This window comes from Phaethon aethereus (genome assembly GCF_964289735.1).
Source record: "Phaethon aethereus genome assembly, chromosome: W".
Classification (NCBI taxonomy): Eukaryota; Metazoa; Chordata; class Aves; order Phaethontiformes; family Phaethontidae; genus Phaethon; species Phaethon aethereus.
In genome coordinates this window covers 41,161,085-41,233,173 of record NC_138581.1, presented here as the reverse complement: position 1 = coordinate 41,233,173, position 72,089 = coordinate 41,161,085, and the positions used below count along the sequence as shown (strand labels likewise).

The 72,089-nt window shown below is 43.9% G+C and overlaps 1 protein-coding gene across 1 annotated transcript; it reads right to left on the bottom strand.

Annotated features, from left to right (window-relative positions):
* Positions 1 to 16,640: 16,640 nt before the first annotated feature.
* Positions 16,641 to 65,665, bottom strand: LOC309415045 (polycomb group RING finger protein 3-like; the record flags this gene model as incomplete). Its single annotated transcript, XM_082012436.1, has 8 exons — positions 64,797 to 65,665; positions 56,952 to 57,048; positions 52,944 to 52,999; positions 51,821 to 51,931; positions 50,998 to 51,086; positions 47,458 to 47,595; positions 41,977 to 42,057; positions 16,641 to 16,688 (listed from the first exon to the last, which is right to left on the bottom strand). The coding sequence occupies exons 1-8, from the start codon at positions 64,903 to 64,905 to the stop codon at positions 16,641 to 16,643; spliced, it is 729 nt and encodes a 242-aa protein (XP_081868562.1). The 5' UTR covers positions 64,906 to 65,665.
* Positions 65,666 to 72,089: the final 6,424 nt, after the last annotated feature.

The following is a 72,089-nucleotide window of genomic DNA, read 5'->3' as shown; positions in this document are numbered from 1 at the left end:
TACTTCTTCATCTTCTTGACCACCAGATCCGGTTTCATTAATCTTTATGATTGTGTTAACTCCTGCTGATCTGCACACTAGAAACTTCCATTTGCCTCATATCACAGGCAGATGCTCAGCAAGTAGGGCTAACCAAAATTAATCGTATTATGTGAGGCTATCAGTGGGAACACAGAACCAAACCCCCAAAAACCTGTTTGGCTGGAGACTGGTCTGATATGCGACCAAAACTGCATTAATACAGCAGAAAATCTGACTACAAATCAACCAGTTTATGCTATAAATATCTGCAGCCACCAGGGCCCATTGAGCTCTCCCTCCATAGCAGCTGGCTGCGCAGCAGTCATCTCCCCTTGAGTTGGCTCAAGGGGAGTTGTTCTCTTGAACACCTCTCAAGGTTACCCCTCGAGGCTGAGAGATTCCTTACCTGACACCAGACATCGATGGGTTGGTAAGTAACATTTTTTTCATGCATTTGTGAATAAATCTTGACGACTATGCAGTTTCTGTCCCTGCATCTGTCAGGGCCCTGAGAGCATCTTCCCCCAGAGTTTTGGCTGCCTGGGCTTCATACCAAGTTAGAGATACTGCATACAAGGGCTGCCCCACTTTCTTTTGATGACTTTGAAGAGAACGCTCCCAGACACCTCTGCTGGGAGGACTTAGCCAGGACTGACACACACACCCCACCACCACCATCACCCCAGTTTTAAGCTGAGGCTGTAGTTCTTGGTTCCCCCCTGAGCTACAGCTGTATCACAGCCATGCCTGTGCCTGGCCATGGTCTCTGTTGATCCAAACCCAGGCCCTGACTCACAGACTGACTTCCCAGCTTGACCTGGACATGCTTTGTCACCATGGACTTGCCTGGCAATCACTGGACCATATCTGACTCTGGTTGCCATCACCAGACCTGATCCTGACTCTGACTTACTCATTTGCATTCTCAGCTTGACCTGAGCCCTGCCTCATCACCACTGACTTGTTTGATGATCTGGACTCTTGGCTCATCCTTGCTACCACTCTCAGACCTACCCTGTTCACTTCACTCAAGTACTATGGGATTGGGCCATTGCTGGCAAGGTCACCACCTCTGCCTGCCTTGTTATCACTCAGCTCCCAGATCCCCTTTCCTTAGGGAGAAGTCTGCACTCATTGCTCCCTTACAGCATCTCAGAAAAGATAACAGAATTAGGAAAGGTGCAAATAAGGCAAGAAAACTGATCAGAAGTCTGGACATGAGGAATATCAGGTTCATAAAAATCACAGGTATCACAGAGATGGTGAACAAGAAATGATAACTCTCTCATGAAAAAAACTCAGGGATATCAAATGAAACTAGGTGGCAGATTAAAAAAAAACAACAAAAAAAGGAGGTCTCTTGAGACAGCGTGTAATTCATTTGTGAAACTCCTTGCCACAGGATGCTAAAAGTTTGCAGAAGTTGAATGAAACTGGACAAACTCACAGAAGAAAAACCCATGCAAGGCTATTAACTCTGAACTGCAGATTGCAAGAGTCTAGGGAAAGAACCACTAAATGCTTGCCTTTTTCTTATACTTTTCTTTAGGCTTCCCAGGATCCTGGACAAGACAGACCTTTGATCTGATCTGGGACAGCTGGACCTATCTTCTTGCATTCTTATGCTGACAAACATGTCAGGCCTCTTGAAAGAGTGAACCATTGCCATTCTAACCAACAGGGCAAAGTTTTCAGATCAGGTAGAGCCCTTCAACAAGGCCCAAATGGTTCTTTGGACACTCAGTTCTTTAGTCCCATATGAAACTGAAGTTGAAATTGCTTTAATAGATCAATAATGTGGTGGGTTGTGACTACAGCTCCTGGCCAACTAAAATTTGCATATACTTTGCCTCCTCCACCCATTACATGCTGACATTGCACTTTGTTATGTGTCAGCATAGCAGAGTGCCCTAATCATGGAGGTACATGGCATGAACAGTAAAGCTTAGGTGAAGGAAAGAGAAGCCTACAGGGTTAAGTAATATGGGTAACACCAATGTCATCCTTTGCATTCTTTCCAGGCTGCATGCAGACCTATCTATCCATAGATTATAATTGCAAGGCCTAGGATGCTGGTGTTAAGGAAGAAGCCACTGCCTGAGCATACACACACCAATCAAGGAGTTGCACACACACCACACGAGACTTTAACTGCTAGGACCTTCACAGTGTGAAGCTTAAGGGTTTTTGCTAATGCTGTACAATGGATTCCATTTGAACTAGGAAGTGACTCCTATAACACTGGAATGCCAGCATTTGCAAAAATTAATAATGTAAAAAAATGGAAATAACTAAAAACATAGTAGCAATACTGTGATGAATCTGCTTTTGCACACTGCACAAAGCAACTCAGAAAAGAGCTGTTCCAGTGGGTTTTGTCAACATCCTGACTAAGCCACAGCCATTTCCTAATGTTTAATTACAGCAATCAAATAATGATTACCCTCCTTTTATTTTTCCTTTAAAGATGCTCTTAGTTCCCTTTAACCTCAAAGTGCACAGCATCCACCTACAGACCCGTGTTTTATCATTAATTTCTGTCTCCAGATTGAACCTAAAAATCAAAATGTCTGCCCAATTTCCCCTCTGGACACTGGAAGCTTCAAAATTCTCCATTAAGATCAGAATTTGTTCAGCTTGGGACTTGAGTCTAATACAGACTTAAACCAGAAGTGGATACTGTGAACTGCTAAATTCTTGGCTGGTTGTGGTGGGTTGACCCTGGCTGGACGTCAGGTGCCCACCAAAGCCACTCTATCACTCGCCCTCCTCAGCTGGACAGGGGAGAGAGAATATAAAGAAAAGCTCATGGGTCGAGATAAGGACAGGGAGAGATCACTCACCAGTTACCACCAATTACTCTCTCTGAGGATGAAGGAACAGCAGAGACAACATGTGATGAACTGACCACAACCCCCATTCCCCGTCCCCCTGCGCCGCTCGGGGGGAGGAGGTAGAGAAAATTGGCAGTGAAGTTGAGCCTGGGAGGAAGGGAGAGGCAGGGGGAAGGTGTTTTAAGATTTGGTTTTATTTCTCATTACCCTACTCTGATTTGATTGGTAATAAATTAAAAAAATATATATTTTTGTCACTGATAAGAGTTATTGCAATCCTTTTTAAACACAAAAAACCTGTTTGACTTCTCCAAAATGCACCCTGAATCTCCAAAGCTGTGCTTATTTCTTACTTTTGAAAAAAGGTACCACTTCTGTTCTAACAAATCAAACGTTATTCCTGTAGAGTCTCTCTATGGGGAGGGGCAAAAAAAGCTAGTCATTTCACAAGTAAGTAAGTCAAAAGGGTTTGATTTTCCCCATTTCAATGCTCCTTGTAACCTTTCCTGTTGCCCAGATTAGGTGCGCTGATAAAAAGAAACAGTAACTCTTTTAAAACTAATTTAGCTTTCAGGTGAAAAGGGTAAAAAGAAATACTCAATGACAGGATACATTAAAGGAAGCCTTGCTTTTTACCTAAACTTTACAACGACCACACTAAGCCACTAAAATGAACAATATTTGGTTTAAACTTAAGAATTTTTGTGCATTTTCATCAGCTTCACTTTGTGCTGTTGGATTACTGTGTTTCAGAAAAAAAATACACAGAAATGCCAAAAAGATGCAAACTTGCTCTTCCCGGCAAGTGAATCCTACTCACTTTCACAAAACGTTCAAAGTCACCTGGGAACAAGATGCTGTGTTCACCAGTAAATCAAAACATACTGAGGTATAAAAAGGAGAACAGGATAAAGTTCTCTGCTGCAGCAGCAATTCAAAAAACAAAAGTCCCCCCTCTCATGTCCCCACCCACAGAATTGCAGTATGGTCAAGAATACAAAATCTCTACAAAAACCTACTACCATTTTCTCCATTTAAAAAGTTACAAAAAGCCTTTTTTGGCTTAGTCTACAGAACTCGCCACACAAACCACCTAATGTGCACAGAAACACTTGTTTGTGCATGAAACCCCATCGGGGGGAGAGGTAAAACATTCTGAACTGCGAGTGTGTGGGGATAGGGAGGGGGTGAGAAACCAAGGAGAGAAGGGAGGACAATGAGGTAGATAGAATTTAACTTTACAGGCTCACTCCCTGCAGAAAAGATAAATACATTCATCTGTAAAAAAATTAAAGATGAGGTAGGTTTGAATTAACGTTGTATTTTTTAATTTTCTCTTAGAAGAATTTCCCTGAGACAGTTTCTTCCTAATTCAAACACAGATTAGAAGACAAGAATTCAATTGTTTCCAAAGTTGACCACAACAATCATGCCATCAGGGATGACGGCTATACCTGAAGGATGGTCCATCTGACCAAAGCCACTACCCTGAGTGCCAAACTTGCATAAAAAGCTACCATTCGACTCAAATATCTGCACCCGGTGGTTCCTGGAATTGGCCACGATGATGCGCCCCTCTTGATCGGCGCAGGAATTGGCTGTTCCCAGTGCCCTCCGAGCCCAGAAAGCGTGCTGACTGGCAATCTGGATGGATGACCAGAAGGCAATGGTTGTTGAAGTCTGTCACTACCAAGTGGCCCTCGTGATTGAAAGTCATACCTCTGGGGGAACCAAACTGCTTCCAGAGTGCCCCTTTGAAGCCTTACTTGTTCAGAAACACACCGTCAGGCCCAAACAGCTGAACGCGATGGTTCCCTGTGTCAGAGACCAAGATCTTGCCCTCTGCGTTGACAGCCACATCCCATGGGTAATTGAATTGCCCGTTCTTTGATCCTTTCTTCCCAAACTTCAGAATGAACTGTGGTCAAGCATTGGAACAGGCTGCCCGGGGAGGTGGTGGAGTCACCATCACTGGAAGTGTTCAAGAAACATGTGGATGTGGCGCTTCGGGACATGGATTAGGGGGCATGGTGGTGGTGGGTTGCGGTTGGACTTGATGATCTTGAAGGTCTTTTCCAACCTTAATGATTCTGTGATTCTGTGAAATTAAATTAATTTCCCCAAGTCGAGTCTGTTTTGCCAGTGATGTTAATTGGTGAGTCATCTCCCTGTCCTTATCTCGACCCACGAGCCTTTTACTGTATTTTTCTCCCCCTGTCCAGTTGAGGAGGGGGAGTGATTGAATGGCTTTGGTGAGCACCTGGCATCCAGCCAAGTTCAACCCACCACATTACAAGAACAAATGGTACAGCTTGCAGCTCCAAGCATTAGGTTGCATCTCAAGCAGTTATCCAGTTAAGAGAGCTGTGACCTTTTCTTCTGGTAAAGGAAAGCTACTTTGTGATTCTCATTGATTTATTACATATTACATAGTAGACATTTTCTAAATTTTTATAGAATCATAGAATAGTTTGGGTTGGAAGGGACCTTTTAAGGTCATCTAGTCCAATCCCCCTGCAATGACATTTTCAACTAGATCAGGTTGCTCAGAGCCCCATCCAACCTGACCTTGAATGTTTCCAGGGATGGGGCATCTACCACCTCTCTGGGCAACCTGTTCCAGTGTTTCACCACCCTGATCATAAAAAATTTCTTCCTTATATCTAGTTTGAATCTACCCTCTGTTAGTTTACAACCATTATTCATTATGAGAGCATTCTTTATTATAATGTATCCAAACTGTATTGGACTTGAAGGCTATGGTCTGGAAAACAAAGTCAACTTAAATTAAGTGAAGAAAACAGCTGATCAGTGCTGAACCAGTTTCACTAATGCATTCCAAGTTGTTTTGTCAACTGGACTTATTATAGCATATCAGCTTCCTGCTATACCAAGAGTCTGCAAGAAAACTTGGTGTGGGTTTGAGAAGAGGCAGCCCTTCTGCATGGAGAATGTACTTGAGTGAGGAAGCAGCTATGCTTGGCTGTTGGCCAAGGGTCAACCTACAATGTGTTCTTAACACCATGGACACATGAAATACAAAATAACTAATGTAGTAGTAGAAGCTCTGTGTTGTTCTTGATGTCCCTTGCAAGTCTCAACCCCAGCTGAGCTTTGACTTTCCTGACAATGTTTCTAATTTCCTCCTGTGTAGCCGGTTCCGGCTTCCACCTCCTGTATGCTGCCTTTGTGCACTGGAGCTCTGTCATGAATTCCTTGGTCTTCTGATATATCTACTTCTTCTCCTGAGTATTGAGATGGACCATTCTTGTGCTTGGAGGATGTTGTCCTTAAAGACCTGTCAGTTGTCTGGAGCTCTGCCCTTCAGAACTGCCTCCCATGGGATCCCACCTACCAGTCCTCTAAATAAGCAGAAGTCTGCTCTTCCAAAGCCCAGGCTCTGTACTCTGCTCCTCTCCTTCCTCACTCCCCTCAGGATCTTGAACGCCGTTAGTTCATGGTCACTACATCCAAGGCTGCCATTGATTATCATGTCCCCCAAAAGTTCCTCCTTGTTAGTGAATAGCAGATCCAGCTGTGCATCACCCATGGTTGGCCCATCTGGTACCCATATCAAGAAGTTATTCCTGACACTCTCCAGAAATCTTGACTTGTTTGCATCTCACTGTGTTGCCCTTCTAGGAGATATCAGGGATGCTGAAGTTCCCCATAAGAACCAGGGTCTCTGATGTAGACTTCAATTTGTTTTGAAGAAGGCTTTGTTCACTTCCTCATCCTGATCAGGTTGTCTGTAACAGATTCCCATCACAGTCTCACTGTTACTTGCCTCTCCTCTGATCCTGACCCACAAGCTCGTATCTAGACTGTCATCTGTCTCATAGAAGAGTTCTGTACGTTTGAGCTGCTCCTTCATACAGAGGGCAATGCCCCCTGCTCATCTTCCCTGTCTTTCCAAACGAGCTTGTATACATCCCCTGTAGCACTTGAGTCATGCAATCTGTCTCATCCCATATCACTTATTCCAACAATGTTGGAGTTCTATGGTGGCACACAGTTCTAGTTCTTCCTGCTTGTTTCCAGGCTGTGTACATTTGCATACATACACTCCTATAGATTCATTTTTAATGGGAAGATTGAGTAAGACTAATCCAAGCAACCGGATTCATTTTCATAGATGAGCTGTTGCATAAAGAATACTGAGACAGGCTTACATGTAATAAGTATTATTCATGGGGTCTGTAGTTGATGGTATACATTGACTTCAAAGTTTCTGGGGGAAAAGGGAGAGTGGTCAGACAGGAAGAGAAGTGACAGGATCCCCAAACAAGCATCCTTCTGGGGGTGTTCTCTACAGTGCAGCAGGTGGCAATGGTGATGAAGGTGATGATGACAAGTTTTTGCCATGCTTCTCCCCTACTACTATACACTTTTCATCAGGACCTGCTCAAACTCCCTATTGGTTGTTCCCATTTATGTCACTATTAGCGCTGATTGGAGCTTGCTTAATTAGGCACGTGTTGCATACTGATTGGTTGATAAGCTTTGTGCATGCATAGTAATGGCCAATACTTATCAAATATTTAAATGACTATTATCTACACTTCATTATTCATTGTCTTTTCCCCTAATGTAAACTAAAAGCTACAGAACAAAGGAGTAGGAAGAGGAAGGGGTGATTCTCACACCAGTAGCCTTCGCTTCCCATGAGAACCTGCCATAATAGTACTGGAGTGTGCAGGTGCAAGGTCATAAGAATAACAGCATGAGAACAACAGCATGAGAATAAGGGAGAAATACTGACATCTGTGTTCTGGAAAACACTGCCACAGCATCTTGAGTGAAAAGGTACAGATCTGCAAATGGAAATCGGGCGACAGAATGAGCAGGTTCACAGTGCACTGGGTGAAGAACTGGCTGGAGGGCAGAGCTCCAAGGGTTGTAGTGAATGGGGCTACATCTGGCTGGTGACCGGTCACCAGTGGTGTTCCTCAGGGCTCAATTCTAGGGCCAGTTCTGTTCAATATATTTATCATTGATCTGGATTCAGGAGTTGAATGCACCGTTAGCAAGTTTGCTGATGATACCAAACTGGGAGGTGCTCTTGACTCTCTTGAGGGACAGGAGGCTTTGCAGAGAGATCTAGATAGATTGGAGCATTGGGCTATGATTAATGGGATGAAATTTAACAAGTCAAAATGCTGGATTCTGCACCTAGGATGGGGTAACACTGGGCACAAGTATAAATTGGGAGAGGGGTGGCTGGAGAGCAGCCCTGCAGGAAGGGATCTGGGGATGCTGGTTGACAGCAGGCTCAATATGAGCCAGCAGTGTGCCCTGGCAGCCAAGAGGGCAAACTGCATCCTGGGGTGCATTAAACACAGTATAACCAGCTGGTCAAAAGAGGTGATTATCCCTGCTGCATTCAGCGTTGGTGTGGCCTCACCTCGAATACTGTGTGCAGTTCTAGTCTATATTCTATTCTAAGTATATTTATACACACAAATACACGAAAATGGTAAAGTACCTACTTCCTGTCCCCCCAACAGAAGACATGGTAGTTAACTGATAGGCAATTATGGCCACACATTTGGGACAGATATTTCAGCATCAAATGTCATAAAGTACTCCTTTTGGCCATACCAACATCTCAACTGAGCAAGATCACAGAATCACAGAATCACTAAGGTTGGAAAGGACCTTCAAGATCATCAAGTCCAACCATTAACCCAACGCCACCATGTCCCCTAAACCATGTCCTGAAGCGCCACATCCACACGTTTTTTGAATACTTCCAGAGATGGTGACTCCACCACCTCCCTGGGCAGCCTGTTCCAATGCTTGACCACCCTCTCGGTGAAGAAATTTTTCATAATATCCAATCTAAACCTCCCCTGGCACAACTTGAGGCCATTTCCTCTCGTCCTATCACTAGTTAGTTGGGAGAAGAGACCAACACCCACTTCACCACAACCCCCTTTGAGGTAGTTGTAGAGAGCGATAAGGTCTCCCCTCAGCCTCCTCTTCTCCACACTGAACAAGCCCAGTTCCTTCAGACGCTCCTCGTAAGACTTGTTCTCCAGACCCCTCACCAGCTTCGTTGCCCTTCTCTGGACACGCTCCAGTACCTCAATGTCCTTCTTGTAGTGAGGGGCCCAAAACTGAACACAGTGTTCGAGGTGCGGCCTCACCAGTGCCGAGTACAGGGGCACCATCACTTCCCTAGTGATTGTCATGCTGTTGCCTAAGGCTTTCCGAATAGTTAATGGACAAGGTGTGGCATTTCTACACAGCTGTACCAGTCTTTTCTCCTTGAATATACAAAAAGCTTCAAGCTTCTGTATTCTTAACTAAGGCATTTGAATTAGTTTGACTGTATTTGGGTGGTATGAAACCACTGAATTCCTTGCCTTTGCTACTGTCTATAAAATGAAAAATGCTTGCTTTTTCTCTTCTCTTTTTCCTCCTTGTTATTCTTTCAGGCAAATATTGTCTTCAAAAATACAGGTCTGTACAAATGCAGCCTTGATGATCATTCTCTAAATACAGTAGTAGGGCACTTTAATTGCTCTAATAATACAAATAATAACAGAAGCTCTCACTGTTTCTGTTTTATATCAATTGGATTACATTTCCTCTGCCAAACTACGGGGCTATTTAGTTTGCTTTAACACAGGAGAGGCTGTTAATTATGATTTTTGAATTAAATGTAGCATCTTATTTCCTAATTAAAGTTAATGTATACCTCTGGCAGAACTTCGAGTGATAGGAATCTGTCCAAGAGAATGATTGGCATGTGCATTACATGAAAGTGGTCCTATTATATGGGTATTTCTTCCTTCCCTGTTAAGTAACCTTCAATCTCTGTTCAAACTAAGACTGCAAAAACCTACTGCAGGTTAATTCTTGTTACTGGGTGCTGAATATTGAGTGTTTTCAAAAGATCTAGGTGCCTGAGAACATATTGCCTGCCACTCTACATACGCTTTGCTCTCATGGGAATACATCAAGTGGGTAAAGCAGGCTACCTGTAGAATTCATAAGTTTACTGGATTTCAAGTGGTTTGGTATTTCCAAGGTGTCTTCTTTACATGCAGATTAAGAGTTATATCAGCTGGAATTTCTCCTCACAGTCCATCCCTGTTCCTGCCTGCCCTCATTCTAGCTAGAGTTAGTTCAGGTCGTAGTGCTTTGTTTTTCAGAGTTCTGATTCTGACATTTCCAGTTTTATTTATAATTAAGTCCAGTTGCTTAGATTTTTTGACATTAATTTAAGTACAACTGTCTCCGCAACTTGCCCACACTGTCATCATGCCTAAGAGAGCAAAAAATCAATAGAAATGTACAGCACTTATGTTGTCACAAGAAATTATTTCCTTTTCAAACATCACCTTCCCTCAACAAAATGATCCAAACTATGTGATTCTAAATGTTTTGTTATTGCCACCTTACACTGATCTTTTCTCCTAGTTTTTGCAGGGAGAATGTAATGCTATGGCTCTTTGTGGATGCTGAATGCAGAAGATTACCATTGTACCTATGGCTTTTGTCTTCAGATAAGGCTGACTTCTAAAATCTGTTTTCAGGAATAAACAATATGGTGGCATTTTTGTAGACTGAGCCAGAAAGATTCTCTTATTTTAAGACAGAAGAATGACAGCTATTGATCTCAGAAGGAAAGCTTAATCAAAGCTTAATTCTTATAATTAAGTCTTCAAAATTGATATATGACACATTCAAGCATGCCATTTTTAATGGGAATAAAAACTGATTACAGAACCATGTATGTCATTCTTGTTCCAGTCACACTGTGTTTGTTTAAGAACATAAGGGACTAGCTTGCATAATATCGTAAGGGGGTGGGTGGGAAGGAGGGGGAATGGTACAGAATGGAACAACTACCATCAGCCTGGCAGGATTTTAGTTAGCTTTTTTACTTTTATTAACAAGCATATAATATTATTTGGCAAAACACTGGATACAAGCATCACTATCGTAAAATCAAAACATTAAGCAGTAATCCCAAAAGGCTTCTTCAGACCAAAACTACCCATCAATAGTACAAAAATGACACAGGAAACAGTATAAAAAAGTAATCTCTCAAATGAAACCAAGTCAAAAATATGGTTTTACACTGTAATTGTTTCAGTATCTTTATTATGCCACATACTGAGGATAAAGATTAGTGATTGTACTGGTTTATTGTCCTTTAACCTTAATTTAATGTTGTTGCAGAAGAATAACAAACTTCTTGTCCAATTAAATTACTTGGATAAAAGAACTTTATTAAACCAATGCTTTTTAAGTTAAAAGATACAGAAACATCAGTCTGTCCTTCAAAAATTAGGATTCCATCTTGCAGACACACATTTAAGCAATTTTGTCCACATGAATGATTCCACTGCTTTCAGTGGAACCATCTAGGTTAGTAATAAAGTTACCACTGTAAGAGTTTGCAGAATTGGCCTTTTAGTGCCTATCTTGCAATCTGACCTCAGCAGATCATGGTGGCTTCCGAAGGTTTCCAAGAAGCCTTGAGGATCCACTCAAGTGGTTCAAACAAGAATAGAGTTTTAAATTTGTCTATAGGCATATCAAACTCCATTGTAAAAATATGACTGTTGGCTTCCCACAAAAGGCAGGTACCTAGAGACTGTCTGTACATGATTACAGATTTTGATGAAAGCAGACATCAAAGTATTTTTCCATGCTGATGTTAGGCACCTTAATGCTCTCTCTGCACCTTTAAAAGAGACAGAACTCAATAACTCTCAATTGTAGTTAAGTTAATCTTATGCAAAGATTCTAGTATGTATGACATTTTTTCTTGTTATTAACTTCAGGCAGAAAAACTGAAGCACAGATTGTATTAAAATCTCCAGCGAAATGTCCAAACTGAATCAATTACCTGAGGAAATACAAAAACTAGATCTTTCTGTAAAATTCAGCCTTATGTACTAAATACATTTCTTAAGTACTGTTGAGAAAACACATTTATTAAGATTAATGTGTTATTGTACAGACTAGTTGGCTCTTTCCAATTATACTTAACTCAATGGTAAGATTCCTATAACTGAAAAATAGGCTAGCTGTATAGTTCCATTTACCATCCAGTAGGAAAAAAAGTGAATCTCCTAAGACTAATTGTGCCATTATAACATGAGCCAGATAAGCTTTCAAAGGCTCATAGCCTATTGAAAAAAAAATAGTACCATCATAAATGTAGTCTCATTTTTGCAGTCCCACATTCCCAGAGGTGAGAGTGTTGTGTATATTATTGCACAACCAATAAAAAAAAATATTCTCAGGTGACACACAAAGACACCAGACATAACAATGGCACAAACCAATTTTTGATAGGCTGCATCTTTTGCATATTACTTCCAAAATTCATATTGAAGTTTCTTGCTAGATCACCCATTTTAAAATATTGCTGATGAAATTCCAAACTTCATTCTTAAAAAAACACAAAAAAACCCCCACAAATGAAAATCCCAAGCAAAACCCTACTGAATGTATATATGAAAATCCCCATCTATGTTGCTTTTCAATCTAGAAGTAGATGCTACATTTACAGTTTAAACATATGCCTTATAAATGCATGTTTCTGACCCATTGCACAAAAGAATAAGCAAAGTTCTTTAGCCATATACAGCAAAGACATACAAATAAAAGCCATTCAAACCTAATATAACAGGAAGAAGATGTAAAAAATTTTTACAGTTTTATATGCCTGCAAATAAAGCTGGACCTTTGAAACAAAAAATACCCTAATTATAAAATAGAATGCTTAATATAATAAATAATTTTTATAAAGTTATTTTTTCCAAGCTCCCAAATCTTATTTAAATTCAATATTATATATTTTCTGTGAATTACCTATTTTTAATGAAAACTATATCTAGTGAGACTCTGAGCCTGGAATAATTTAGTCTCATTGCTGCTGAGGATAATGCTACAAGATACCTTTTTACTGCAATTAATTACCAGTGTAAGTGTCTGTAAAAATTACTTCACAGTAATCCTATCTCTCTTCATTAAGATCAAAATAAATTAATCATGACCTCACCAGGATTCAAAAAATATCTATACTGAGCCCAACTTTCAGATTTAAAAGTTAAAAAAAACAAACAAAAAAGAGAGAAGTCAGTATTGTTTTAGCCAATATAATCTTGACATTAAATCAACTGTTTCTTCAGCTTCAAAGAAGTAAAATAGAACTTTGACCCCAAGGCTTGGCTCTGACCTGAATTCAGTTGTAGTCTAGTCTTTCTATAAAGCTAGAAAGGAAACAAATGGTGCAGACACCATCCCATCCCTCCCCATGTAATGAAGATATCGATTGTGACATGAACAACAGGGTTGTGGTTGGGTTTTTTTTGTTTTGTTTTTAAAAGCACCACTGAGGCTTTATCAGGTTAAACACATTACAAAGGCAGTTACACACAATTATGAGCAATCACCAGCTATAGGTGTTAACACTGGCTACAGACGCGTACCTATATAAACAGATTTAAATATATTGATATAGCACCGTAACAGAGTGATTCCAAAGGTAGTTACAAACTTGCAAACATATATTCTATACTATAGACTGTTAGAGCAAGATTTAGAACTGAATGGCAGAGAGTTTTCTGAATTTACATGTTTGTAACTGCTAACCTCTTTCAGCTGTAGAGCTACACAGGGAAACACTAAAATGCAAATAAACTTCAACAGCACTGCATCAACATCTGATCTTGCAATAAGGTTCCACAGCGTACATATACTGAGGTAGACCAATCACAAATATATTTTTTGAATCCTTAGACTGTAGCTGAACAATGAATTAGGCATTTACATGGTCTACGGGCTTGAGCTTCATGTCTGTGTCAGGTACATTACAGGTGCATGGAGGATGGATGTTTATATTTGCACTCTCTGGAGGCCTCACCAACTGGAACCAGCCAGCCCCTGATTTACACAGGGAAGTATACAATGACAGCCACATGAAGAGCTCCAGAAAGGCTTATTATGTTAACTTACATATACATCCATATCACCTGCATTCACTATTCTGTGAAAAACTACCAAAAAGAGACTAATTAGATCTCACCTGTCCTCTTCTGTCACTTTTATTAATGCTAAAAACAGATAAAAGCTAAATTGTAGGGTAAGCGTGTTAAGGCAGAAGCCGCTGCCCGAGCATTCACACACCAATCAAGGAGTCGCACACACAGCACCCGAGAATGTAACTGCTAGGACCGGAGTCCCTTTGCAGCGGGCGACTCCAGTGAACCAACAGGTGCCCCTTTGGACTCCTCACACACACACACACACTCTCTCACTCTCGGGCTCTTCCTCTTCCCTCAGGCTCAGCCCTAGGTTTCCCGAAGCAGAATCTCTGACATGACGTATGCCAGACGAATTTATTAGGTGGTACAGTGGTGAAGAACAGCTTGAGCTGGGTGCCTCCGGAGAGGGACCCCAAACAAAAGAATCTCTGGGCAGTTATACCCTTACAGTCTAAGTTCCCCTCCCCTTGAGAGACGGCTCGGTCCAATAGTAGTATTTGGGTCTGGGGTCTCCTTGTTCCTCATTGGATCCTTGCACTGTCTCCAGGCGGGCCGTTCTTTTTCTTTTCTCGAGGAGGCAACTTCTGATGGATGTGACTATCTTATCTTTCTAATTCACACCGGTTTCGGGGCCTCCCCTCATGTAACTAAGAGTTCAATATAAGTTCATCAGTATCTAGGTGAAAGATCACAGCTTGCGGCCTAAGGCTTTTTACTAATGCTGTACAATGGATTCTGTTTGGACTAGGAAGTGACTCCTATAACAAGCGAGTCCAGAAACAGTACAGCAAAACCAGAGCAAACTTCTAATTCCATCACACACACATTCTCTAAGCCTTGACATAAAGAAGTCCTGTATAACCTAGGTGTTCAAATGTAGTGGTCTCTCATCATCATTTGCAGAGACGGCAGTACTCCACTGGCCTTACTGTGGCTCTCTTGACCATCCCCATAGTTCAGTAGACTTTTTCTCCCTCTCTGCATTTCTTTCCATTTCTTCACCATTCACCATCTATGGCCATAAATGAAAACAAGGGCCCCATTTCCTAAGACAAACAAGTGAGCTTAGAGCTTCCCTCTAGCAACAGCAGAACTAGGAAAAGAAGAACTGAAAAGTTCAATTAAGAAAAGTGTGGAAGATGCACAAAGCAATGTGGTGCTTGGAAAACTCAAGAAGAGGCAGTAGGATTTAGAATACTTGAATAAGCCTCTTATGAGATCAACCTCCTATTATCAAGTAACATTAAGCAATGCTTTCTTGCAAAGTAGGGGAGCACAGCTGGAAGAAGCAGGACAGTGCTAACAGGCATACTGATTTTTCTAGCCATTGACATTTTATGAAAGAATAAAGTGTTTTATATAACTGCCATTTTCAGCTGACAGGAAAACTGAAAGAGTTAAAAATTATTGGCAGCATACAGCTGCCAATAATACTGCTTATCTTCTTTTCAGTTACTTAAAACCCCATGTCAGACACACTCACGTCCATGCTATATATAATGCTATGCAGCATACAGCTTGCAGATGTCACTTTCAACTGCTACCACATTTTTATGAAGTTGACTATTTTATAAAGCCTTTCAATGAGTGTAGGCAACACTGCTAAGCACTACTGAAGGTGGATTCTCTAAGGTGCGTGCATGTCTGTACACAGACACACATACACATATGGTAGTTTGCATCTTTCAGGGCTTGACATAAGCAAAATTATCAGTTAAGGCCAGACGGTGCCCCTATAATCTAATCTGACCTCAAAGATAAATAGTAATTGAGCTATAAACAGCTAAGGTTTCATATAGAAAACAGTAAAAGACACACAGAATTGGTTTGCAGTTAACTGAAGAATTTTTAGCTAGTGAAATGGAAACTTGTGCAACATCAACAAAAGGTGCCCAACAGCCATAGTTTTAACAGCTAACGAAATAACAAATACTCCCTAAAGTAAAAGCTGATTTTTGCAAGCCCAAATTATATGACGTATTTGCTTTAAAACAATTTCACAAGTTCAACACTTATGGATATTTGTTATGATGGGATGTAATTTATGCTATGGCAAAATATTAAGGCATATTTTTAAAAAATCAAGTGGACTCATTTCAAATCAACATGCAAAGGGGGGATATTAAAAAATTACTGAAATACAAAATAAAGAACAAACACTGTGCAAAACTAATGAAGTAATTGGATCTCCAGGCTTTTAGGAAGTTTTTAATGCACCATAAATAAATATCACCAGTCACTATCATTAGGTATGTTCAATCCTCTATAGAATAGCTTGATTAAAGTTGACATAATTGGGCACGCTACATAAAACAAGAACACCTCAGAAAAACATACTGAAACGAGTTGTAAAGTTTAAAGACAAAAAAATAAGTAAATGTAGTACTTTGGAGTTAAAAGCAACATTTTAAATCTCTCCCACACCACTTTAACTTATTTTTGTGTAACTACAAAAAGATGGATTGGGATGAGCTCCATGGAACTGTGAAGTGTTTTCACTATCTGTAAACTCAGTGCTGGTAGAATCCTGCTGAGTTGTGATTTATTTCATTTGTACAAAAATAAATATATACATATATATATATTTTTTTTTGTCCAAAAATCCATGTAGCACATCCCTAGAAATATTCAGAAGGACAGTCTGCTATAGAAGCACTACGGTCTTCCAAAATTATTCTTCTGGTTCGTGTCACATGAGAGTTAAGTGCTGCACTAAGGTGCCAGATGATAGTCTCTGTAAAAAAAACCTGTCCAGAAGAACAATAAAGTTCTCCTACAGCAAATCCATTTTGGGTCTGTAATGTAGCAGTAGAGGTGCTTTCTGCAAGACAGAATCATCAGACAGGTTAAGGAGCAAAACCAAAATGAATTCATATACTTTATAAATAAAACTTATCTGTGTCATAAACTAAAGCTTAGAGAGACTATCAGAGTAGCTATATTGCAAAATTTCATCAAGATACCCCACCTACGGAGCCCCCCCCCCCCCCAAGAATCTTTCTACTTTTGTCTCAGTAATTGATCATCCTAAGAGTAGCTAACTAACACTAGGTCTGGCCATCTAGAATAGAACCTGTTCCCAGCAGGAGCCAATTGTATACCCTTGGGGAAGGGCATAAGAACAGGGCAAGTAAACAGCAATAGTCTCCAGAATGCTCCCCAATCTCAATTCAGGAATTTCCTAAGCCAGATGTAGAGCCTTGTATCAACAGTCCTCACCCGATAATTCTTCTGTGAATTTCTATGTAAACTTTTAACATCTACAACATCCTGAAGTACAGAGTTCTACAGTTCAAGTTTACACAACATAAAGAATGGTCATAAAAGCCTCTTCTGCATGAGTTTGTGTGAATTGGCTCTTTAGGTACTTATGTGCAGGGATGGAGCAATAGTTACCTGAAAAGAGCAGGCCAAAGAGAGGAAAAGTACATGCTGAGAATCACAGAATGATTGAGGCTGGAAGGGACTTCTGGAGGTCATCTGGTCCAACCCCCCTGCGCAAGCACAGTCACCTAGAGCCAGTTGCCCAGGACAGTATCCAGACGGCTTTTGAATATCTCCAAGGAGGGAGATGCCACAGCATCCCTGGACAACCCCTTCCAGTGCTCAGTCACCCTCAGTCAAAAAGTGTTTCCTGATGTTCAGACAGCTTGTTTCAGCTTGTTCCCATTGCTTCTTGTCCTGTCACTGGGCACCAATGAAAAGAGCCTGGCTCTGTCCTTTTTGCACCCTCCCTTCAGGTACTTATATACATTGATGAGATCCCCTCCCAAGCCTTCTCTTCTCTAGGCTAAACAGTCCCAGGTGTCTCAGCCTTTCCTCATAGGAGAGATACTCCAGTCCCTTAATCATCTTCATGTCCCTGTGCTGGGGTCTCTCCAGTATATCCATGTCTCTCTTGTACTGAGGAGCCCAGAACTGGACACAGGACTCCATGTGTGGCCTCATCAGTGCTGAGTAGAGGGGAAGAATCACCTCCCTCGACCTGCCAGCAGTACTTTGCCTGATGCATCCCAGGATACCATCAGCCTTCTTTGCTGCAAGGGGACATTGCTGGCTCTTGTTCAACCTGGCATCCATCAGGACCCCAGGTCCTTTTCTGCCAAGCTGCTTTCCAGCTGCATGGCCCCAAGCATATATTGGTGCATGGGATTGTTCTTCCCCAGGTGCAGGACTTTGCCTTCCCCTTGTTGAACATGAGGCTCTTCATGAACTTCTTGAACTTCATGAAGATAGTGTGTGAAAGTCTCCCAAGGACCAATAAGCTCCTGAAACTAGCAGTCCTGTTGAACCCATAAGACCTGATAAATGCAGAACACCAAGGGTCTGCTTAAGGCCAAGGCCATGAGCAAACACTGTCATTAATAATGGGTTGCACAACTCAGACCACATCCAAGAAAGTGATGGCTGCTATATGTAGATGAAAACTATAGGATTATATATACACCTGAATAGACAAGGGACCACTGAGGGACTTTCTGAACACCTGAAAGCCACTAGCATGTCATTATGACCCTCTACTTAGTACACAGATGGGGTTGGCCTCCTTACTGTTGCTCCAATCCAATAATTACAAGCACATGTGTGCAAGTGAATTATGTTAACTATTCACACAGTACAATTACTTATCTACTGGATGGAGCTAGTTTTCTTCATAGCTGTCGTGGTTTAGCCCCAGCCGGCAACTAAGCACCACGCAGCCGCTCGCTCACTCTCCCTCCCACAGCGGGACGGGGGAGAGAATTAGGAAAAACCTCGTGGGTTGAGATAAACACGGTTTAATAGGACAGAAAGAAAGAAGGGAACAATAATGATAATACCAACAAAGGAATGTATAAGAACAAGTGATGCCCAATACAGAAATTGCTCACCACCCCGTGATCGACAGCCCGTCCCCGAGCAGCGATTTCCGCCCCCCCGGCCAACTCCAGTTTATGTACTGGGCATGACGTCGTATGGTAGGGAATATCTCTTTGGCCAGCCTGGGTCAGCTGTCCCGGCTGTGTCCCCTCCCAGCTCCCCGTGCACCCCCAGCCTGCTCGCTGGCAGGCCAGCACAAGAAGCTGGACTGTCCTTGACGGCTCAGCAACAACCCAAAACATCAGCACATTATCAACAGTTCCTCATCCCAAATCCAAAACACAGTCTCACACTAGCTTCTGTGAGGAAAACCAGCTCTATCCTGGCTGAAACCAGGACAGTATCCACCCCTTATTCCATACCATTTACGTCATGCTCAGGTCCTATACTTTTCAATACATTCCAATTATTCATTATTACTCTTCCTGTCCTTTAATATATACACACAGATATCACTCTCTTAGTCCATGGGCCATCACTTAAAATGTCTATGGAGTTCAGTCAGTCCATGAGTCTGGGCTTCATCCATCATAGCAGTCTCTCAGGGCAGGGGAGATGGTATGTGGTGTTGGATTGTCATCTGGCACGGTCCATGTCCATGATCTGCAGGTCGAAGATGTCGATCTCGAGGGATTTGTTGGGCGCAAGCTGCTGAAGCCAGTTCTGGTTTCATCACTGCTGCACGTTGCTTGGTTTCAGTGAAGCTCATTCTTCATCAGTCTGGGTGATTCTTACTATAATACCATTGATATGGTAGATAGCAACCATAGTAGTAATGTCATTCTGAACAATTAACATAATACAATTCAAATCATTGACTGTTTTCACCCAAAATCAAGTCTCCTTGAGGTACACATCGGACTTCCCCATCCTTCCGCATTACCCACCAAGTGCACCCAGGTCCCTGGGCAAAGGCAATCCCACGAATGGGTTTGCCTTTTCCTAATGCAGGAGTAACCCAGACTGTCTTCCCCAGCATGTTTCTCACATGCACCACAGGGACTTTATCCCCTTCTACAGTACGTAGAAGTTTTGATTGGGCAGGGCCGGCTCTATTAGTAGATCCCCTAGTGTTGACTAACCAGGTGGCTTTGGCTAAATGTTTATCCCAATTTTTGAATGTCCCATCACCCATTGCTCTCAGTGTAGTCTTTAACAGTCCGTTGTATCGTTCAATTTTTCCGGAAGCTGGTGCATGATAGGGGATATGATACACCCACTCAATGCCGTGCTCTTTGGCCCAGGTGTCTATGAGGTTGTTTCGGAAATGAGTCCCATTGTCTGACTCAATTCTTTCGGGGGTGCCATGTCGCCATAAGACTTGCTTTTCAAGGCCCAGGATAGTGTTCCGGGCGGTGGCATGGGGCACAGGGTATGTTTCCAGCCATCCGGTGGTTGCTTCCACCATGGTAAGCACATAGCGCTTGCCTTGGCGAGTTTGTGGGAGTGTGATATAGTCAATCTGCCAGGCCTCCCCATATTTATATTTCAACCATCGTCCTTCATACCAGAGGGGCTTTAACCGCTTGGCTTGTTTGATCGCAGCACACGTTTCACATTCATGGATAACCTGTGCAATAGCATCCATGGTCAGGTCCACCCCTCGATCCCGAGCCCATCTATATGTTGCATCTCTTCCCTGATGGCCTGAGGTGTCATGGGCCCACCAAGCTATAAATAATTCACCCTTATGTTGCCAGTCCAGATCCACCTGAGCCACTTCAATCTTAGCAGCCTGATCCACCTGATGGTTGTTTTGATGTTCTTCCGTGGCCCGACTCTTGGGTACGTGAGCATCTACGTGACGTACTTTTATGACGAGATTCTCTAGTCGGGCAGCAATATCTTGCCACAATTCAGCAGCCCAGATGGGCTTGCCTCTGCGTTGCCAGTTGCTCTGCTTCCATTGCTGCAGCCACCCCCATAGAGCATTTGCTACCATCCATGAGTCAGTATAAAGATAGAGTACTGGCCATTTTTCTCGTTCAGCAATATCTAAAGCCAGCTGGATGGCTTTCACCTCCGCAAACTGACTTGATTCACCTTGTCCTTCAGCCACTTCTGCAACTCGTCGTATAGGGCTCCATACAGCAGCTTTCCACCTTCGATGTTTGCCTACAATACGACAGGACCCATCAGTAAACAGGGCATATTGCCTTTCGTTCTCTGGCAGTTCATTATATGGTGGAGCCTCTTCAGCACGCGCCACCTCCTCTTCCGGTGATATTCCAAAATCTTTGCCTTCTGGCCAGTCCATGATCACTTCCAAGATTCCCGGGCGATTAAGATTTCCTATTCGAGCCCGCTGTGTAATAAGTGCGACCCACTTACTCCACGTAGCATCAGTCGCATGATGCGTAGAGGGGACCCTCCCTTTGAACATCCAGCCCAGCACCGGCAGTCGGGGTGCCAGGAGGAGCTGTGCTTCAGTACCAACCACTTCTGAGGCAGCTCGAACTCCTTCATATGCCGCCAATATCTCCTTTTCAGTTGGAGTATAGCGGGACTCAGATCCCCTATATCCTCGACTCCAAAACCCTAGAGGTCGACCTCGAGTCTCTCCTGGTGCCTTCTGCCAGAGACTCCAGGTAGGGCCATTCTCCCCGGCTGCCGTGTAGAGCACATTTTTAACATCTTGTCCTGCCCGGACTGGCCCGAGGGCTACGGCATGAACTATCTCCTGTTTGATTTGTTCGAAGGCTTGTCGTTGCTCAGGGCCCCATTTAAAATCGTTCTTCTTCCGGGTCACTTGATAAAGAGGGCTTACAATCAGACTGTAATTTGGAATATGCATTCTCCAGAAACCCACAACACCCAGAAATGCTTGTGTTTCTTTTTTGCTAGTTGGTGGAGACATAGCTGTTATTTTGTTGATCACATCCGTTGGGATCTGTCGACGTCCATCTTGCCATTTTATTCCTAAAAACTGGATCTTTTGTGCAGGTCCCTTGACTTTACTTTGCTTTATAGCAAAACCAGCTTTCAGAAGGACTTGAATTATTTTCTTCCCTTTCTCGAAAACTTCTTCTGCTGTGTTGCCCCATACGATGATGTCATCAATGTATTGCAGATGCTCTGGAGCTTCACCCTGTTCCAGTGCAGTTTGTATCAGCCCATGGCAAATGGTAGGGCTGTGTTTCCACCCCTGGGGAAGTCGATTCCAGGTGTATTGGACACCTCTCCAAGTGAAAGCAAACTGTGGCCTGCACTCTGCTGCCAAAGGGATCGAGAAAAACGCGTTAGCAATATCAATGGTGGCGTACCACTTGGCTGCCTTTGACTCCAGTTCATATTGAAGTTCTAGCATGTCCGGCACAGCAGCGCTCAGTGGTGGCGTGACTTCATTCAGGCCACGATAGTCTACTGTCAGTCTCCACTCTCCATTAGACTTTCGCACTGGCCATATGGGGCTGTTGAAGGGTGAGTGAGTCTTGCTGATCACTCCTTGGCTCTCCAGCCGACGAATCAGCTCATGGATGGGGATCAGGGAGTCTCTGTTGGTGCGATATTGCCGCCGGTGCACTGTTGTGGTAGCGATCGGCACCTGTTGTTCTTTGACCCTGAGCAACCCCACCACAGAAGGGTCCTCTGAGAGACCAGGCAAGGTGGACAGCTGTTTAATTTCTTCCGTCTCCAAGGCAGCTATACCAAAAGCCCACCGGTACCCTTTTGGGTCCTTGAAATACCCTCTGCTGAGGTAGTCTATGCCCAGGATGCACGGAGCCTCCGGGCCAGTCACAATGGGGTGCTTCTGCCACTCATTCCCAGTTAGGCTCACTTCAGCCTCCAGTACAGTCAGCTGTTGGGATCCCCCTGTCACTCCAGAAATACAGATGGGTTCTGCCCCTGTATGGCTTGATGGCATCAGGGTACATTGTGCACCGGTGTCCACTAAAGCCTTATATTCCTGTGGGTCTGACGTGCCAGGCCATCTAATCCACACAGTCCAATAAACTCGGTTGTCCCTCTCCTCCGCCTGGCTGGAGGCAGGGCCCCTCTAATCCTGCTCATAGTACTCGTTACCCACTTCTTGTAAATAGGAATCAGAAGTCCCTTCAAGAGGATCAGAGGTGAGATCAGCTCTTCTATTCTTTCTGGGAAGCTGCCCACTGGAAAGTGGAGCGACGATTTTCCTCGAGGAACCTGAACCCCCTTTTGTAATTGTTTTTCCTTGCAGCTCGCGTACTCGTGCCTCTAGGGTCGAGGTAGGTTTTCCATCCCACCTCCTCATGTCCTCTCCGTAGTCACGCAATTGAAACCACAGGGTGGCTCGTGGTGTGTATCCTCTATATCTTCTCTCTTGAACAGAAGAGCGCTTACTCCTAATGGCTGAGACACTGGTCCGTATGGGTGGAGGGTAGGGCATATCCTCTTTGAATTGCCGGAACTCTCGGGACAGTTTCTCTATAGCAGAGACGCAGGCCCGTAGGGAGGAAGAGAGACTTTCTTCGTATTGCCGGAGTTGGCCAGCCAATTCATCCACCGTTGGTCTCTCTCCGTCCTTCCAGGCCATTACTGCTAATGAGTTGGCATATGATGATGGTGCACTCCGTACAAACTTCCGCCACATAGGTTGCGTGCAATTGACTTCATCTGGATCTTTGGATGATTGTCCATTGTCCAAGTCACCATAAATCACTTCCAGCACCGCTAGCTCCCTCAGGTACTGGATACCTTTCTCCATGGTGGTCCACTTGCCTGGGTGACATAGAACATCTTCCTTGAAGGGATACCTTTCCTTCACACCCGACAGGAGTCGTCTCCAGAGGCTGAGGACTTGTGCACCTTTTCCAATTGCTTTGTCAATGCCCCCTTCCCTAGAAAGGGATCCCAGCTGCTTGGCTTCCCTACCCTCTAATTCCAGGCTACTGGCCCCATTATCCCAGCATCGGAGCAGCCAGGTGACAATGTGCTCACCCGGACGACGGCTGAAATCCTTTCGCATATCTCGCAATTCACTCAGGGATAGAGATCGGGTAGTTACCGTCTCTTTTATAAGTTCTTCCTCTTCCTCCTCTTCAAGTGATGACTCGCTCTCTTCCCTCTTCCGTGCTTGTGATGGCCCTGCTTCAGAGCACTCTGCCTCCTCACTCTCTTCCTCTGGCTCCTTCTTAGCAGGATCTTCCTCCTCCCTTACTAAACGAGCTGACTTCCGCTTCCAAGATTTCTTCTTTTGTACAGGGGCAACTGATACCGGGATGGGCTGGTCCTCTGGTTCAGCTGCAACAGTCTGAGTAGCTACAGTGCCCGCCGTGGGGGTTGGAGTAGTGACAGTGCCTGCTACAGACGTTGGAGTAGTCACAGTGCCTGCCACATTGCCATCAGACCCAGAGAGCCTCTCTCCCCTTTGCATAGTGTTAAATAGGGTTCGGTAGGCATGGGCCAGGCCCCAGCACATGGCAATGATTTGTGTCTCCTTGGAGCTGCCAGGCTGACAGCATACTTCTTCCAGATATTCTGCTAGTTTATCAGGATTCTGCACTTGTTCGGGAGTGAAGCTCCAAAACACCGGAGGTGCCCACCGCCCCAGGCATTTGCCCATGCTGTTCCACACACCCTGCCATTCATAACTATCCAGCCTTGGGGCAGATCTCCGGGTGATATTCTTAAATTGCTTGCCAACCTTAGACAAAACTGAAACCATGTTCCCCAGAAGTAGCAATAGAGGTATTTTAACCAGCCAAGGGTGTTCAAAATACTGAAAAATTATTGTGATGAAGGAGGAAATGTTATGATAGAGGGTAGCAAAGGTACCATTCTGCATTTCCTCCATAAAAAACCTTTCAGAGGCAGAAGTATAATTGCTAATCGTCTCCACAAGACTGTAGCCAAAATACAGTAACGGCTTTAGTACAGAGCTCAGATGATACCACATTAAGCTCAAGGTCAGTGCTCTAAAAACAAAATTCACAGGCGAGACATTACTAATCATTGCAGAGTACAGCAGCCCACAGAAACCAACACCGATCCTTAACATGTACAGCAAAGACGAGAGCATGATGCAAATCAAACTGATATTGTGACCTGCAACCGTTATTATCTCAAGCCTCGGGCCCCACGTTGGGCGCCAAAAAGGACTGTCGTGGTTTAGCCCCAGCCGGCAACTAAGCACCACGCAGCCGCTCGCTCACTCTCCCTCCCACAGCGGGACGGGGGAGAGAATTAGGAAAAACCTCGTGGGTTGAGATAAACACGGTTTAATAGGACAGAAAGAAAGAAGGGAACAATAATGATAATACCAACAAAGGAATGTATAAGAACAAGTGATGCCCAATACAGAAATTGCTCACCACCCCGTGATCGACAGCCCGTCCCCGAGCAGCGATTTCCGCCCCCCCGGCCAACTCCAGTTTATGTACTGGGCATGACGTCGTATGGTAGGGAATATCTCTTTGGCCAGTCTGGGTCAGCTGTCCCGGCTGTGTCCCCTCCCAGCTCCCCGTGCACCCCCAGCCTGCTCGCTGGCAGGCCAGCACAAGAAGCTGGACTGTCCTTGACGGCTCAGCAACAACCCAAAACATCAGCACATTATCAACAGTTCCTCATCCCAAATCCAAAACACAGTCTCACACTAGCTTCTGTGAGGAAAACCAGCTCTATCCTGGCTGAAACCAGGACAATAGCATCTCTTACAATACTGTGTTTTGGATTTGTGACCAAAACAGTGTTGATATGTCTATGTTTTAGTTATTGCTGAACAGTGCTCAGATAGTATCAAAACCCTTCTGTTTCTCACACTACCCCATCAGCGACTAGGCTGGGGGTGCACAAGAAATTGGGAGGGGACTCAATAAAAGCTATGGGAAAGGAGGAAGGGGGGAATGTTTGGACCGTTATGCATGAGGAAGCCCTGCTTTCCTGGAAATGGCTAAACAGCTGTCTGCCATCAGGAAGTAGTGAATGAATTCCTTATTTTACTCTGCTTGCACACACAGCTTTGCTTTACCTATTAAACTGTCTTTATCTCAACCCACAATTTTTCTTACTTTTACCCTTCCAATTCTCTCCCCCATCCTGTAATGTAAGCAAGTGGCTATGTAGTGCTTAGCTGCCTACTGGGGTTAAACCACAACACAGAATTCTTCCAAGCGGATCCCTGAACAGACCAAAGCCTGCTCTCCTGAAGTCCAGGTATGTGATCCTGCCAGTTACCTTGTTCCTTTCTTTCAACACAGACCCTGACTGCCCCCTCCCTCATTGCAGCTGCAGATTCAGGCTCTTGTATCTCTAGGGTCTTAGAGAAAATCCTATCAATCTCTTTTTCATCACCTTTGATGCCATGCAGTCCGCTGACCTCCTCCCTGCAGCTCCTTTACTTTGCAACAGAGATTCTCCACCAACACACATCTTCTGCAGACAAGGGCACCATCTCCTCCTACTCCAGCCTTAGCAAGAAGCCCCAGGCACTCCCTGCAGCCAAAGGCCTGGAGAGATGCATCTTCCTCTGGAGCTCAGTCTGAGTCAAGACCTCTGATATTCCAGGGATAGTTGTTCTAGTTAGTGCTGGGGACCATGCCCCAAATCACATCATTACTGTTGCTGAGCACATATAAACTATCCTCAGCAGAGTTTCTAGCCAATTTCTGCATACTCTACCATAACAAATGTTATGTCTGCTCACTACTACTATTAGTGCTAGGCCCAGCAGTTACATAAGCCTCTCCCTAGCATCTGCTGAAAGTGTGATTGACCGTTCCTATTCAGGAGTCAGCTGTAACAAAAGCTCAAAGCACCCTTTGATCAGGAACAACTGACAGCTCATTAGCTGCTGCTAGAGCTTGCTAGAATCAGTCTCCTGTAGGTATCATTTCCCAGCACTATCAGGAACCATGAAGTTCCTCAAGGGGTTCTTAGGAGTCCCCTGATGATCTCAGAAGTTGTTCCTGTTCCCAGAAAATCTAGATGATCTAAAAGCAGAGCCCAGAAACCACTGTGCAAAGTGCTGCATCTATTGGATGCTTCTGTTATCTGTACTAAGCCAGGAGAAGATGGAGAATGTTTTATGAACAAATGTGGGGTTTCTCAAACATTGGCAGGACATGATATTTATCATGTACTGACCACCCTTTCCTGATGGGGTACAAGTTGTTCCAGCTCCCTTGGCAGAAATAAGGATGAATCAGGTTCCTTGAACAGTGGATGAATTATGAGAATTAGCTGCCCAAATGCACCCCCGCTATTCACAACAACTGTCCATGCAGCAAAATGCAAGGGAACCTACCTAGAATCAATGGGTAGAGATAACACAGTGTGTTACAAAGTATTAGGGACTAGGTTCAGGAGAAAAGGGAAAAATTTCTTATATGGATCAAGAAAAAACAGGGATTTACAGTAATTGTGAAGATGGACAGTAGAGAAGAGGCTGCAGAGAAATAAAGATAAGAGAAAAAGGTGCAGGAAACAGTGACAATAAAGTTAGTAAATCAGAAGAAATGGACCAAAACTGTATAAGGCTGTGGAAAGTGTTAAAGGATTCAGGAGAAAATATGGCAAAATGGATTAGGAATAAAACATGAGATAAGCTAAAAAGAGTGATACAACAGCTGAAAAGAAGAGCAGTAGCAGCAGTATACCTCAGTGCTCAAGCTCTGCTGCCCTACCCCCAATTGATGAAAACCAACAATAGGGAAGTCTGCTTTGGGCCCAGGATTACCCATACGAATGGGTGCCTGTGTGCCGAATACATCAGGATCCTGGGGGGAACCCCAATATTTTGTATGAAGTAGAGAAAAAAAATATGGTGTTTTCCTGGACACAGGAGCATGAATCAGTTTGTCTAAAACTTTTCTTAAAGAATCTATTCAACAAGAAAATATGAAGGCAGCCTCTTTCAACAGGAAGGAAGGAAGGAAAAGGCCCTAAATATTATATTATGAATCTAATAATAGGGCAGTGAGCTGTTGATATCAAGTATGAGGTTGTAAATAATAGCAAAGAACCTCTTATTTTAGGAATTGACTGGATAATAGAACATAGAATCTTAATTTTTATAGTGACATTTTGTAGACATATAGAGAAATACAGGAAGCAGGGAAAGGCTGGTATAAGGATTCAAGAGAACAAATACAAACTTTAACTGAAATAGATAAAGAACTCTGGAAACAACAGGTCCCAGGAGCATGGCAGAAAAAAATCCTACAGTGTGGAAAAAAGGAATGACCAAGTTGAAACAGTGGGACCCTCAGTTCATCCCCCCCATATCCTAAAAAATCTAGGACTGCTCTGGGAGAAATCATTAAGGAGTATTTAGAACAAGGTGTTTTGTGTGAAATTATAAACCCACATATGTCAGGGTGCAGCGAGGGCCATCTGCTCCCTAAGGGATGAGGAGCCAAATGCAATAACAAGGCCAGGAGGGCAGGGGCCTGACAATATAATTCTCCATTATGGCCTGTTAAAAAGGCTGATAAAGATCCTGGAGAATGATGGTAGGCTACTGTCAGATAAATAAGTTCATCCTGAGGATGGCTCCTATTGGAGCATGCATATCTGAGATTATTGCTAATTTTCAATAAAATAACAAGTGGTTTTCAGTTATAGATCTGTTTCATTGCCATCTGACTTACTGAAGAATCAGTTTAGAGATTTGCTTTCACATTTAGAGGCAAATGATATACCTTTACTTAGGTACTGCAGGGGCTTTACAAAGCAGAAACATGCAGGTAATATTCTAGTGATTGGAGCTACAGAAGTGTAAGAGACAAGTATCTGAGTTTTAAGATTAACAGACCAAACAGTATTTAAAGTCAATTTGAATAAGGCCCAACTAGGGCAACCCCAGGTAAACTACTTGAGAATTGTAATTGGGGAAAAAGAAAGCTTTGCTGGTATCAGGAGACTGGAAATTACTGAGAAAGAATCAGGAATGGAACTGGAACAAGGAACATGATGCTTTAACTAAAATGAAAGCAGTTGCTTTAAAAAGCTCTGGCTGATTCCATGGGAGCAGTACCATTACAAAAATAAAAAGTGCATCCTCTTCAGAGGGCAGAACAAAAATTATCTGGCTGTGAGAAAGACTGTTTAGCAGTGCTATAACAGTCTTTAAGGCTTTCACCCTTGACAGTCCAGATGTAATCCAATTGTATTAGGTTTCTGTGGCAAGGTTTTGGTAGTGGGGAGGCTGCAGGGGTGGCCTTTGTGAGAAGAGACCAGGAGCTGCCCTGTGCCAGACACAGTCGATTTCAGATGGCTCGGCAACGGACCCACCACTGACCAAAGCTGAACTAATCAGCAAAGCTGGTGGTGCCTCTGTGAAAACATATTTAAGAAAGGGCAAAAATGCCAGACAGGAAGAGGAGAGGAAAAAAAGTGAGAAACAGCAGTGCAAACACCAAGGTCAGAGAAGAAAAAGGAAGGGGAAGAAGTGCTCCAGGAGCCAGAGCAGAGATCCCCCTCCAGCCCATGAAAGAGACCACACTGGAGCAGGTATTCCCCAGAGCAGATATTCACACTGCAGGCTATGGAGGACCTCACACTGGAGCAGTTGGATATTTGTTGAAGGAATTGCAGCCTGTGGAGAACCCATGCTGGAGCAGATTTTCCTAACAGGACTGTAGTCTGTGGAAGAGCCATGCTGGAGGAGGAGATTTTTTCCTGACAGACTGCAGCCCGTGGAGACGACCTGACCTGGAGCAGGGGAAAAGTGTGAGGAGGAAGGATTGGCAGGGAGGAACTGTTATGTATTGACTGTAACCCCCCCATCCCCCCTGTGCTGCTTGGGGGAGTGGGTAGAGGAGTTGGGAATGAAGGAGTGAAGTTAAACCTGGGTGAAGGTGAAGTGTTGTTTTAATTTTTTTTTCTTTGTTTCTCACTATCCAAATCTATTTTCATTGGTAATTAATTTAATTTAATTTAATTTAATTGCAGTAAATTATATTGAATTAATTTCCCCCAAGTCGAGTCTGCTTTGCCCATGATGGTAATTGGTAAGAGAAATCCCTGTCTTTATCTTTTTCCATCCTACTTTCTCCCCCTGTCCTGTTGAGGAGGGGGGCTGAGTGAGTGGCTGGGTGAGCATCTGACCGCTGGCCAAGGTTAACCCACCACACCAATTTATCGAGTTAATATTAATGAACTGGAGGTGGTGGTGGTGATGGAGTACTGTATGACTATGACAACAACCAGATCTGAACAAGGGGTGGATCCCAGTTGTGAACAAAGAGCAATTGCTCAGGAAAGAAGAACTAGATATTGATGTACATGTCCTTTAAAGGAACTTAGTAATAAACTAAAGGTGTGGTTCAATGGCAAGAGTGCTAGATATGAACAAGGAAAAAGAATAGTCCAATATGTTGCTGTTAATAGAATGGGAGAATAAATAGTAGGAAAACTGGAGAAGGAATGTACTGGGTTTGGCTGGGATGGAGTTATTTTTTTTCATAGCAGCCTGCATGATGCTGTGTTTTGGATTTGTGACCAAAACAGTGTTGATAACACCAATGTTTTGGCTATTGCTGAACAGTGCTAGCACAGTATCAAGGCTTTCTCCCCCCCCCCGGGAGTAGGCTGGGGGCAGGCAAGAGGTTGGAAGAGGACATGGCCAGGACAGCTGACCCAAACTGACCAAAGGGATATTCCATACCATATGACATTATGCTTGGCACTAAAACTAAGGGAAAGGAAGAGGAAGGGGGGACATTAGTGGTTATGGCTATCTTTTTCCCACTCCATGATGCTGCTGCCTCCTCTGTGACTAGGCTACAGGTGGTCAAGAAATTGAGAGGAGACACATCTGGGACAGCTGACCTAAATTAGCCAAAGGGATATTCCATACCATATAACATCATGCTCAGCAATAAAGCTCAGGTAGCAGAAGGCAGCGGCGGGGGGAAGGAGGGGGTTGTCTTCTAAGGTGACTGTTGCTTGGAGCCTGGCTGGGCATTGTTGTACTTGTGGAAGGCCATGAGTGATTTGCGTCTGCATCACTTTTTTTTTTCTCTTTTCGTGACTTATTAAACTGTCTATATCTGGACCCATAAGGTTTCTTGCTTTTGCTGTTCTTATTCTCTCACCCATCTCATTGAGTGGGGGCTGAGTGAGTGGCTATGTGGGTACTTAGTTGCTGGCCAGTGTCAACCCACAAGAAAAGATTATCTCAAACAGCAGAAGTGTAGACTACCAATCCTTTAAACAGAACCCATTATTTCTCTTTATCGACAGTGATCGTGTTAATAATGGAATAAAATACTAGACTTAAGACTGGGAGAAAGTGGGATGGAAAGCAGACAATGGAAGACCAGTAGTGATGGAAGAAAACCAGAGGTTCATTTTACAAGATCAAAGAGACAATGGAAAAAATATATAAGCATGTTAAAGCACATGAGAGACAGAAAACAATACTGAGAAACAGTTTAGTGATCAAATACATCAGTTGACTCAGAATAAGTGCTGCAGTTTAAACCAGGAAACAGGTAAAAAATAAGAACACATGGAAACCAGAGTTGTCTGAAAGCAAGCAAAGCATCTTAGATTGTCGTAATATGTTACATGAAGGAGTATAGGGCATGCTAATTCAAGGAATTTATATTTGGCCACAAATGAAGCAAGAAATTGAGCACATAATTAAAAAGGGCATGATAGAAAAGCAAACTGTAATGATAAAAAAGCAAACTACAAAAACTAAGATGACACCATGTCCTGGTTTCATCTGGGACAGAGGTAATTTTTTCATAGAAGCTAGTATGAGGCTATGTTTTTAATTTGGGATGAAAAAATGTTGATGACATGCTGATGTTTTTAGTTGTTGCTAAGCAGTCAAGGACTGTCCAGCTTTCTGTACTCTGGCCTGCCAGAGAGAAGGCTGGGGGTGCACGGGAAGCTGGGAGGGGACACAGCCAGGACAGCTGTCCCAGGCTGGCCAAAGGGATATTCCATACCATATAACATCATGCTCAATATATAAAGCTGGCGGAGGGACGTTGAGAGTTATGGCATCTGTCATATTATATGAGGTCAACTGTATGAGGTTTAACAAGACCAAGTGCCAGGTCCTGCACTTGGGTCACAACAACCCCATGCAACGCTACAGGCTTGGGGAGGAGTGGCTGGAGAGCTGCCAGGCAGAAAAGGACCTGGGGGTGCTGGTTGACAGCCGGCTGAACATGAGCCAGCAGTGTGCCCAGGTGGCCAAGAAGGCCAACAGCATCCTGGCCTGTATCAGAAATAGTGTGGCCAGCAGGAGTAGGGAAGTGATTGTGCCCCTGTACTCGGCACTGGTGAGGCTGCACCTTGAATACTGTGTTCACTTTTGGGCCCCTCACTATGAGAAGGACATTGAGGTGCTGGAGCGTGTCCAGAGAAGAGCATCGAAGCTGGTCAGGGGTCTGGAGCACAAGTCTTCTGAGGAGCGGCTGAGGGAACTGGGGTTGTTCAATCTGTAGAAGAGGAGGCTGAGGGGAGACCTTATTGCTCCCGAGCCCTGGGGAACACTGCTTGTGACCGGCCACCAACTGTATTTAACTCCACCACAACTCTCTGGGCTTGGCCGTCCAGCCAGTTCTTTGTAAACCTGTCTAAGCCACGAGCCGCCAGTTTCTCCAGGAGAATGCTGTGGGAGACGCTGTCAAAGGCTTTACTAAAGTCCGGGTAGACAATGTCCACAGTCTTTCCTTCATCCTCTAGGCATGTCATCTGGTTATAGAAGGAGATCAGGTTGGTCAAGCAGGACCTGCCTTTCATGAACCTGTTTGCCCTGGGTTCCTCCTAGGGCTACACCTGTGTGTGTCGCTAAAAAAAAAAAAAAAGTCTGAAGAAAACTGTTGGACAATACCCAAAACAATGGGCTGGAAAATTACCCTTCATATTCGTAGCTTTAAGGAACAGTGACAGATTAAGGCATAGCCCATGCCTTGGTGACCCCACACTCAAGACCCTAAGGACCTCATCACCACAAACTTCCCTGATGATCTGAGCTCTTGGTTGAACCTGGCTATGATCTCTGGGTCTGCCTTACTTGGGTACTGTAGGGCTGGGGTCCCGCTGGCAAGACCCTGGCCTCACTAGCTGTTATTAGTGCACAGCTTCCCCATTCCTGTAGGGAGCAGCTGGCCCTAACTGCTCCCTGACATATAAATGGATTCATGTTTCTCAGATCTCTCCCTACAGGGGCAAATAAGTGTGGAATCAATCAGGGATTTATCTCCCGTAAAAGCCTCACAGACAAACTAATGAGGTAGGAACGAGCTAAGTGGACAGAAAAATGACTGAACTGCCAGACTCAAAGGGTTGCGATCAGCATTATGAAATCCATCTGGAGGCCAGTCATGAGTGGTGTACCCCAGGGGTTCATACTGTTGATGAAGCGTTCTTACTTCAGCTACAGGAAGCATCACGCCTGCAGGCTCTCATCATGCTGGGGGACTTCAATCACCCTGACATCTGCTGGAAAGGAGCACAGCAAGCTGTAGGCAGTCCAGGAGACTCTTGGTGTGTGTTGAAGACAATTTCTTAATCCAGGTGATAAAAAGCCCGACCAGACGAGAAGGGTTACTGGACCTCTTGCTCACCAACACATATGAACTAATTAGAGGGTTCAAGATTGGTGGCAGGCTGGGCTGCAGTGATCATCACAGAATCACAGAATCACAGAATCGCTAGGTTGGAAAGGACCTTCAAGATCATCAAGTCCAACCATTAATCCAGCGCCACCATGTCCCCTAAACCATGTCCTGAAGCGCCACATCCACACGTTTTTTGAACACTTCCAGAGATGGCGACTCCACCACCTCCCTGGGCAGCCTGTTCCAATGCCTGACCACTCTCTCGGTGAAGAAATTTTTCCTAATATCCAATCTAAACCTCCCCTGGCGCAACTTGAGGCCATTGCCTCTTGTCCTATTGCTAGTTACTTGGGAGAAGAGACCAACACCCTCGTCGCCACAACCCCCTTTCAGGTAGTTGTAGAGAGCGATAAGGTCTCCCCTCAGCCTCCTCTTCTCCAGACTAAACAACCCCAGTTCCCTCAGCCGCTCCTCATAAGACATGTGCTCCAGACCCCTCACCAGCTTCATTGCCCTTCTCTGGACACGCTCCAGCACCTCAACAACCTTCTTGTAGTGAGGGGCCCAAAAGTGAACACAGTATTCAAGATGCGGCCTCACCAGTGCCAAGTACAGGGGCACAATCACTTCCCTACTCCTGCTGGCCACACTATTTCTGATACAGGCCAGGATGCTGTTGGCCTTCTTGGCCACCTGGGCACACTGCTGGCTCATGTTCAGCCAGCTGTCAACCAGCACCCCCAAGTCCCTTTCCGCCGGGCTGCTCTCTAGCCACTCCTCCCCAAGCCTGTAGCGTTGCATGGGGTTGTTGTGGCCGAAGTGCAGGACCCTGCACTTGGCCTTATTAAACCTCATACAGTTGGCCTCTGCCCATCGATCCAGCCTGTCCAGATCCCTCTGCAGAGCCCTCCTACCCTCCAGCAGATCAACACTCCCACCCAACTTGGTGTCATCTGCAAACTTACTGAGGGAGCACTCAATTCCCTCATCCAGATCATCTATAAAGATATTAAACAAGACCGGCCCCAGAACCGAGCCCTGGGGAACACCACTTGTGACCGGCCGCCAGCTGGATTTAACGCCGTTCACCACAACTCTCTGGGCTCGGCCATCCAGCCAGTTCCTCACCCAGCAAAGAGTAAACCTGTCTAAGCCACGAGCCGCCAGTTTCTCCAGGAGAATGCTGTGGGAGACGCTGTCAAAGGCTTTACTAAAGTCCAGGTAGACAACGTCCACAATCTTTCCCTCATCCACTAGGCGGGTCACCTGGTCATAGAAGGAGATCAGGTTGGTCAAGCAGGACCTGCCTTTCATGAACCCATGCTGGCTGGGCCTGATCCCTTGGTTCTCCTGCAGGTGCCCTGTGAGCACTCTCAAGACCAACCGCTCCATAATCTTCCCCGGTACAGAGGTCAGGCTGACAGGCCTGTAGTTCCCAGGATCTTCCTTCCGGCCTTTCTTGTAGACGGGCGTCACATTGGCAAGCCTCCAGTCTTCTGGGACCTCCCCTGTTAACCAGGACTGCTGATAAATGATGGAGAGTGGCTTGGCAAGCTCCTCCGCCAGCTCTCTCAGTACTCTCGGGTGGATCCCATCGGGCCCCATAGACTTGTGGGTGTCCAGGTGGTTTAACATGTCCTTGACTGCTTCCTCCTGGATTATGAGGAGTACATTGTGCTGGTGGAATTCACAATCTCAGGGGATATGGGCCAGGTGAAGAGTAGAGTCAGGACCCTTAATTTCAGGAGAGCAAATTTTCAGTTGATTAAGGAACTAGTGGATGGGGCCCCCTAGGAAGATACCCTCAGGGACAAAGGAGCTGAACAGAGCTGGCAGCTCTTTAAGGACGTTTTTCTTAGAGCACAAGAACTATTGATTCCCATGTGTAAGAAATCAGGCAAGGAAGGCAGGAAACTGGCATGGCTCACTAAGGACCTCCTGGTCCAACCAAAGTGTAAGAAGGGAATCCATAGGCAATGGAACCAGGGACATGTATCCTGGGAAGAACATAGGGACACTGCCCAGATACATAAGGATGGGATCAGGAAAGATAAGGCACACTTGGAGCTGAATTTGGAAAGGAGTGTGAAGAATAAGAAGGCATTTAACAGGTAAGTTGGCCAGGAAGGAAGATTAAAGAAAATGTACCCTTGCCAATTGTCCTGGTTTCGGCTGGGATAGAGTTAATTTTCTTCCTAGTAGATGGTATAGTGCCATGTTTTGGATTTGGGATGAAAAAATGTTGATAACATACTGATGTTTTCAGTTGTTGCTAAGCAGTCAAGGACTGTCCAGCTTCTCATGCTGGACTGCCAGCGAGAAGGTGGGGGGACCATGGGAAGCTGGGAGGGGACACAGCCAGGACAGCTGACCCAGGCTGGCCAAAGGGATATTCCATACCATACGACATCATGATCAGTATATAAACTGAGGGGTTGGCCAGGGGAGGGCCGCTGCTCAGGAGGTGGCTGGGCATCGGTCAGAGGGTGGTGAGCGTTGAGCATCACTTGCTTTGTACATCCTTTTATCATTTTTTTTCCCCTTCCTTTTCTGTCCTATTAAACTGTCTTTATCTCAATGCACAAATTTTACTTTTTTTTTCCTGTTCTCTCCCCCATCCTGCTGCAGGGGGAGGTGAGTGAACGGCTGTGTGGTGTTTAGCTGCCTGCTGTGTTAAACCACAACAGGCTTTTTTGATGCCCAACGTGGGACATGACGGGCTGAGATAACAACAAAACTAACTAGAGGGTCTTAGAATAAATTTGTTATAAGCATTGATTATATTAGTTTGATAGTTGCTGGTCACAATGTTGATTTATGTGCTCTCAAAGTTCTTTTGCTTGTTCTCAGGGGTGTGTTCTGTGACACCTTACTTGCTGTATGTTTCCTGTTGTGCTGTTAATCATCTCTGGGAACTGGGTCAAGGTTATCATTGTGCTGTACTCTGTAACAGTGGCCTTTGATATGATAAAATGGCTAGTCATAACATTAATTTGGTATCTATATTCAGCATTGCCATCACCTACATACTTTGTGACCCATCTCTTGGAAACTATTAATGATTATACTGTTTACCTTTTCTCCTTGGAGAGCCAATTTACGGGGGAGACACCTTCCTTCACCTTCCCCTTCTCCTCCAGGCTAGTTACAATAGCTCCTGAAAATAGTGAATATCTTTGATGTTCAAACCAGCATGTTCCTGTCACTCCTACTCCTGAATGTGTTTCAGGTCTTGTTTAAAGTTAACTATTTAAGAATATCACCCAGAGATCTACCCCAAGGCTGGATAGTTATGAGTGGCAGGGTGTGTGGGATAGTATGGGCAAGTACCTAGGACAGTGGGAACCTCAGGTGTTCTGGAAATTCACCCCTGAACAAGTGCAGAATCCTGAAAAAGTATTTGGAAAAAGTATGCTGTCACCCAGGCAATTCTAGAGAGACACAAATCACAGCAACATGCTGGGGCCTGGCCCATGCCTTCCAGGTCCTGTATGAATTATTTATAGCTTGGTGGGCCCATGACACCTCAGGCCATCAGGGAAGAGATGCAACATATAGATGGGCTCATGATCGAGGGGTGGACCTGACCATGGACGCTATTGCACAGGTTATCCATGAATGTGAAACGTGCGCTGCGATCAAACAAGCCAAGCGGTTAAAGCCCCTCTGCTATGAAGGACGATGGTTGAAATATAAATATGGGGAGGCCTGGCAGATTGACTATATCACACTTCCACAAACTCGCCAAGGCAAGCGCTATGTGCTTACCATGGTGGAAGCAACCACCGGATGGCTGGAAACATATCCCGTGCCCCATGCCACCGCCCGGATCACTCTCCTGGGCCTTGAAAAGCAAGTCTTATGGCGACATGGCACCCCCGAAAGAATAGAGTCAGACAATGGGACTCATTTCCGAAACAACCTCATAGACACCTGGGCCAAAGAGCACGGCATTGAGTGGGTGTATCACATCCCCTATCATGCACCAGCTTCCGGAAAAATTGAACGATACAACGGACTGTTAAAGACTACACTGAGAGCAATGGGTGATGGGACATTCAAACATTGGGATAAACATTTAGCCAAAGCCACCTGGTTAGTCAACACTAGGGGATCTACTAATAGAGCCGGCCCTGCCCAATCACAACTTTTACGTACTGTAGAAGGGGATAAGGTCCCTGTATTTCACATAAAAAATATGCTGGGGAAGTTAATTTGGGTTATTCCTGCCTCAGGCAAAGGCAAACCCATTCGTGGGATTGCCTTTGCCCAGGGACCTGGGTGCACTTGGTGGGTAATGCGGGAGGATGGGGAAGTCCGATGTGTACCTCAAGGAGACGTGATTTTGGGGGAGAATAGCCAATTATTTGAATTATATGACGTTAATTGCTATGGAATAGTGTATGTCGTCACTACTATGGTCACTTTATGCCATATTAATGTCACTATAGTAAGAATCACCCAGATCAATGAATCTGAGCAACGTGCAGCGGTGATAGAACCAGAATTGGTTTCAGCATGCAACAATCCAACACCACACACCATCTCCCCTGCCCTGAGGGACTGTTATGACAGATAGAGCCCAATATCATGGACTAAATGAACTCAACGGACATTTTAGAGGGATGGCCCATAAACTAAGGGAGTTATATCTGTGTGTATATATCAAAAGACAAGGAAAGTGGTAGTGATTAATTGGAATGTATTGGAAAGTGCAGTACCTGGGTGTGACATAGATGGTATAGAATAAGGGATGGATACTGTCCTGGTTTCATCTGGGATAGACTTAATTTTCTTCCTGATAGCTGGTATAGTTCTATGTTTTGGATTTGGGTTGAAAATAATGTTCATAACATACTGATGTTTTGAGGTGTTGCTGAGCAGTCAAGGACTGTCCAGCTTCTCGTGCTGGCCTGCCAACGAGAAGGCGGGGGATGCACGGGAAGCTGGGAGGGGACACAGCCAGGACAGCTGACCTAAACTATCCAAAGGGATATTCCAAACCATACGAGGACATGTGTATATATCAAGGTCTGAACTAGGATAGTATATAATGAATAGTGAAATAGTATGGTTGAACCAGTAACACTGAAGTGAGATACTTATGTATGCTAGGTATTGGAGGTTAATTATATCTAATAATCAGAACTTAATCACTAAACCCAACTTTTCTGTAAGAGCAAAAAAAGTAAGAGAATGGTAGAAGTGTATACATGAATGTGACGACTGATTATGTGAACAACTTTATGTAATTTCTCCTCTGCTATTTCTCCTTCTCCCCTCCCCCAACTATTTAGTTGCCTGTGTTCCGAGGACCCAAAGCCCAGCTCTGATGCTACACAGCTGCATAACCTTGGGACACATATCTGAGAAAATCATAAAGTTGAGAGAACCTGCAAGAAGATAAGAAGGACAAAAGCCGGGCGAGGCTAGCTGAGAACTTTGGGTCAGATCAAGCCACTAATATCAACAGTGAAAGCTAGATGAAACTGGTTTGATGGTTACAATCATGTGTTAACTTTTTCAGGAGTGACCAGGAATATCACTATTCATGTACTGGGGCTACATTGGGTGACAATCGTATTAGGATACCTAACAAGATATTGTAAAATGTACATGTTTAATAGAATTGGGAAAGATCTACTGTAAATGTAAACTTACTCATGATAAAAGAGAACATATTGGTTAACTAAACAATTATATGAGGAATGAGAAACATTTCATCATTGTCACATGTTATGAGGACATATTAGGTAAAATGTTTTAAGGGATAAGGCTTAAGGAAATATTATTATACCTCTTAAGACACCCTGTTGTATGGTTAATCCATTTGAATGGATAGTTTTATTAATTGTGATAATAATAAAATAGTGTAGAATCAAAATGTTTATGCTTATAATGATTATACAGCTAATGAAACATTCTGTGATTATGTAAACTGAATGAAAATTGACAATACCATATGTTTAACTTAAGTATCAACAGAGAGAGAAGCGTCATAAAGGACTGTTTGAACACCTACCTAGAAACCATTGGCATGTCAGTATGACACTCTGCTTCTGAGTACGCAGCTGGGGTTGGTTTCCCTGCTGTTTCCCCAACTGGGTAACTATGACCGAGTGTGTGAGGGAATAAATGAATATACTGTATAAAGTTATCTGCCATTAATAATAACCTGATGAAGGTTGCCGCCGATACTAAACTGAGTGGGGAAGTGGACACTTCGGAAGGGAGAGCCACCCTGCAGGAAGACCTGGATAGGCTGTAAGAGTGGGCTTAACAAGAGCCTTATGAAGTTCAACAAAGACAAATGTAAGGTCTTGCACCTGGGAAAACATAATCCAGGTGTGCAGCACAGGCTGGGATCTACCTGGCTGGGGAGCAGATCTGTGGAAAGGGACCTGGGGGTCCTGGTGGACAACAAGCTCAATATGAGTAAAGAGTGTGCTGCTGCAGCAAAGCAAGCCAATAGGACGCTGGGCTGCATCACCAAGGGCATCACCAGCAGAGATAAAGAAGTCATTCTCTCACTCAGTGCTTGTCAGGCCACACTTGGAATGCTATGTTCAATTTTGGTCCCCACTATACAAAAAAGATGTGGACAGGCTGGAGAGGGTCCAGAGAAGGGCCACAAAGATGATCAAAGGACCGGGAAGCCTGCCATGTGAGGAAAGGCTGAGAGAACTGGGTTTGTTCAGCCTTGAGAAAAGAAGGCTTAGGGGAGACCTTATCGCCGTGTTCCAGTATTTAAAGGGTGGCTACAAAGAAGATGCAGACTTTTTACAAGGAGTCACATGGAAAAGAGGAGGGGTAATGGGTACAAGTTACTCCTTGGGAGATTCCGATTGGACACAAGAGGAAAATTTTTCACAATGAGAACAATCAGCCATTGGCATAATCTCCCCAAGGAAGTGGTGGATTCCCTGACATTGGACACTTTTAAGATTTGGCTGGAAAGGGTGCTGGGCCATCTTGTCTAGATCATGCTTTTGCCAAGAAAGGTTGGACCAGATGATCCTTGAGGTCCTTTCCAACCTGGTATTCTATGTTTCTTTTATAAAAAAAGTTTTATTAATGAATATTGGTTATGATCTGTGTCTCCCCCAATTCTATCCGCTATCAGGGTAAATGGAATTTACAACAAAAACACTTCCTTTTGTTCATTCTAAACCTCATACCTACGAGTTTCACTTGATACCTTTCATCCCTTTCACCGAATAAGTTTACAGTTGCTGCCTTTTCCATGCCACTCATGACTGTACAAATCTTAATGATACAGGTAAATAGTGGATTTATACAGAGACACAGCAGTGCTCTTGTTTAGCGCTCTATTCTTTTCCTAATAATTTCTAGCATTTCATTTAGGTTTTCTTGGACCATTACTGAGCCAAAATCTTTATGTCTAACCCCAAAACCTGATTTCTGTTTGATGGCAGACAACTCAGAGCTGACCATTTTTATATATAAAGTTCAGATACATGTTTTCCCCAGCATGCATCTCTACATTCACCCATATTGAACTTTACGTGCCATTTTATTACCTGGTCATCCAGTACTGTAAAGGCCTCCTGCAACCTTTCATCACCAACATTTATCTTTACTGTCTTGAATAACTTTATTGGTGCCAGTGTCACCTCACTATTTAACCTCTTTTCCAGGTCATTCATGAATGAATTCAAAAAATTCAAATGAATTCAAAATTCACCGTGGGGGAGTGAGTGAGCGGCTGCGTGGTGCTTAGTTGCCAGCTGGGGTTAAACAATGACACTGACCACAATCTCCCACCTTCTATTTCCCAATCTGAAATTAATTATTTCTTCATAGACAGATAAAAATTGTCTACCTATTCTCATTCATCCCTTCTATTTATGCATCCAAAGGTATTACATCTTTCTACTACAGTATTATCCTGGGAGCCTGTGTTGTATGTCCATTATGAACACTAACGCCTCTTCAAAGTTATCACTCCCAAACTGTACACACCCTGACTCTGTGGATGTGAATTCTATCCTAGATGTCCAACTTCTTGACATTCCATGATACGTACAGCCATTTTATTTGGGTGGCCATAAATAACCAGTGATAATTTATGCCCAATATGAATTCCCCATCATTTCTTATTCAGCTCTAAGTTTTGTTGTGTGGGGTTTTGGTTTTGGTTTTTGTTTGTTTAAAGAAACTAACATCAGTAACCCAGAGACCCACTCAGCTGCTTTCCCCAGCCTTGTTTATGCCTATTAAATATTGCTACAAGTCTCTTGAACTGAAGTGGGGAGCAAAGTTAATTCATCCGCCTCCTTTAATGAGTATATTCAGCCTCTCTCTTCCAAACTACAGAACACGAACGTATTGAATATTTGTCTCTTCTGCATTGTAACCAGTTTCACAGTCTATACAGAGTAATATTAGTTGCATCTGACTGACATGTCTGAGAAAAATGTCCCTCTCAATGGCTTCAGCCTCCTTTACCTTATACATTTTTAATTACTATCAAATTGACATCTGCCATCAACTTCCCCTTTTCCTTAGTAGCACATTTTACATTTTCCCCCATTTTTCTCTTTTGAATTAAGAAAACTATATATTTTTAAAGATAGCTTATTAGACATTTTAAAATATATATTTTAACCATTTTGAAGTCATTGCACTATAGGCCTGCATGATGTATGCTTTATGAACATTTTTCTTTAGTCAGCTAATGATTTACACAGAACATGAAAATTTTGATGAAAAGCAGTTGTGTCATACCTTAAATCTCCATCTAGTAACAACTACAAACTTGAGTGTGTGGTCCTTGCCAAGAATCTCTTCATTGCATAATATATCCAGCTGATATAAAAAGAAGAAATAATTAATTCACTGAGACACAGAACATGGCTTTGAAACAATACACTTCAGATAAGGCCCAATAAAAAAATCAAAGAAACGGAACTCAGTTCTCATGTAAGGACAGCTTTGTCCTTTGACATGCTATGAAAATTGTTTACACAGTACCCAGCAAGTAACTTTCTACTTTGAAAATACATTTTTAAAATGCTATCCCCCACTTAGACATCAGTGTTTAGGGCTTTTTTTGCAGACACTTTATAGTTGTTTTTACTTTTCTATGTCAGCTTTGAAAGACCTTGATATTGGAAACAGCAAGGGCATGGACTCATAAGCAAATGTAAGATCATGTGACCAGCCATCAGCTGAATTGCAATAGATGATCATGCACATGATCTTAGCCTATTTGACTGCAAGTTGACATGTACTGAAAGGGTAAGTCACCATGAAAGTGACATATGCTAATGGTACTTTATCACAACCTTAGAAAGCTAAGAATGTGCATGCAGTCCACTAACATGGCTTAGCTGACAGACAATAACTTAAACCAGGATTTGTCTATAGCATTCAACCAAGTGTTCACATCCTTAGGGCCTTCCTCCTCAAAACATATTTTTCACTGGACATACCAATACACTTCCCACAAAAATGCCATGTGCACTTAAAGGGGGAGGGAGGACTCCTGAAACATAAGTATTGTTGAATGAATAGTCTTACATTTCAATAAGAGCCAAGTAGGTTGTAAAACCAGAGATTGCTGCAGTGGAACACTGAGTTTAAACACAAAAGCAATAGGTGTAATTAGTAAGAAAGCAATCCAGGTTTTGGAAAGGTGTTAGGAATTTTAACACAGATGCTAGATGGGCCAACCATAGGTGACATACAGCTGGATCTACTACTCACCAAAAAGGAAGAACTTTCGGGGGACATGATAACCAATGGCAGCCTTGGTTGTAGCAACCATGAAATAGTGAAGTTCAAGATCCTGAAGGGAGTGAGGAAATCAAGTAGCAGAGTACAGATCCTGGGCTTCAGTAGAGAAGAAATTTGCTTTTTCAGGAAGCTGGTGAGTTCCCATGAGGGGCAGCTCTGAAGGGCAAAGGAGCTCAAGCGATGACAAGTCTTTAAGGACAACATCCTCCAAGCAAAGAACAGTCCATCCCAATACACAGAAAAATGAGTAGATGTATCAGGAGACCAGCTTGGCTAAACAGGGAGCTCATGAGAAAAAGGACATATACAGGAGGTGGAAGTGAGGACAAGCTACAAAGGAGGAATATAGAAACATTGCCTGGGGCATACAGGGATGGTTTGGGGAAAGCCAAAGCTCAGCTGGAGCTGAAACTAGCAAGGGACATCAAGGGCAACAAGAAGAGCTTCTACTGCTACATTATCAATAAAAGAATAAACAAGGAAAATGTGAGCCCACTGCTGCATGGGGTGGACAATTTAGTGACAGCATCTGCAGATAAGGCTGAGGTACTCAGTGCCGCCTTTGCCTTGGTTTTCACCAACAAGGTTTCCCAGGCCTTTTTGTGCCTAGAGACAGGGTTCAAGGAGGAGACGAACTGCCAGTAGCAGAGGAGGATCGAGACAGGGATCTATTGAGAAATCTCAACCCATACTAGACCATGGGACCAGATGGGATGCATCCAAGGATGGCACAAGAGTTTGCTGATGTCATTGCGAGGCCATACTATCATCACTGAAAGGTCACAGAGATCGGGGAAGGTACCCAATGACTGGAGAAATGTTGTAGCCATCTTCAAAAACAGCAAGAAGGACTATCTAGGGAACTATAGGCCAGTCAGCCTCACTTTGGTGATCCTTGGGAAAGTCATGAAGTGAGTCCTCTTGAAAGCTATTTCTGGGCACATAAAGGCAAAGGTAAATCCATGCTGGCTATTCCCAATCACCAAGGGAAAAAAAAATCACACTTGACCAACATGATTGCCACCTTTAATGAAATTACTAGATCCATGGATGAGGAGAGAACAGTGGATGTTGTCAAGCTTGACTTAAGCAAGGCTTTCAGCACCATCTTGCACAGCATCCTTGTATCTAAATTGGGACATTATGATCTGGATGGGTGGACTACCTGATGGGTGAAGACCTGGGTGGATTGGCAGGCTCAGAGGGTAGTGGTTAATGGGTTGTACTCTACACAGAGGCCAGTGACATGCGGACTATTTCAGGGGTCTATCCTGGGATCTGTGCTGTTGAATGTCTTTATCAGTGACCTGGAGGAGGAGATAGAATCAAACTCATCAGCTTTATGGATGACAACAAACTGGGGGAGTGCAGCTGACACACTTGAGGACAGGGATGCCATTCAGAGGGACCTAGACGGGCTAGAAGGATGGGCTGACAAGAATCCCATGAAATTCAACAAAAATAACGGCAAAGTCATGAGATGTTACAAGCTGGGTAGCAGCTCTGTTGAAAAGGACCTGTGAGTCCTGGTTGAAAGCAAGTTGAACATGAGTCAGCAGTGTGCTCTGGCAGTGATGAAGCCTAACAGGATTGTCCTGGTTTCAGCCAGGATAGAGCTGGTTTTCCTCACAGAAGCTAGTGTGAGGCTGTGTTTTGGATTTGGGATGAGAAACTGTTGGTAACGTGCTGATGTTTTGGGTTGTTGCTGAGCAGTCAAGGACAGTCCAGCTTCTCGTGCTGGCCTGCTAGCAAGGAGGCTGGGGGTGCACGGGGAGCTGGGAGGGGACACAACCAGGACAGCTGACCCAGACTGGCCAAAGAGATATTCCCTACCATACGACGTCATGCCCAGTACATAAACTGGAGTTAGCCAGGGGGCGGGAATCGCTGCTCGGGGACGGGCTATCGATCGCCGGGTGGTGAGCAATTGCTGTATTGGGCCTCACTTGTTCTTGTACATTCCTTTGTCGGTATTGTTATTGTTATCATTGTTGTTTCCTTCTCTCTTTCTGTCCTATTAAACTGTGTTTATCTCAACCCACGAGTTTTTTTTCTAATTCTCTCCCCCGTCCCACTGTGGGAGGGGGAGTGAGTGAGCGGCTGCGTGGTGCTTAGTTGCCGGCTGGGGCTAAACCACGACAAGGATACTGGGGTGTATCAACAGAAGCACAGCCAGTAAACTGAAGGAAGTCAACGGAACAATGTCCAAGTGGAAAGCATTAATGAGTGTCCCTCAGGGGTCCGTATTGGGACCAATACTATTTAATATCTTCATCAATGACATAGACAGTGGGATCGAGTGCACTCTCAGCAAGTTTGCAGATGACGCCAAGCTGAGTGGTGCGGTTGATTCGCTAGAGGGAAGGGATGCCATCCACTGTGACCTTGAGAGGCTTGAGGAGTGGACCCATGCAAACCTCATGAGGTTCAACAAGGCCAAGTGCAGGGACCTGCACCTGGGTCGCGGCAATCGCCAGTATCAATACAGGCTGGGTGATGAATGGATTGAGAGCAGCTCTGCTGAGAAGGACTTGGGGATACTGGTGGACAAAAAATTGGACATGAGCCAGCAATGCACACTTGCAGCCCGGAAAGCCAACCGTATCCTGGGCTGCATCAAAAGAAGTGTGACCAGCAGGTCAAGAGATGTGATTCTGCCCCTCTACTCCACTCTCGTGAGACCCCACCTGGAGTACCGTGTCCAGCTCTGGGGTCCCCAGCACAAGACAGACATGGACCTGTTAGAGTGGGTCCAGAGGAGGGCCACAAAAATGCTCAGAGGGATGGAACACCTCTCCTATGAGGAAAGGCTGAGAGTTGGGGTTGTTCAGCCTGGAGAAGAGAAGGCTCCAGGGAGACCTTATTGCGGCCCTTCAGTATATAAAAGGGGCTTATAAGAAAGATGGAGAAAGACTTTTTACCAGGGCCTGTAGTGACAGGACAAGGGACAACAATTTTGAACTGAAAGAGGGTAGATTCAGACTGGATATAAGGAAGAAATTCTTTACGATGAGGGTGGTGAGACACTGGCACAGGTTGCCCAGAGAAGTTGTGGATGCCCCATCACTGGAAGCGTTGAAGGTCATGTTTGATGGGGCTTTGAGCAACCTGATCTAGTGCAAGATGTCCCTGCCCATGGCAGAGGGATTGGACTAGGTGCAACTTGGATCTTTGAAGGTCCCTTCCAACCTTCCATTTTATGATTCTGTGATTCTAAGTGATTATTCCCCTTTACTCAGCACTCATTAGAACACATCTGGAATGCTGCATCCAGTTTTGGTCCCTCCAGTACAAGAAAAATGTTGATAAACTTGAGCAAGTTCAGCGGAGGGTCACCAAGATGGTCAGGGTGCTTGAACACAGGCCCTATAAGGAGAGGTTGAGGGAACTGGGCCTATTTATCTTGGAGCAGAGAAGGCTTAAAGGGGACCTAGTTACAGCCTTCCAATACCTAAGAGAAGCCTATAGAGAAGATAGGCTCTTTACTGAGGTGCATGGTGGGAGAATGAGAGACAATGGTCATCAACAGAAACAGAGGAAGTTCTGACTGGATATAAGGAGAAAAAAAAAATCTCTACGGGGATAATTAAAGCACCAGAACAAGTTGCCCAAAGAGGTCATGGCATCACCATCCTTGGAAGTTTTCAAGATTGAGAGATGGCAGTTTGAGAGTCATATTGGATTGAGGGGGACTGTGACTAATACCAACAAAGAGGGAACAGAGGCCGTGTTTTCACATGCCTGCCATTGTGTGTTCTAGTTTTAGAATTTGAAATGACAGAACTTGCAGAGGATAGAAAAGCCTCTTTCTTCCCTTACTGTCCACCATGATTTCTTCCCACAAACAGTCCAATTATCTTCTCCCTGCAGGGAAGGTGGCACCAGCTGATACTACACAAGGCTGAGTTTCACTCAGAGTAGAGAAGCAGAAGAAAATATATGTGCTGCTTTCCATTAAATCAGTCTTTCAGTAGTGTCCAAGTGTTATAAACCATTCTCTGCATTGAGTGAAAAATCTCTGCTAGGGCAGTGTATCCCTTCACTTAAGGCCACCAAACAAAGCATCTTTCAGGAGTCAGTTTTAACACAGGTGGAAAACATATAACCAAGCCTTTTGGTATGTTTTAAAACTGGCCATGGAACAACATACTGAGCTGTATTGCCAACTCTGTATAAAGCCAAGGACCAGTAAGAGCTACATCTCCATTGTATTGTAGGGAGAGAAAAAAAGGGTAGATGACCAGCATCCTTAAATTAAAAGGGGGGGAGGTAAATTTGGAGAAAAAACTATTTGTCTGCATTCAGCTCCTCAACTTAAATAGACATTTTATGTTCCTTTATATTAGGAAATAGTGTGTGCTTCTGTTTGGTGTTTTTTTTTTCAAATCTGGTTGGAAGGAAAGACACTGTTTTGAAAATAATCCATATGACTCTCATTTGCAAAATCATTTTTAAACATTAAAACATTACCTCATTAAAAGAGGAAAGGTTAAGTTTTTTAGCAATGAACTTCTTTAGATGCAAGACTGTTGCTTGTGCTGAGCAGCGGATCCATTTTCGTTTCAATCCACGTAATTTGCTGCTATTGCATTCCAAGCAGATGCTTACCTTCAGGAAAAAGCAAACACAGTCAGGGCTAGTTTACAGAATTGTCTGCAGTCCCCATTATGCATTTCACATGCAGCATTTATTAGTCCAACAAAAAGGTGAAAATGTAGAATAACAATATTCTTTAAAGCAAAATTCCCTGACTACAAGAAGGATGCTGAAGTGCTGGAGCGTGTCCAGAGAAGGGCAACGAAGCTGGTGAGGGGTCTGGAGCACAAGTCTGATGAGGAGCGGCTGAGGGCACTGGGGTTGTTCAGTCTGGAGAAGAGGAGGCTGAGGGGAGACCTCATCGCTCTCTACAACTACCTGAAAGGGGGTTGTGCTGAGGTGGGTGTTGGTCTCTTCTCCCCAGTAACTAGCAATAGGACGAGAGCAAATGGCCTCAAGTTGCGCCAGGGGAGGTTTAGATTGGGTGTTAGGAAAAATTTCTTCACTGAGAGAGTGGTCAGGCATTGGAACAGGCTGCCCTGGGAGGTGGTGGAGTCACCATCACTGGAAGTGTTCAAAAAACGTGTGGACGTGGCACTTCAGGACAAGGTTTAGGGGACATGGTGGTGTTGGGTTGCTGGTTGGACTTGATGATCTTAAAGGTCTTTTCCAACCTTAATGATTCTGTGATTCTGTGATCACCAAGCCAAGTCCAGGTGGTTTAACATGTCCTTAACTGCTTCCTCCTGGGTTATGAGCGGGTTATCGTGCTCTCCATCCCCATCTTCCAGCTCAGGGGGCTGAATACCCTGCGGATACCTGGACTGGCTGTTAAAGACTGAGGCAAAGAAGGCATTAAGTACCTCAGCCTTGTCCTCGTCCTTGGAGACAATGTTCCCCGCCATATCCAGTAGGGGATGGAAATTCTCCTTGCCTCTCTTTTTGTTGTTAATATATTTGTAAAAACATTTTTTGTTATCATTTACGACTGTGGCCAGACTGAGCTCTAGCTGGGCTTTTGCCTTTCTAATTTTGTCCCTGCTTGACCTAACGAGATCCTTGTACTCTTCGTGAGTTGCCTGCCCCTTCTTCCAGAGGTGATAAACTCTCCTCTTTTCCCTGAGTCCCAGCAAAATCTCCCTGTTCAGCCAGGCCGGTTGCCTTCCCCGCCAGCTCTTCTTACGGCACATGGGGACCGCCTGCTCCTGCGCCTTTAAGATTTCCTTCTTGAAGGCTGTCCAGCCTTCCTGGACCCCTTTGTCCTTCAGGACTGTCTCCCAAGGGACGCTCTCAACCAGTGACCTGAACAGGCCGAAGTCTGCCCTCCGGAAGTCCATGGTAGCAGTTTTGCTGACCCCTCTTCTTACTTCACTCACAACTGAGAATTCTATCATGTTGTGGTCGCTAAGCCCAAGACGGCCTCCAACCACCACATCTCTCACCAGTCCTTCTCTGTTTGTAAACAGCAGGTCCAGTAAGGCACCTCCCCTGGTGGGCTCACTCACCAGCTGTGTCAGGAAGTTATCCTCCACACACTCCAGAAACCTCCCAGATTGTTTCCTCTCTGCCGTGTTATACTTCCAGCAGATGTCCGGTAGGTTGAAGTCCCCCACAAGAACAAGGGCCAGTGAATGCGAGACTTCTGCCAGTCGCTTACAGAATGTTTCATCTGTCTCTTCGTCCTGGTTGGGTGGTCTGTAACAGACTCCCAGCAGGATATCTGCCTCATTGGCCTTCCCCCTCATCCTTACCCATAAGCACTCGACTTGGTCTTCACAATCATTGATTTCTATGCAATCAAAACTCTCCCTAACATACAGATCACTGGACTGTGTATGACCTCAGTTACTGTTGTATCTGGACCTGACTCCAACTTGCCGATTTCACTTTCTGGCTTAACCTTGGATCTGCCTCATCACTAAAGTTTTGCCTGGTGATCACTGGACTGTGGCTCAATCTGATCACTGTCACCAGAGCTGCTACGCGCTCCTTATTCAGGTATTGTGGGACTGCACCCCTTGTTGGTGAGGTCAGTGCCCTGTCTACTTTGCTGTCACTCTTGGCTCCTGGCTTGCCTGCCCCTATGGAGCAGCAGCCTGCCCTTGCTGCTCCCTGACAAAACCATTATCACTTTTTAATGACTGTTTCTAATCTAACCTCTGAATCCAGTAACATAGTTTAATATTTAAGGCATGTTTTAAAATAATATTTTGAACTTTAAAATTTACTGATGCAGATGAAGTAACAAATTTTTGAAGTTCAAAAGAGTATATGGGAAAAAAATGGCCTTTTGGTCTCTGTGCTTCAGTTCCCTCTTCTCAATCATCTATTTTCTTTATTTAGTCTAAGCTCTTTAGGATAAGTTTTATTCTGTGCACTTAAATGATCTGGTACAAAGCACAATCCATCTGAGTACTACCACTGCACTATCATTAAATGGAAAATTAATCCAAATTTAATTTACTTTGGACACAGTTAGCAGGGAAGCATGAAGGCAGTGACTTGTGTATTCCAATAGCAAGTTTCATACTCAAACAGGTTTTGTGTTTAAAACTTGACACTAAGTAAAAAAAGACTTTTCATTCTAATTATTGAAACATATTCAGTCCTGATGCACCAGAGTGGCATGGGAGTAGACTCTCAGATAAAGGACCCAAATGACTTGAAATCTAGTTGAGATGAAAGCCAACAGAGAATTTAGCCAATATTCAGGAAACTCAGAAATAGTTATAACTATCAGATTGTATCTGGTCTGGCTGAGATGGAGTTAACTTTCCCCATAGCAGCCCTCATAGTGCTGTGCTGTGTATTGGTAGCTAGAACAGTGTTGATAACACACCGGCACTTTGGCTACTGCATCAAGGCTGTCTCCCCAACATTCCCCCCTTACCAGTAGGCTGGAGGATGGGCGAGATCTTTGCAGGGTATATAGCCAGGACAGCTGACCCAAACTGGCCAAAGGGATATTCCATACCATAAGACATCTGCTCAGCAACAAAAGCTAAGAGAAAGGGGGGGGAGGGGCATTCATTATGACGTTTGTCTTCCGGAGCAACTGCTATGCATACTGAAGCCCTGCTTCCCGGGAAGTGGCTGGACATCGCCTGCTGATGGGAAGTAGAGAATAAATCTTTTGTTTTCCTTTGCTTCCACGCGTGGCCTCTGCTTTTGCTTTACTAAACTGCCTTTATCTTGACCCATGAGGTTTTTTTCCATCTTATTTTCTCCCCCCCCATCCTGCTGAGGAAGGGAGTGAATAGAGCGGCTTGGTAGGTATCTGGTGTCAAAACCAAATTTCTCCACAGCTACCTAAATAAAAAAGATGAAGCTCAGGTTTACACAAAAGCATGGGAGAACACTGTATCTTGTCTCTGTCAGAGGGAAAAAAATTTATCAAAGAAAAATAATCATTTAAAGATAAAGTGGAAATACAAAATAAAACTAAAAAATGCCCTATGTCAGACGTAAGTCTACCTGTTCATCACTTCGATGATAGTCATTATCTTCTTCCTGTTTTTCTTCAGAAGTTTCTTTGTTTGAATTTTCATCTGGCTTAGTTTCACCTTTCAGAAGAAAGCAGAGCATTACACTAATTAAATTAGACATATCAGATGACAGGTAATCCTGAAACAAAGTGAAGACTATAAGAGCAACTGTGGCTTGTCAAAGCATGATCAGCTTCTCTTCTAACCAATAAAAAAGTTGGAAAGCAACTTCATTCTTGGTAGCAGAGATGTGGACACTAATCCAAAGCTTCCCAGAAAATCAGTTCAAGACACCTTGATACAAATTTGTCAGGGCTCATCTATAAATCTGATATGCTCTCCTGACAGTCACAAATTTGAGAATTCTTTTGCCCTTGGATAAATACACACACACATACATTTTTAAGTATAACCGCCACAACGTTTCTATCGCAAAATTAGATTTAACATCAGCAGTTTCTGAAGTTAATGCAATTCAGGACTGGGATAAAAAGTAACCTTTTCTTATCATAGAGTTCCCACATAGATACTACTGAAGATCTTCACCAGGAACACATTACAGCCAGCTAAAAGAACACATTCTATAAACAAGTGTGATGCAAAACAATACTGCACTTAGATGGTGAGTTCAAAGTGGTGAGTTCTTGTGTATAGTCCAATATATAAGCACAAGCAAGCCTTGTACAATATTATACAACAACTATGAGCGCTAATAAATATTAGCTAGTCACCTACCTCTGACAGATCCTTTCAGCAGTTTAATGGCAATCTGCACCCCCACTCAAAGACAGAATAAACATAAGACCATTTACCATTGCGATGTAAATCTAGATGTTGCTTTGCAGAGCATGTCTCCCCTTTGATGTCCCCTGGTACTTCCATACCCAGTTTGTGATAGAATTCCCTCTGCTTTTTCATTTCCGCTGTTTAAAATTGTAAATATTAGTTATGTAATAACGTTCTAGCATAATATTTATCAAGGTATTCCAAACCCCTCCTCTGTTCTGTAAAAGAAGCTTGTCAGGCAGGAAGTTTTATTAGCACTTTTTGCTACTTCTCTACTCTTGCTGCCATAATCGAGTTACCCCAGATCTTATTCTCAAGAGGCAGAATACTACCAAGTCATTTGCAGAGCTATTATTATACCATTCTGTTATTACATATAAAATAAATTTTAAATACTATACCATACTTTGTGTGTGGTCTTCCCCCTTTGATATTTCTGTCAAAATATTGGTTTTTAATTTTTATCCGTATTTCTGACTTTCAATATCCTAGAAACAATTTTAAAATAATCTCTTTATCTAAACTTGCTTATAAATGTCCAATAATGTCCTCACTTGACAGCTTAATTGGATTGCAATATTCTACTTAAATAAAAGTAACAACACACCACTGAAAAATAATACTGAACAATTACTATAAAGCATTCCTTTAGTCCAACAGATTCATTATCAAAGTAAGTAGATTATAAGAACACAAATGCAAAGGTACCTGCTAGCAAAGGATTTAAGTACATCTTAGGAGAAGAAAAATTCACTGAAACTAAAAGTTATGCTACATTAGTATTCTACCTCTGAGAACTCTGCAAAGATGTTAAAAAAGACATGAATATGTACACAGTTTATTAAAGAAGAATGTATGCAAATTATAAAATGCCAGCATGAAAAAGCTGCAGTGTTATTTAGGTTTACATAATGTTACTTTTCCCTGAAATAACACCAGCATTTTCATTTCTGAAGTTTTTTCACTGCTGGTACAAGTCTAAAATTAAAAAAAAAGCACTGAAGTAGAGAGGAAAAGTAGTGCTAGAACTGGGACAAGTGAAGATGGTATTTTTCATGAACATTTTTGTCATTTCCTCCTTTCATTAATGTAAAGGAACTATGTGTGGATCTAACATTCAGTAAAAATAGGTCATATCAGAAAACTTACCTTCTTGGAGGCCTGGCACAAGTTTGTAAACAATATCTTGCATTGTTCTATCATGACTAGCAGGAAAAAAAAAAAAGAAAAATTGAAGCCATCTTGGTTCAAAACATTTCTCTTAAAGAGATTCAGTATTAAATTGACTCTACAAACCTCTAAAGACTTGTAAGAAATAAAAATATTTATCTTGGATAACTGAAAAATCAAACATGAGATAACAGTAACAAGAAAGGAATGCAGATAAGGTTCAGGCTAAGACAAGAACTGACAAAAGTTAAACTGACAAAAGTTTAACAGAAATGCTAGGAAGGATGCTAGGAAGGATGGTCTTTATGATGCAAAGGACGGCATCCTGTGAGAGATGCCATATACCTGCATGTAACATAACTCTAAAAATTCCTTGACAATTTTGACAAAAGCATTATTTTATTTTCTGTTTCTAGACACTAGACACTTTTCTGTTTCTAGAAACTAGACTGTTTCTTATCCCTTTTAATTAAACTCTCATGTCGCTAGATTGTTTAGTTATCCATACTGTGCTTTTTAAACAACATGAGGAAAAAAGCCTATGGGGAAAAAAAAGAAGAGAACAAAGGAAAGAAAATTTGCGTTTGCTCTTATAATCCAGCATTTTACCCAAGAGCAACATCATGTAGCTCAGAATCCCATCTAGCTAAAAAGGGTGGAACAAAAAAAGGCAAACTGATCCAGCACATAAGGAAGGAAATGGTGGACAAGTAGGACTGGTTAAGATTCTGAACAGTGATGTTTTCAACCAAAGTTTAACTACAAGCTGCCATTTCCTGGATTACTCTAAAACAAGTCATTGCCTGAAAGGACCAGAACATTACCCTGACTTCCAAACTATAAATAAAATCCAGTACAAGCTAAAATGTCAGCCTCAGCTGCTACCAGGGCATTAACGCCAGAAGAGTTTACAATACCAAACTCCAGCTTCGACTCTCAGGTTAGGATTTTTAAATGCAGGAACATCTCCAAAAACATTTCAATCTAAATGAATTATTTTAGCCACGAGCATGAGAGCAGAGGTGAGAATTTAAGAGCATTCTTAATGATGAAACAAGGATGGGGATGAATTAGATCACAGATTCTTGTAACTAAGGCATAATACAAAGTTCCTCCCTATTAATCTGTTGAAGAAACCACAGACTTCCAAAAGCAAGTTGGACAAAGACTATCTGTTTTGATCTTTAAGGGGCAGTACTTTGTAATAAGCTCAGGAAAATACTTCTCTAGGAGGGCATTTTCATTTTTCAAAGCAGTAGAGCAAAGAACCTAGACTGAAGAAGGGGTTCAATTTTTTAAAAGACTTTTTATATTTTTTTTAAGACTGTGCATTCAGTGTCCACAAACAACTGTCAAATACACTTCTAACTACTCAATTTGAGGTTATACTCCCAGGCATCTCTTAGCACTGAAAATAGGCTTCTGAACCGATACACGGATGTGTTCCTGTAGCTTTACAGAGGACAACCATGTTGTCTTAAGTGCCATTTGTTTCTTCTTGCCTACTGGCACAGATTTGTCATCATTGGTTTGTCATATTTCAAAATACACTCTAGTACAGTCTCTGCATCATTCTCGGAAGGTATAAGAAATTATTTCAAACTCCTGAAGGGGACTCAGTTTTGAGCAATTCAGAAAGTTTTTATAGGACATTGTGGTGGGTTAACCCTGGCTGGATGCCAGGTGCCCACCAAGCCACTCTATCACTCCCCTCCTCAGCTGGACAGGGGAGAGAAAATATAATGAAAGGCTCGTGGGTTGAGATAAGGACAGGGAGAGATCACTCAGCAATTACTGTCACGGGCAAAACAGACTTGACTTGGGGAAATCAGTTTAATTTCTTACCAATAAAATCAGAGTAGGGTAATGAGAAATAAAAACAAATCTTAAAACACCTTCCCCCACCCCTCCCTTCTTCCCGGGCTTAACTTCACTCCCGACTCTCTACCTCCTTCCCCTCCCGAGGGGCACAGGGGGATGGGGAATGGGGTTTGTGGTCAGTTTATCACACGTTGTCTCTCCTGCTCCTTCCTCCTCGGGGGAGGACTCACACTCTTCCCCTGCTCCAATGTGAGTCCTTCTCACAGGCTGCAGTTCTTCACAAACTGCTCCAGCTTGGGTCCCTTCCATGGGGTGCAGTCCTTCAGGAACAGACTGCTCCAGCGTGGGTGCCCCACAGGGTCACAAGTCCTGCCAGCAAACCTGCTCCAGCGTGGGCTCCTCTCTCCATGGGTCCACAGGTCCTGCCAGGAGCCTGCCCCAGTGTGAGCTTCCCACCGGGTCACAGACTCCTTCGGGCATCCACCTGCTCTGGCGTGGGGTCCTCCATGGGCTGCAGGTGGAGATCTGCTCCACTGCGGGCCTCCATGGGCTGCAGGGGGACAGCCTGCCTCACCATGGGCTTCACCACGGGCTGCAGGGGAATGTCTGCTCTGGCGCCTGGAGCACCTCCTCCCGCTCCTTCTGCACTGACCTTGGTGTCTGCAGAGTCGTTTCTCTCACATATTCTCACTCCTCTCCTCATCTGCAGTTGCTGTGCACAGGTTTCCCCCCCCCCTTCTTAAATATGTTATTACAGAGGCGCTACTACTGTTGCTGATTGGCTCAGCCTTGGCCAGCGGCAGGTCCATCTTGGCGCCGGCTGGTATTGGCTCTATCGGACACAGGGGAAACTTCTCACAGAAGCCACCCCTGTAGCCCCCCTGCTACCAAAACCTTGCCACACAAACTCAATACAGCTACCAACTTTCTCATCTGCACCTATGAACTAAACAGTTATTTGAAAGACTAAATCAACAATTTTCAAAGTCTTTGAACACACCCTCTCAGTCAGTGAAAAACACTGTCCAACTGCCAGTCATTCTGAAGTTTTAATACAAGTGTACAAGGGTCCTGCACTTCGGCCACAACAACCCCATGCAACGCTACAGGCTTGGGGAGGAGTGGCTGGAGAGCAGCCCGGCGGAAAGGGACCTGGGGGTGCTGGTTGACAGCCGGCTGAACATGAGCCAGCAGTGTGCCCAGGTGGCCAAGAAGGCCAACAGCGTCCTGGCCTGTATCAGGAATAGTGTGGCCAGCAGGAGTAGGGAAGTGATTGTGCCCCTGTACTCGGCACTGGTGAGGCCACACCTTGAATCCTGTGTTCACTTTTGGGCCCCACACTACAAGAAGGATGTTGAGGTGCTGCAGCGTGTCCAGAGAAGGGCAATGAAGCTGGTGAGGGGTCTGGAGAACAAGTCTTCTGAGGAGCGGCTGAGGGAACTGGGGTTGTTTAGTCTGGAGAAGAGGAGGCTGAGGGGAGCCCTTATCGCTCTCTACAACTACCTGAAAGGGGGTTGTGGCGAGGTGGGTGTTGGTCTCTTCTCCCAAGTAACTAGTGATAGGACAAGAGGAAATGGCCTCAAGTTGCGCCAGGGGAGGTTTAGATTGGATATTAGGAGAAATTTCTTCACCGAGAGAGTGGTCAGGCATTGGAACAGGCTGCCCAGGGAGGTGGTGGAGTCGCCTTCCCTGGAAGTGTTCAAAAAACGTGTGGATGTGGCGCTTCAGGACATGGTTTAGGGGACATGGTGCGCTGGATTAATGGTTGGACTTGATGATCTTGAAGGTCCTTTCCAACCTAGTGATTCTGTGATTCTGTGATTCACGTAGATGTTCCATATGTGCAACCTCTATGATCCAGGCATACAAAACAGGAAGTTACTAAATCTCATTAAACTTCACTCAGGAATTAAACAACAAAGTTTATTGTGTTTGTCCGATTCAAGAGAAAAGGATTTGCTTCAAAAGAATTGCAAATTCAGAGCAGAATTCAATACCTTACCTCTTTTATATAAATCTTCTATCTTCTAATCAAGCTTCTTTTTATATATTTAAAATATTGATAAGCAAATAAAAAAATGTAGAGAGAAACTGTGCTGTATTTGAGAGGTTTGTACAGCCCAGAGTGTAACTAGTTGTCCTTTTCCTTTTGTACTGCACACTTACCCGATATACTGTAATGGATGGCTCTGGTGTATAACAATCCGACATGTTGGACAGGTGTTGTTTTCCTCCAAATACTTCACCAAGCAGCTTCTACAGACTAATAACAAGAATATTAATAATTAAAAAGAAATAAAACAAGATGTAGCTTGAAGAAACTTGTGAGGTCGCCAGGGGTATCTGAGTGGGTTTCTGACACCCTTGGGCTGTGCCTGTGGAGGGACCGGCCGGCAGGTAACAGGTCTTGTGAGAGGGGCAGGCAAGAGTTGGGCGGTGTTGGTGGTCCCCATGGCCAGTTCAAACCCCAGGAAGCCACATATAATCGGCTGTCCTGGTTTCAGCCAGGGTAGAGTTAATTTTCTTCATAGAAGCTAGCGTGAGGCTATGTTTTGGATCTGGGATGAAAAAATGTTGATAAGGTGCTGATGTTTTGGGTTGTTGCTAAGTAGTCAAGGACAGTCCAGCTTCTCATGCTGGCCTGCAGCGAGCAGGCTGGGGGTGCACGGGAAGCTGGGAGGGGACACAGCTGGGACAGCTGACCCAGGCTGGCCAAAGGGATATTCCCTACCATATAACGTCGTGCTCGGTATATAAAGCTGGGACGAAGAAGAAGGAAGGGGTGGAGGGACGTTCGGAGTTATGGCGTCTGTCTTCCCAAGAAACCATTATGCGTGACGGAGCCCTGCTTCCCTGGAGATGGCTGAACACCTGCCTGCCCATGGGGAGTAGTGAACAAATTCCTTGTTTTGCTTTGCTTGCATGCGCGGCTTTTGCTTTACTTATTAAACTGTCTTTATCTCAAACCATGAGTTTCCTCACTTTTACTCTTCCGATTCTCTCCCCCGTCCCACCGTGGGGGAGTGAGCGAGCAGCTGCGTGGTGCTTAGTTGCTGGCTGGGGCTAAACCACGGCATCGGCCCCTAGGGGACACTACCGACCACGAGTGTGGCGTTGGTTGGGAGTGGTGTCAGCAGCTTTCATGAAAAGGGCAGTGCACTCTGTCAGTTGTTGGGCTGCTGCCTGCTCTGCTCACCTGCAGGCTTAGGCTGCAGCTCTGATGGTCACCCCAACTAACTGGTGGCTGTGCAAGTCTAGCCAGACACTTGAGGTCTCCAGGGAATTAGAAGGATGACATCTTTCACAAGAACTACCATTCTATAAGTAAGTAAGTAAGTGGGCCATTTTTTTTCTGAGAACTATAAGGAGACTGTGACCTGACGAAAGAAAATGGTGTCCACCGGCCACAACTGCAAGGCTGAAACCCAAACAAAAGCACTACAGCCTACCTATGCTGATGTCTCCACCCAAACAGACCTCCCAAGGACCAGTATAGCTGTCCAGACCTCGGGTTGCATGGAGTTGCAGTGCCTGGAAGTCCCCCTAACACCTGAAGGCAGCAGTGGATGTCATAGCTGCAAGTGTGCCCAGCTAGAAGAACTCCTCAAACAAGTAGCTATGTTACAAGAGGAGTTCAACAGGCAGCGCAGTATGCAGGAATGTGGGTGGGAGATCGATATATGGTATTGTGCGCTGTGTGACCGCCCGGCCTTAAGGCTGTGCAAGGGGAAGGTAAGCCTGACTCCAACCTCGAGCTGACTGACACAAGAAACTCACAAGATGAAGGAGACTGGACCCTTGTCTCTGCTTGGGGCAGAAGGAAGAACCTTCCCCTAAAGTGCCCCTGCATAACAGAGACGACGCTCTGGGGTCAGAGAACGAAGAGTACATGAGTAGCGGACAAGATCCAGGAAAAGCCAACCATGCAAAGTTGATCCAATCATCTACCCGCATTAGAACCAGTGCCACCATAAAAGCACATAAAGTATTAGTAATTGGAGAGTCCTTAATGAGACACACCAAAGCACCATTTGCTGTCCAGACAATTTCTCTGGAGAAGTTTGCTGCCTACCAGGAACTCACATTTGCGATGTCACTGAGAGGCTGCCAAGCCTGGTGAACCCTACAGATTATCATCCACTCCTACTATTTCACGTAGGGTCCAATGATACTGCGACGAGGCAACTTAGAACCATCAAAAGAGACTATAAGTCCCTCAGAGCAATGTTAAAAGGATCTGGAGCACAGGTGGTGTTCTCCTCTATCCTCCCAGTCAGAGGAAGGGGTTCAGGAAGGTGGAAACTAATTGAACAGGTGAATGCCTGAGTGGCTGGTGCCATACTCAAGGTTTTGGCTTCTATGATCATGGATCTACCTTTGAGAAGCTGGGTCTGTTGGGAGCTGATGGGATTCACCTGACCAAGTGAGGCAAGAGGGTCTTCACCAGTAAGCTGGCCAGACTTATAAGGCAGGATTTAAACTAGATTTAGTGGGGGAGGGGGATGGAGTTCTGAGCAATAAAGAGCCAGGGGCTGCTAATATATTAGGAACCAATAGGGATATACCTGTGAAAAGCCTCAAAGGAATTAGGGCATGTTCCTCTAAAAAGGTGACAAGGTAGGTAGCCTAGCTGAAGTGCTGCTATACCAATGCATGCAGCATGGCTAACAAAGAGCAGGAGTGAAAAGCCACTGTGCAGCTATAAAGCTATGATCTAATCACGATCACTGAAATGTGGTGGAATGAATTGCACGACTGGAGTGCTGCAATCAATGACTATAAACTGTTCAGAAGGGACAGGCAAGGAAGGAGGGGTAGGGAGGTTGCCCTCTATGTAAAAAAAATGGACTGACTGCGCAGAGCTGTATATTAAAAATAGCAAAGAACAGGTTGAGAGCTTATGGGCAAAAATTAGGGGCCAAGCCAACAAAGGAAACCCCATGGTTGGTGTTTACTACAGACCACCCAACCAAGGATGAGAAGGCGGCTGAGGTACTCGATGATTTCTTTGCCTCAGGCTTCACTGGCAATCTCTCTTCCCACACCTCTCGAGTGGATGGACTACAAGATGGGGACTGGGGGAGCAAAGTCCCTCCCACTGTAAGAGAAGATCAGGTTTGAGACCGCCTGAGGAACCTGAACATACATAAGTCTATGGGGCCTGACGAGATGCATCCCAGAGTCCTGAAGGAATGGGCTGATGTAGTTGCCAAGCCACTCCCCATGATATTTGAAAAGTCCTGGCAGTCAGGTGAAGTCCCTGGAGACTGGAAAAAGGGAAACATTGCACCCATTTTTACAAAGGGTAGCAAGGAAGACCCTGGGAACTACCGATCTGTCAGCCTCACCTCTGTGCCTGGGAAGACCATGGAGCAGATCCTCCTAGAAGCTATGCTAAGGCACATGGAGGACAGGGAGGTGATTCGAGACAGCCAGCATGGCTCCATCAAGGGCAAGTCCCGCCTGACCAACCTAGTAGCCTTCTATGATGGAGCAACTACATCATTGGACAAGGGAAGAGCTATGGATGTCATCTATCTGGACTTCTGTAAGGCCTTTGACACGGTCCCCCACAACAACTTTCTCTAAATTGGAGAGAGATGGATTTGATGGGTGGGCTGTTCGGTGGATGAGGAATTGGTTGGATGGTCGCATCCAGAAGGTAGTGGTCAATGGCTCAATGTCCAGATGGATATCGGTGACGAGTGATGTCCCTCAGGGGTCCATATTGGGACCAGTACTCTTTAATGTTTTCATCAATGACATAGACAATGGATCAAGTGCACCCTCAGCAAGTTTACAGATGGCACCAAGCTGAATGGTGCGGTTGACACGCCTGAGGGACAGGATGCTGTCCATAGGGACCTGGGCAAGGTCAAGGAATGGGCCCCTGTGAACCTCATGAGGTTCAACAAGGCCAAGTGCAGGGTCCTGCACCTGGGTCGGGGCAACCCCTGGTATCAGTACAGGGACTGAGAGCGGCCCTGCCGAGAAGGACTTGGGGGTACTGGTGGATGAAAAGCTGGACATGAGCCGGCAATGTGCGCTCGCAGCCCAGAAGGCCAACCGTATCCTGGGCTGCATGAAAAGAAGTGTGGCCAGCAGGGCGAGGGAGGGGATTCTGCCCCTCTACTCTGCTCTGGTGAGATCCCACCTGGAGTACTGCGTCCAGCTCTGGAGCCCTCAGCACAGGAAAGACATGGACCTGTTGGAGAGCAGGTCCAGAGGAGGGCCACCAAAATGATCAGAGGGATCGAACACGTCTGCTATGAGGACTGGCTGAGAGAGTTGGGGTTGTTCAGCCTGGAGAAGAGAAGGCTCCGGGGAGACCTTATTGCAGCCTTTCAGTACTTAAAGGGGGCATATGAGAAAGATGGGGACAGACATTTTAGCAGGGCCTGTAGCAACAGGACAAGGGGTAATGGTCTTAAACTAAAAGAGGGCAGATTCAGACTGGATACAAGGAAGAAATTTTTCACAATGAGGGTGGTGAAACACTGGCACGGGTTTCCCAGAGAGGTGGTGGATGCCCCATCCCTGGAGACATTGAAGGTCAGGTTGGATGGGGCTCTGAGCAACCTGATCTACTTGATGATGTCCCTGCTCATCGCAGGGGGGTGTGACTAGATGACTTTTAAAGGTCCCTTCCAACCCAAACTATTCTGTGATTCTATGAATCCTCATGCTCACCAGCCCTGATCCTGCTGGGGGACTTCAATCTCCCTGACAAATGTTGGAAAAGCAGCTCAGCAAGGTGTAGGCAGTCCAGGAGGCCCTTGGTGTGTGTCGAAGACGATTTCTTAATCCAGGTGATAAAAAGCCCGACCAGACGAGAAGGGTTACTGGACCTCTTGCTCACCAACACATATGAACTAATTAGAGACATCAAGACTGGTGGTAGCCTGGGCTGCAGTGATCATGCCCTGGTGGAATTCACAATCTCAAGGGATATGGGTCAGGTGAAGAGTAGAGTCTTAGGATAGCAAACATTCAGTTGTTTAAGGAAGTAGTAGATGTGACCTCCTGGGAAACTGCCCTCAGGGATAAAGGAGCTGAACAGAGCTGGCAGCTCTTTAAGGACATTTTTCTTGGATCACAAGAACTATTGATTCCCATGTGTAAGAAATCAGGCAAGGAAGGCAGGAAACTGGCGTGGCTCACTAAGGACCTCCTGGTCCAACCAAAGTGTAAGAAGGGAATCCATAGGCAATGGAACCAGGGACATGTATCCTGAGAAGAATATAGGGACTGGGCCCGGATACATAGGGATGGGATCAGGAAAGCTAAGGCGCAGCTGGAGCTAATTTGGCAAGGGATGCAAAGAATAATAATAAGGGCTTCTACAGGTATGTTGGCCAGAACAGGAAGATTAAAGAAAATGTACACACTCTGACAAATAAGACATGGGAACTAGTGACAAATGACATGAAAAAGACTGAGGTACTCAACAATTTTTTTGCCCCAGTTTTCAACCGTAATCTCTCTTCCCACATCTCTCAAGCCTCTGAACATCAAGGCAGGGAATGGGGGAAAGAGGTCCCTCCTGTTGTAGGAGAAGATCAGGTTTGAGACCACCTGAGGAACCTGATCATACACAAGTCCATGGTACCTGATGAGATGCATCCCAGAGTCCTGAAGGAATGGGCTGATGTAGTTGCCAAGCCACTCCCCATGATATTTGAAAAGTCCTGGCAGTCAGGTGAAGTCCCTGGAGACTGGAAAAAGGGAAACATTGCACCCATTTTTACAAAGGGTAGCAAGGAAGACCCTGGGAACTACCGACCTGTCAGCCTCACCTCTGTGCCTGTGAAGATCATGGAACATATCCTCCTGGAAGACATTTCGAACCATATGGAAGGCTGGGAGGTGATTAGAGACAGCCAACATGGCTTCACCAAGGGCAGATTGTGCCTGACTAATCTAGTGGCCTTCTATGATGGAGGAACTATGATCAGTGGACAAGGGAAGAGCTATGGATGTCATCTACCTGGATTTCTGTAAGGCCTTTGATACAGTACCCCACAACATTCTTGCCTCTAAACTGGAGAGATATGGGTTTGATGGATGGACTGTTAGGTGGATTAGGAATTGGCTGGATGGCCATGTCCAAAGAGTTCTAGTCAACAGCTCAATTTCCAAGTGGAAACCCATAATGAGTGGTGTCCCTCAAGGGTCTGTACTGGTGCCAATACTGTTTAATATCTTAATCAATGACATAGACAGTGGGATTGAGTGCACCCTCAGCAACTTTGCAGATGACACCAAGCTGAGCGGTGCAGTTGATTAGCTAGAGGGATGGGATTGCATCCAGAGGGACCTTGGCAGGCTTGAGGAATGGGCCCATGTGAAACTCATGAGGTTCAACAAGGCCAAGTGCCAGGTCCTGCACCTGGGTTGCGGCAATCACCAGTATCAATAGAGGCTGGGTGATGAATGGATTGAGAGCAGCTCTGCTGAGAAGGACTTGGGGATACTGGTGGACAAAAAATTGGACATGAGCCGGCAATGTGCGCTTGCAGCCCAGAAAGCCAATTGTATCCTGGACCGCATCAAAAGAAGCGTGGCCAGCAGGTCGAGAGAAGTCATTCTCCCCCTCTACTCCACTCCACTCTCGTGAGACCCCCACCCAGAGTACTGCGTCCAGCTCTGGGGTCCCCAGCACAAGACAGACATGGACCTATTGGAGCGGTTCCGGAGGAGGGCCATGAAAATTATCAGAGGGCTGGAACACATACATGATGGTATAACTGGAATAAACACCAGTTATAGCAAAAAAAGTCATTAAATTTGCTTTGCTTATATATTGTATTTACGTATTTAAGATGAAATTACTGTTGCTGGTAGAAGTTATTATTGGACCAATCCTAGTAATTTTGCCCACTAAGCACAGATCTTGCATTACAGTCTGCTCTAGTGGTATATACTAGCAGATCCAGTTGCAAGGGTGAGACCATAACCTGTTTGAACCAAGTAAACAAAAGAACCAAACCCATCTTCAAAAACCACTAACTAACTTCTCACTTGCCATCAGTAGTTCCTCCAGTTTTGAATAAGGAGATACTAACCCCTCCTAAACTAAATTCAGCACAGGTCACCTCAGTTTGTCACAGACAAACTAAAAAGGTACAAATGAAGAAACAAAGTGGGAAAACTCACTTTCCCGATAGCTGTTCTTTAAAAAGCTGCTCCCCACCCTTCCACCCATAATATGAGGCTATGTCTCCTCTCAGAATAAATAATATTAGTCTAAGGATGAAACCAAAGGCAACAAAACTTTCTGAAAACATAAATTTATAATAAGGGATATTCCACGAGACACCCCATAGGTTTGCTCTAAAAATGCATTCCTGAGAAATGGCATGGCCTATGTGAACTGAGCACACCTGCTTGCAGTGCATGTTTCAGGGTTGCAAATAAATATATAAATAAATACATTTTAGAACAATGAAAAAGCGACCCTCTAGCAAGACTAATTTTAACAGTTAATGGCAGCATTACGGAATTTTGGACAAAACAAAGCAAAAGCCTAGATTAGGGTTCTAAACGCTTTACTCCAAACAGAACACCAAGGAACCTGAGATTTGGACCACATGGAGAAGGGACTGAAGAATGAGCTAAAAAAGGAATGGGAAGAAAAACAAGAAAAGCAAATATATTAAAGCTGATGAACAGCATCTAGAAATCAAACGTGGAAAAATTATCTCTGGCAAATCTGAAACATCATATCATCTCTGTCAAGCATGTCACATTTCTTTTAATATTCAGCACAAAAACTAGCTTCCTAAACATATACATTACCATTTACTATATATGGTTTCAAGTTTGTTCTCATTATTTGTCGCACAAAACAATATATTTTTGTTGAAAAATTATAAGTGCATAGCACAGCTTGCATTATTCTGGCTGATACACAGTAAAACTTTAAACTTCAACTAAAACTGTTAAAACATCTAGCACATCAAGTAAAAAAAAACAATTTTAGCTTACTCACAGCATTATATTCCTACTTACAAGTATGTAAGCATTCTGTTACAGTGGTGGCATCAATCAGGTATCCATTGCATAAATGACAGGTTATGTGGACATTAATGTCCCAAAGCTTAATCTTTCTAGTCATCATCTTTGGTATCTGTAAAAAAAAAAACAAAACACCCACACATTACATAGCACCTTAGATGTACTGATGAGGTAAAAGTAGTTTTGGAATAAATGACTAACTATAATTCGCCTTAAAGATATGCTTATGTAGATAGCTTCAGGCTCTTGTATATTTATGCATATATTTTGAGTGAGTACTAAACTTTTAAAAGTCGATAAAAATGAATCATGAAATAATTGAAATCTACACTATTTTACATGTCAAGGTTTCAGAGTGGAAGAGTCCTAGTACATTATTAACACTAACCAAGTGTGGTGGGTTAGCCTTGACTAACTGCCAAACTCCCACCCAGCTGCTTGCTCACTCCCCCTCCTCAGCAGAACAGGGAGAGAAAGTAGGAAGAACAGGAACAAGAAAGCTTGTGATTTGAGATTAAAAACAGGGAGATTGCTTACCAATTACGGTCACAGGCAAGACAGACTCGACTTGGGGAAAATTAACTTAATTTATTGCCAACTAAAATAAAAATGTAATTACTAGAGTTGGGCAGTGGGAAACAAAAAAACAAACATTAAACCAACACCTTTCCTCCCCCCTTTCCTATGCCCAACTTCACTCCTCCACTCCAGACTCATCCACCCCCCCCACAGCTGCACAGGGGGGATGGGGAGGCGGGGAAGGTTACAGTCAGTACATAAAGGTTTCTCTCTGCTGCTTCTTCCTTCTCACACTTTTCCTCTGCTCTGTTGTGGGTTCTCTACAGGCAACGGTTTCTTTAGGAATATCCATCTACTCTGGCATGAATCTTCCACAGGCTGCAGGGAATATCTTCTCCAGCACCATGGAGCACCTCCTTCTCCTTTCTCTGACCTTGGTGTTGCCTCTGTTGTTTCTCACTCTTTTCATTCCCTCCTCCTCGCTCTGTCCAGTGTTTTCTGCCCTTTCTTAAATATGTTTTCACAGAGGTGCCACAAACTTTGCTGATGGGCTCAGCTTTGGCCTGTGGTGTCCATTGCCAAGCCAGCTATGTCCAGCACAGGGCAGTCCCTGACCTCTTCCCACAAAGGCCACACCCCTGCAGCCTGCCCCCCTTGCCATTTACATCCAATACACCAAGGGATGCAGACTTAAGACCAAATCCTATTTTACTCATCTAAGTAATTTCAGTCAAGCTAGTAATTATGACATCTGAAAGTGAAGAGAGATGATCCTCCTGTAATTGGCAAAGTGCAAAACCAAAAGGAATAGGTGTGATTTGACAAATTTGGGTTAGCCACGCTAAGTGTCAGCCTCACATCTCCTTATGGCTAGAGAATGATTTTGAATCCATATCTGAAAAAGGGAGCTGAAAAGTAAAATCACAGAATCACAGAATCACTAAGGTTGGAAAGGACCTTCAAGATCATCAAGTCCAACCATTAATCCAGCACCACCATGTCCCCTAAACCATGTCCTGAAGCGCCACATCCACACGTTTTTTGAACACTTCCAGAGATGGCGACTCCACCACCTCCCTGGGCAGCCTGTTCCAATGCTTGACCACCCTCTCGGTGAAGAAATTTTTCCTAATATCCCATCTAAACCTCCCCTGGCGCAACTTGAGGCCATTTCCTCTCGTCCTATCGCTGGTTACTTGGGAGAAGAGGCCAACACCCTCGTCGCCACAACCCCCTTTCAGGTAGTTGTAGAGAGCAATAAGGTCTCCCCTCAGCCTCCTCTTCTCCAGACTAAACAACCCCAGTTCCCTCAGCCGCTCCTCAGAAGACTTGTGCTCCAGACCCCTCACCAGCTTCGTTGCCCTTCTCTGGACACGCTCCAGCACCTCAGCATCCTTCTTGTAGTGAGGGGCCCAACACTGAACACAGTATTCGAGGTATGGCCTCACCAGTGCCGAGTACAGGGGCACGATCACTTCCCTACTCCTGCTGGCCACACTAGTGCTGATACAGGCCAGGACAAACCAGGTTTCTTAAACATTAAAAATCAAATTAAATAAATGTATTGGGTCTGGCTGCGATGGAGTTAACTTTCCCCATAGCAGCCCTCACAGTGCTGTGCTGTGCATTGGTAGCTAGAAAGGTGTTGATAACACACCAGCGTTTTGGCTACTGCTGAGCAGTGTTCGCACAGCATCCAGGCTGGCTCTCCAACATTACCCTGCCCCCCCACCAGTAGGCTGGGGGTGGGCAAGGTCTTGGGAGGGGACATAACCAGGACAGCTGACCCAAACTGGCCAAAGGGATATTTACAACGTTATTTACAACATTTGTCTTCTGGAGGAACCATTACGCCTACTGCAGCCCTGCTTCCAGGGAAGTGGCTGAACATCGCCTGCTGATGGGAAGTAGAGAGTACATCTTTTGTTTTCTTTTGCTTCCACATACGGCCTTTGCTTTCTGCTTATTAAACTGCCTTTATCTTGACCCACATGTTTGGTTATTTTTTCCATCCTAATCCATCCCCTCCATCCCCCCCCCCCCCGCTGAGGAGGGGAGTGATAGAGCCGGCTTAATGGCACCTGGCATCCAGCCAAGGTCAACTCACCACAATAAAGAAAACATGACAAACTAAACTCCTTGTCCCATCAGTAGAGCTACACCCTGTTGCACTAAGAAATGTGAAATACAGATCTTCCCCCCCTTCCCAAATTAAAGGATGCTACAACCACCATTCAGAATTTAAAAATTAAATAGCTTTTTTTTGAGTTTTCTGCAGCATTGTCCATCACTGGTGGAGTAAACAGAAACAGACTACAGAATGCATGCTTTAAATAATGAATATACTGCTACTTTAAAAATATATGTTATCGTTCTGCCTATGGAATCTCAAAAAGAAGAGTAACAAAAATTTTTTAAAAGTTAAAAAGTCACTTCAAACTATGCTAGGAAACTAAGTAACCTTTAACTCTGAAACATATAATTCTTATAAATATACAGCCAAGGATTAAGATTCAAGCTTCCTAAATTTTCCCTCCCCCTAATTGCAATTGAATACTTAGATTTATGTCCTGCTTATCCTCAGAATATATGCAACATTTTTCATTCCTTTTGTTTAAAGAGGATAAATTACTCAGGAAGCAGATACATTCTGATCCCCCCCAAAAATGTGGCAGTTTTAGATATGATAAAGAAGCCGCCTGCTTATACATATATATCAAAAAAAAAATTGCATTGGTAGCATAAGACGACAGCATTAGATTTAATTGAAACAGGAGATTAAACTGGTTTACAATCTGTTTCATTTGGTTCTCACACTGCAGATTACCAGATTACACTCTGTTACCAGAAAACCTTGCTCTCCAGTAAACTGACTGAGTAGGCATGGCTCACAAATACCTGTTTTAACTGAGTTTGTTTTGAAATACATTTCAGAATTTGAATAATGGAACATTTTTCACAGTATGCAAAGCTTCAGACAGGAATATGACAAGATGGTAGCCTGAACCCTAAATCTGTTGAAAATAGCAAAGGATTAAGGTAAATAGACTGTGATAAACTACATAAAGAACTATCAGAAGCCTAAACTTTCAAACTAATGTGAAAGATATCAGCACTGAAATAGGTGCATTTTTACTCAAGCACTGTAAAATCTATGCTGTGTCATATATAAGAGTAACTGAAGACTTCTAGGTCTTAGGGCTAAGTAGTAAAAGATACAGAACCCAAATTTGTTTTATGGTCTTTGAGATTTCATTAACCTAGTAACTAGCTGTCAACGAAGAATGAAAACAAGATCTGTTTGCACAGTATATCAGATAGATCAGAACCTATACCAGGGAACTCAATTACTTCTTTTCTAAACCTTATTTTATAGCTAGGTTTCCATGCAACTGAAAAGCAGCCACATATTTAGCAGTTTCAATATAGCAAATAAGATCTCCAATTTAAAAAACTGTATGAAACACACACATTTCTATAGCACAGGAGAACAGCTATTTATGGCCATTCTTCAGAAATATTTAGGAGATGGCTTGAACTGTTTGAACCACTAGCCAAATAGGAAGTGAACCCTTCTGAAGTCAATGGAAAGCATAATTTTTAATAGGTAAAAATAGTTAGGAAGGCTAAAAGTATACTTAAAATGGCAAACACCCAGGCACAAAAATTAATATAACTCTAGCTATTTGACTAGGCAGGAATTCAGCCAAAACTATGGGTGTGCATGGATTACCAAGGAGTGAATCCAAGCATTAACCAGGATGAGAAGCTAAAAGTATTATGGTAAAAATGGAAATAAAGAAATAATTTCTCCTCTGCAGAACATTGGATATTTTTTCCCCCACTATAGTGTAGTCAAGCAATGCCAAACGAGGCATCAACCAATAAGAGCTCAGGTAGGACAAAATATAAGAAGATGCAAAATAACTATAGAATAAAAAAAAAAAAAGCAAAATAGGTAGCCTAAGTAAAGCTATTTTTGTGAGAGAAACAGAGGATAGCAAAGATAATACACACATCTAGACAAACATCCATTTAATGAATGGGAAATAAAAATCAGATAATTTTTGGTAAAGGAAAAATATACATCTAGTAGAACTCCCTGATTACACATAAGCAGCAAATAAACCTGGTGACAGTTTTATAGAACTTGCAAGAAGCACACCACAAAACTCAGTAGTTGTTTAAAGAACAAAAGAAATCTATTAGCAGGAAGTAGAGGTACAGAGGCAATTTTTTCCAGGGCATTATTCACTTCAACTTCAAAATAAGATGCGAGCCACAATAAGAGGTTTCTCAGAAGGCCTGACCCATACTGCCAACATGCAGCTGTTAAAAAAAGAGGACAGATTCACTAAACATGCAGAGGTCCTGACATACAAGTTCCAGCACAAGATGAATCTCTGACAGGCAATGAAATTTTGAAGGTCATAAGTTCTCAGCATCAGATTTCAGTTTAGCCTGCATCTTATGGGCTTGAGCCATACACAACTCAAGCTACACGTTGTCCTTTGCTCACAGAAGGGTCAAAGAGTTGGGATACATCAGCATTTTTAAAGACAGCTAAGCCATAACAGTGAAATGTCTTAAAATGCTATATTAGAAGAAGCAATGCCAGATATACCTGTAACTATTTAGAAAGACAAGAAGAAGCTAGCAGCAAAATGGTACATTATGAAGATGTCAGTTTGATTAGACTAGAGATACTGACTGACCTAGACCTTGGAGACAAACTGATATGCTTCCCAACATGCTTTTTTTACTCTGTAAAGTGAACATTGATTTATCATTCAAAATACTCTTAAGTTATCATTATCCTTTCTCTTTAAAGTAACATCTGAAATAGGAAGGTCTGAGGCAACCATGAGGCTATTCCCATTTGAATTGAGATGTTTTGTTTAGAGAGGAAAAGAGAAAACAATTATTAAAAAACCCCACAAACTACTGTGGTGTGTTAACCTTGGCTGGCTGCCAGGTGCCCACGAAGCTGCTCTCTCATTCCCCCTCCTCAACAGGACAGGGGGAGAAAATATGATGAAAAAGCTTGTGGGTCAAGATAAGGACAGGGAGATCACTCAGCAATTACCATAATGGGCAAAACAGACTCCACTCGGGGAAATTAATTTAATTTATTGCCAATTAATAACAGAGTAGGATAGTAAGAAATAAGAACAAAACTAAAACCACCTTTCTCTCATCCCCCCTTTTTCCCAGGTATACCTCCTCCCATCTGTCCTGAGCAGTGCAGGGGGATGGAGAAAGGGGGTTGTGGTCAGTTCATAACGCTTCATCTCTGCCGATCCTTCCTACTCATGGGATACTTAGGAAGAAACTCTCCATGTGAGTAGATGTTTAACACAGGATTTCTTGTACATTCTTGTATGGCATCTGTTAACATCTATCACCTCAGACCGGGTACTGGGTTATTTGAACCACGGGTCCGTTCTGGTGAGAAAGTACCAGCACTCTATGACCTACCACTCAACAAATGTTCAAGTTGTTTACATCATATAAAATAAACCAGATTTTATAAAATTACCACAAATGTATTTTTCCTGTAACCATATATACACTCAGAAGTACAATGTTGTAGGGGAAAGGCTTTTGAATTATGTCTAAGTAAAAGATTACAGACTATTTGCAAACAGAGCAAATACAAGAATTACAAAGCTATTAATGTTGAAAGTATTTTTGACACATCATCATAAAGGCATACCAGAAATAACCCCCAAAACTCTAGTGTTAAGCAATATTAATTTCACTTACACAATTATGAATACACTCCCAGACTTGTGTTGATGTTTGCTGAAAGTTATTTCTATGTTACCAATAGTGAATTGGTAACATTTATTGAAGTGTAAGATTTTACATTTGTCTAAATAGTTTACAAATTCCATGTGAAAAATTATTAGTTTTGTGATTATAAATCAACTAAACAAAATAGTTAATCCTTCTTCTACTGATGGGTTCCTAGAAAAGCATAAAGAAAGACTTATGTTCAGACAGTTTCAATAGTCTTTAAAAAGTTTCAGCATCTGTCTTTAGTGCCTAGCTAACAGTCTCAAGGGCCTAAATTAACCCAGCATTCACATCTATCACAAAGAGTGGAATAAAAGCAGACTTCAAGCACTTCAGAGATCTGCTTGGAAGAGCCCCATGGGATATGGCACGGGAGAGAAGAGGGGGTCCAAGAGAGCTGGTTTATATCCAAGGATCACATTCTCCAAACTCAAGAAAGGTCCATTCCAACAAGTAAGAAAGTGTATTGGGTTTGCATGGCAAGGTTTTGGTAGCAGGGGGGCTACAGGGGTGGCTTCTGTGAGAAGCTTCCCCTATGTCCGATAGAGCCAATGCCAGCCGGCGCCAAGATGGACCTGCCGCTGGTCAAGGCCGAGCCAATCAGCAACAGTGGTAGTGCCTCTGTAATAACATATTTAAGAAAGGGGGGGGGGAACCTGTGCACAGCAACTGCAGATGAGGAGAGGAGTGAGAATATGTGAGAGAAACAACTCTGCAGACACCAAGGTCAGTGAAGAAGGAGGGGGAGGAGGTGCTCCAGGCGCCAGAGCAGAGATTCCCCTGCAGCCCATGGTGAAGCCCATGGTGAGGCAGGCTGTCCCCCCGCAGCCCATGGAGGCCCGCAGTGGAGCAGATCTCCACCTGCAGCCCATGGAGGACCCCACGCCAGAGCAGGTGGATGCCCGAAGGAGTCTGTGACCCGGTGGGAAGCTCACACTGGGGCAGGCTCCTGGCAGGACCTGTGGACCC